Source organism: Nothobranchius furzeri, chromosome 12 (assembly GCF_043380555.1).
Source record: "Nothobranchius furzeri strain GRZ-AD chromosome 12, NfurGRZ-RIMD1, whole genome shotgun sequence".
Taxonomy (NCBI): Eukaryota; Metazoa; Chordata; class Actinopteri; order Cyprinodontiformes; family Nothobranchiidae; genus Nothobranchius; species Nothobranchius furzeri.
Genome location: NC_091752.1, coordinates 23,302,587 through 23,373,595, shown reverse-complemented (window position 1 = coordinate 23,373,595; position 71,009 = coordinate 23,302,587). Strand labels below are relative to the sequence as shown.

The 71,009-nt window shown below is 41.5% G+C and overlaps 2 protein-coding genes, 1 long non-coding RNA gene and 1 pseudogene across 4 annotated transcripts; 1 reads left to right on the top strand and 3 right to left on the bottom strand.

Moving 5' to 3' along the window:
* Window positions 1-1,316: 1,316 nt before the first annotated feature.
* On the bottom strand, window positions 1,317-2,509 carry LOC129166757 (uncharacterized). Its single transcript, XR_008565658.2, has 4 exons — window positions 2,353-2,509; window positions 2,027-2,146; window positions 1,703-1,947; window positions 1,317-1,626 (listed from the first exon to the last, which is right to left on the bottom strand). It is a non-coding gene; the product is annotated as an uncharacterized lncRNA (long non-coding RNA).
* Window positions 2,510-19,781: 17,272 nt separating this feature from the next.
* Window positions 19,782-23,575, top strand: LOC129166950 (protein FAM200A-like; annotated as a pseudogene).
* A 526-nt stretch (window positions 23,576-24,101) lies between these two features.
* On the bottom strand, window positions 24,102-45,447 carry hmgcll1 (3-hydroxymethyl-3-methylglutaryl-CoA lyase like 1). The gene is made up of 9 exons (XM_015944203.3): window positions 45,214-45,447; window positions 40,678-40,755; window positions 39,621-39,728; window positions 39,345-39,440; window positions 39,046-39,194; window positions 31,466-31,529; window positions 30,447-30,635; window positions 24,743-24,868; window positions 24,102-24,355 (listed from the first exon to the last, which is right to left on the bottom strand). The coding sequence occupies exons 1-9, from the start codon at window positions 45,307-45,309 to the stop codon at window positions 24,251-24,253; spliced, it is 1,011 nt and encodes a 336-aa protein (XP_015799689.1). The 5' UTR covers window positions 45,310-45,447; the 3' UTR covers window positions 24,102-24,250.
* Window positions 45,448-55,028: 9,581 nt separating this feature from the next.
* Window positions 55,029-67,450, bottom strand: bmp5 (bone morphogenetic protein 5). 2 transcript variants are annotated; one of them, XM_070541958.1, is made up of 7 exons: window positions 66,208-67,450; window positions 63,760-63,952; window positions 58,902-59,054; window positions 58,407-58,600; window positions 56,337-56,413; window positions 56,094-56,204; window positions 55,029-55,964 (listed from the first exon to the last, which is right to left on the bottom strand). In XM_070541958.1, the coding sequence occupies exons 1-7, from the start codon at window positions 66,695-66,697 to the stop codon at window positions 55,815-55,817; spliced, it is 1,368 nt and encodes a 455-aa protein (XP_070398059.1). In that variant the 5' UTR covers window positions 66,698-67,450; the 3' UTR covers window positions 55,029-55,814. The 2 variants fall into 2 exon arrangements, with proteins under 2 accessions (XP_070398059.1, XP_070398060.1); XM_070541959.1 differs by having other exon boundaries at window positions 55,838-55,964; window positions 56,077-56,204.
* Between the last annotated feature and the right edge of the window lie 3,559 nt (window positions 67,451-71,009).

Below are 71,009 nucleotides of genomic sequence, written 5' to 3'. Positions count from 1 at the left end.
TGACACAGATTGAGTGAGTGAGCGTCTTTACGCACCATGAGAAGACACGCAGCAGAGTCGGGGAGTCGATATTCCCGTTTGCATTTTGATGGAGATGAAAGAAAGTATGAACTATGGGAAACTAAGTTCCTCGGTCATCTCCGATTGCAAGGCTTGAAAGATGTCATCTTAAAGTCGGAGGTGCCTGAAGGTGAGGAAGAAGATGACGAAGACACTGATAAGAACGCCGAAACATATGCGGAGTTGATCCAATTTTTGGATGATAAAAGTTTATCGTTAATCATGAGAGAATCTACAGTTCTCCACCGTCCATGACAGGGAGATCAGGTGTTTTCTCTTGCTGCTAAACCTACATGTAGCGTTTAACATTCCTAATAAAATTGTTTATTTTTAGGTTTGACACTGGTTGGATTATAAAAATTGGAAGAGGGTTGATTACTTCAAGAAGCCTAAGGTGGGACTACATTCATACTCAAAGATTCATTCCTAAATTTCGGTTTCCTCGGGATGATAAGCTCTGGTTCTGGTTTTCCCACAGGGTCAATTCTCCATCGGGTATTGTGATTACGACCTCAGACTGTGTCACGAGACAACTGTAGACATTTTTCACACAAAACACACAAAGAGTATGAGATGCTAAAATTCATTTGTAACTCAAGAAATTGTATTTACTTACAATGTATTGGATTGCCTTAACCTGACTGATATAAGCACCTTTAAATTAATTTGGTGTCTTTTGTGTTTTGTGCATCTGTAAATGTCCTGTAAAAATGTTTTTACTGGTTTGTTTTACTGCTGTTGGAAAAAAAAGGTTTTTTTTAAGTGCCTTAAAGGCATAGTCCGTAAGATGACACCGTCAGGGTGAAGAGATTTTTAAATTCGAACGGCTGTTGCTCACTCCCCCGCCCTTCCTGAAAGAGCCGAAAGCCACACCTGCTAATGTGCACGCGCAGAAAAAGCCGAGTCAACACCAGAGCATTGCTTCTTTGTAATAGAGCTGAGGTAGTGTTAGCAGTAGTTATCTGAGGTAAGACAGTTGTTTTTAACCAGCACATTAAACACTTATTGTTTACAAAAGGCATTTTATAAAGAATATCTATAAATATATTTTAAAATACCAGTGACAGTTGACAATCTATATTGTAAATAAAATCAATCCTATCAAATTGTTAGCATTTATTACGAGTAATTAGCTTATTTTTAATTGCTTTGCCATTCATGATGGGATGAATATATCAAAGCATAAAAATAATTTATGTGGAAATCATGAATAAACACTGCATTCTGTGTAGCCCTCCTATAATCATGGTTGTTTTCATAGTTTGTTTATTGTTGGTTTAGCCCAAATTTGGACTAGATGTAAACCTGATCTGTGTCAAAGTTGATGAGTATGCTAGAGTAATTTTTATATTAGTATAATTATTTAAAAATTCTAATACAATTTAGATTTCAGTGATTGAGGAATCCTCTGAGGAAGTTTGAACCTCCCATTGCATCCTCAAGACGTGGTGCAAAAAGGAGATGCCCACAATCATCTCAAACCCTAACCTTAACAGGAAACACAAAAATAATGTTTTGGGTTTTCTCTTGCCTCCCCCAACACCTATGTCTGTGGCAAAGTTTTACCTGTAAATAAAAAATAAACTCAATTAGCAATAGACTATTGTGTGGAAGATGTAAGGCAGATAATGTTTTATTTTACCATCACCGCAAGTCCGTAGGTGTTGTAGAAGTTCCTCTGTTGATGGTGCAGGGACTCTGGACAGCAAACCGTAACGCCTTGGATCCTCAAGCCTTAGCTTGTAGCGTCGAGGAAGACCTTTCTTGCTCGTCAAACGTTGGTTGACGATCATGGTTTGGATCTCTGGGATGTAGGAGTAGTCTTTTGCCACCTTCTCAGAATACAGCCTCCAGCATCTAGATTTTTTGTTGAATATTTTATGGTATCTGAAATGACACATGCCATAACTTGTAGTATCCAACAAATTAGCTGAAAAAGTGTTTTAAATTAAATGAAAGGAATTACCTTATGTGTATTTAAGGTGTGTCGTCCTCATCACCGCTGTCCATCTAGATGGTTTTGTCCTCCTCTGAAGACGAATCAACTTCTGGTTCTCTGGTGGCCATGTGCCATCTGATGACTATCCTGAATACACACAAAAAAAAAGTTTTTAGTATGGAAAATTAGACACATTTTGTTAACATCTGAATACTTGCACAGTTTTGAATATTATTGTACTCTTCCTCATCAATGTTTTTTCAATTCCCACACAAGATAACCTACAAAAGTAATTATTGGTTACTTTTCCTGACAAATGTGACAGCCGTATACAGACAAATCCTTATACTTACATTTGTGAAGATCCTTCATTTTCAGTTTCACCTTGTTCCATCACCTCCTCCAAATTATCATCCCTATGAAAATAAAATACAAGCACAAGAATATGATTAGAATCAATACATATTTTGTCATTTGAAGGTAATAGACCTCATCTATTGGGCGTCATCATCACCCTCTCCTTATTTTTCTCCCTCTACTTATCACACATTTCTTTGTATCCACTGAATTCCTTCTTTACAAATAATTTCCTGTCTATTTACATTTTAAAAACACGTTATTTTTTTCTCATAAGCTTTGTTTAAAATAAAAATATAAATTTTTATTTTAATATTTTTAATTTTGTTGTGAAGCACCTAAGAGTTTTATCTTGAGAGGCGCTATATAAAATATAGTTTTACTTATTTGTTTCTATACATTTTTTATAGTCATTCGTTATCCCATTTCCAGAATATCTTTTTATTTTATTTTATTTTTTTTTTTTGCTTCTTTTTATTTCATTCACAATGTATAAAATAAACACAAACAAATACAGGATACATTAACATATTGAAAAAAAAACATTTGAATGAAAAGGAGCAGACAGAAGAAAAAATCTTATGATTTCGGCCCCTTTTTACGAAATAAAATTATCCGCCAAACAAACACAATATAACCTCGGTCACTTTATATTATTTTCACGTCTAATCTTTGACATTATAATTCTTCTTTTCATAATTACTAAATACATTAGATTTTATACATTTTTTAAATATTGCAAGTGTAGTTGATTCTTTAAATTCCTTGTTAATGGCATTCCACAATCTTACACCATTTACAGAAATGTTACATTCCCTCACTTTGGTTCTGAATCTAGGTTTCTCAAAGACATCAGTTCCTTTTAACATGTACCCACTTACTCTCTTATGAAACATTTTCTGAATATTAGTTGGTAGATTACTTGTATTCGCTCTGTACATTATTTGCAATATTTTCCACTCTACCAAGTCAGGAAATTTCAGTATTTTGTATCTAATGAATAATTGATTAGTGTGATCTCTATAGTTACTGTTATTAATGATTCTCAATGCTCTTTTTTGCAAAATGATCAATGGTTGTGTAAAAGTTTTGCAAGTGGCTCCCCAAATTTCTAAACAATAAAATAAATATGGTTCAATCAGTGAGTGATACAATGTTAACAACCCCGACAAATTTAGTAGAAACTTGACTCTATATAATACCCCTATGGCTTTGGCAATTTTCCCCTTTATATAACCTACATGTGATTTCCACGTGAGACTCTCATCGAACATGACTCCAAGAAATTTGGTTTCTTTTACCCTTTGAATTTCCATTCCATCTATCATTAAAGATACATCACAGCTTCTTTTGTTATTAAACAGTATATAGTTTGTTTTGTTCAGGTTCAGTGACAGTCTATTTACATCAAACCATTTTTTTACTTTAATCAATTCACTGTTTATCACTTGAGTTACTTCATGTATATTTAATCCTGAATAAAACAATGTAGTATCATCCGCAAATAAAACTGTGCCAAGTAAATTCGACACATTTACCAGGTCATTAATAAACAATATGAACAGTTTAGGTCCGAGGACTGACCCTTGTGGTACACCATAATAAATATCTTTTAATTCAGATTTAGCATTATTTATTTGAACAAACTGTTTTCTATTGCGTAAATAACTATTAACCCATTGATGCGCCACCCCTCTTATTCCATACCGGTGTAATTTAAGAAGTAACCTTGAATGATCAATGACATCAAATGCCTTTTTTAAGTCAATAAAAACACTAATGAAATGGTTTTTATTGTCAATTGCTGATGAAATTTTATCTACTAAATCCATAACTGCCATTGCTGTTGAATGTTTGGTCCTAAAGCCATACTGTTCATGATTTAAAATTGAATTTTCGTCAATGAATTTGTCCAACCTTAATGCAAACACTTTTTCTAATATTTTGGAAAACTGTGGAAGCAGTGACACTGGCCTGTAATTAGTGAAACTCTGTTTATCACCGCTCTTAAATAATGGAACCACCTTGGCAATTTTCATTAAATCAGGGAAGACTCCTGTAGATAGTGACAGATTACAGATGTAAGTGAATGGTTCAATAACAGATTCAATTATAGCTTTTACAGTCACCATGTCCAGATCATCACAATCAGTTGATCTTTTGCTTCCCCAGTTTTTTACAATGTTTCTTATTTCTTGTTGATCTACTTTGTCAAGGAGAATACTATTGACATTTCTAGGTATTGTATTCATTGTATCGTGAATTATTGGTTTGCTTTCCACCAGACTCCTTCCTACATTTATAAAAAAATCATTAAATTCATTAGAAATTTCTTTAACTTCATAAATGTCTTTATTGTCCTTTACAAAGTAGTTTGGGAGTCTCGCATTTGTATTATCTCTGTTAATCACATTATTTATTATTCCCCATGTAGTCTTGATGTTTTCTTTGTTCTTATTCAATAGCTCACCATAGTATTCTTTCTTCTGTTTTCTAATTATTGTTACTAATTTATTTTTATATTTTTTATATCTGTCTTCGGCTTCCTTTGTTTGTAACTTTAAGAATCTCATATACAGACTATTTTTTTTGGCACATGCATTTTTAATTCCATTAGTCATCCATGGTTGGTTGTCCCTTTTACCTGTTATTTTAATTAATTTACAACTACTGTTAAACGATTTCAGCAGTATTTTCATGAAGGATGTATATGCATTGTTCACATCACTGACATAGACTTCTGTCCAGTTCTGCATTTTAAGATCTTTATTTAGGTCCTCCAGGGCTTTAACTGATTTATTTCTTTTATAATTAATACAATTATGTTTTATGATATTTTTATTGTTATTGTGATATTTAGACACTACGAAAATAGGTAAATGATCACTAATATCTGTCATCAATATCCCAGTTTTAACAACGTCCTCCTTTCTATTAGTGAATATATTATCAATTATTGTTGCACTTTGGGTTGTGATCCTGGTAGGTTTGTTTATCAAAGGAACCAAACCTAAACTATATATCATATCAAAAAAATCACTTGATGTTCTAAGAGCCACAGGATGTTCTAAGTTAATGTTAAAGTCCCCACACATAAACAATGTTTTGTTTTTAATATGATCCACAAACTCATTTATTTTATCTGTAAATGACCTGATGCAAGAACCGGGTGCTCTATATACACAACTGATTATTATATTTTTTGATCTGTCATTGATAATTTCCACTGTTACCATTTCCATAACATTATCTTCCATCATAGTCATTTTCTTATCTAATTTACATTTTAAATCATTGTTAATGTACAGGGCAACACCACCACCCCTTTTATTTATTCTATTTACAAAATGAAGTTCATACCCTTCTATTTGTACTTCAGTCATCCTTTCATCATAAAGCCAAGTCTCAGTAATGGCAATGACTTTGAATTTACTTTTAAATTTACCTAAATAGTCCTTTATTGTTGACATCTTGGAAACTAAACTTCTACTGTTTATGTGTATGATTGATAATGAATCATTGTTAGTTAACCCACTATTTAGCTGATCTTCTGCATAATAATTACTATTTATATTTAACTCAAATAAACTTTCGTCTATTTTACTGTCAAGTTCATATATTTTCTCATGGGAATCCATTTATTCTTCATGAATTCATTTGTAGTTCCATATCCATTGTTAAACTGTTTCCACTATCCATTATTTAGTCAGTGCTACACAATAAATCATCTTTTACCCTGCAACACTTCCAGATCTTTCAACTCTTTGATCATTTTTGCATTTAGACCTTCTTGCTCTCTAATCCATCCAACACCATTTCTTGTCCACGTGGCTGTGATTTTTTTTTGTTTTCTCAGCACCCTTGCTTCTTTGGCTATTGTTTCATTCTTTTTCGTCAGGTGTTCATTTATGTACACATTTGTACCTTTCAGTTTTTTTGCTTGCCTCAACAACTCATTTCTGTACTTCCTACTGGTAAATCGCACTATGATGACTGGTTTTAATTTGTCTGCCTTTCTCGGAAGGGTATGACAGATTGATATTGCATCACTTTGGATATGAATGTTCTTACTGTGCAAGAAGCTCAACACTTGTTGTTCTAGTGACTGGAGTTCTTCCTGTGGAGCATCCTCAGTTGTGTTTCTATCTCCAGTAACTCTGGCATAAGTCCTATGTCTTGTTTCCAAACCAGTTATCACCAAGTCATCCCTTCTGGTATACTGCTCCAGTTCATCCACCCTCTGTTCCAATACCATGATCTTCTTGTCCTTTTCTGCAAGCTTGAATTTCAGTGTCTTAACCTCATCCATTAATGACAGTAGTTGATCCTGTTGTACTGTTAGCTTAGACAGCTCGGCTGACATAAAATTCAATGATTTTTTAATTTCCTCCATATCTTCCTCGAGTTTCTCTGTTTTTCTAGGAGGGGCCATTGTATTAGGCTTACCTCTCTCTCAGTCCTGGTTGCCGGTGAATCTGGAGCCTGGAGCCCCAGGCTGAGCCTGATTGTTGGATCAGGTGGCTGGTATTGAGGTGATGGTGGAACCTGGCTACTGTGCCTGAAGGCTGCTGGTGGAGCCTGGCTGTTGGTGGAGCCTGGCTGCTGGGCCTGGAGGCTGCTGGAGAGCCCGGCTGCTGGGCCTGGAGGATGTTGGTGGAGCCTGGCTGCTGGGCCTGGAGGCTGCTGGAGAGCCTGGCTGCTGGGCGTGGAGGCTACTGGTGGAGCCTGGCTGCTGGGCGTGGAGGCTACTGGTGGAGCCTGGCTGCTGGGCCTTGAGGCTGCTGGTGAGCCTGGCTGCTGGGCGTGGAGGCTGCTGGTGGAGCCTGGTTGATGAGCCTGGAGGCTGATGGTGGAGCCTGGCTGCTGGGCCTGAAGGCTGCTGGTGGAGCCTGGCTGCTGGGCATGGAGGCTACTGGTGAGCCTGGCTGCTGGGCCTGGAGGCTGTTGGTGGAGCCTGGCTGCTGGGCCTGGAGGCTGCTGGAGAGCCTGGCTGCTGGGCGTGGAGGCTACTGGTGGTGCCTGGCTGCTGGGCCTGGAGGCTGCTGGGGAGCCTGGCTGCTGGGCGTGGAGGCTACTGGTGGTGCCTGGCTGCTGGGCCTGGAGGCTGTTGGTGGAGCCTGGCTGCTGGGCCTAGAGGCTGCTGGAGAGCCTGGCTGCTCTCTCTCAGTCCTGGTTGCCGGTGAATCTGGAGCCTGGAGCCCCAGGCTGAGCCTGATTGTTGGATCAGGTGGCTGGTATTGAGGTGATGGTGGAACCTGGCTACTGTGCCTGAAGGCTGCTGGTGGAGCCTGGCTGCTGGGCGTGGAGGCTACTGGTGAGCCTGGCTGCTGGGCCTGGAGGCTGTTGGTGGAGCCTGGCTGCTGGGCCTGGAGGCTGTTGGTGGAGCCTGGCTGCTGGGCGTGGAGGCTACTGGTGGAGCCTGGCTGCTGGGCGTGGAGGCTACTGGTGGAGCCTGGCTGCTGGGCGTGGAGGCTACTGGTGGAGCCTGGCTGCTGGGCCTTGAGGCTGCTGGTGAGCCTGGCTGCTTTTACCTCTGTGTTGCTCTCTGGCCTCTGTTATCTAGTCTCGAATGACCCTATTACCCATAAACTGGCCCTGATATCTCTCTCTCTCTCTCTCTCTCTCTCTCTCTCTCTCTCTCTCTCTCTCTCTCTCTCTCTCTCTCTCTCTCTCTCTCTCTCTCTCTCTCTCTCTCTCTCTCTCTCTCTCTCTCTCTCTCTCTCTCTCTCTCTCTCTCTCTCTCTCTCTCTCTCTCTCTCTCTCTCTCTCTCTCTCTCTCTCTCTCTCTCTCTCTCTCTCTCTCTCTCTCTCTCTCTCTCTCTCTCTCTCTCTCTCTCTCTCTCTCTAATAATCCACCGCCAACTTAAAACAGAGGCAAAACAGCTGTTCCACCGTTGGCCAGATGCTGAAAAAACGCATAAATCTGGCTTTGTTGAAGTTTCACAAATGAGGGACAGGTTTCACAAATCCCACACTGTGTTTTATTTTATCTGCTATTATAGTAGAATAATCTAGAACAGGTTTGAACAGTGTGGCTGTTGTAGTTTGTGAGCTAGAGCAGATTAAAGATGGCCAGAGTAGAGAAAAATTGGGTGTATTGGCCCTTTAGCGGTTTCCCGAATCGGAAGCTAACTTCAGCCTCGTACTGATATGGCTTATAGTTAAACGCCACACTAATCATTAGCTCCCATAAAAATACAACTAAAATCCCCTTTCATTACTCAAAATTCTTCCAAATATAGCATAAATAGTTCAAGACTAACATCGATTCATGTTGACTTAGCATTCAAGCTATTGCTACATTAGCCAATAGGACACTAAGCATACAAATCTTGTTTGCTCTATTACTTCTTTCAGTGAAAGAAAGAAGTAAATTTATCCGAAAAACAATAACTTACCTGTCCAAAATATACTTTGCCAACTTCATCCGATTTCAGGCCGCGTAGATCATGAAACAGTGAGCCGATGAGGCGCGTGACACTGTTGTGCTTGTGCATGCTCACACTGAGATCTAATGCTCGTTCTCGATGATTGACAGCTGCCCCTGGTGGTAATGCAGCGCTATTGGTCAACGCGTTAGGCTTGCAGTAATATTGGCGGAGCTGTACAGGGCAGGGGAGGGACTTAGGAGAAAATTGAAATATTAAAGAATATTTACTTTTTTAAATAAAATTGGGTCAGATGGTCAAAAACATTTTTAAAAGTTATTCTACATTTAAATCTTACGGACCGTGCATAAAGGATGAATTATCAACATTAAAACACCTGGTTAAAACTCTGTTAAAAGTTTTACCGAAACTGAAGGAGTTTTAACAAATCTCAAAGTTGATAATAAAAACCAACGCACAACAAAAACACTGAATGTTTTAAAATCCCTAAGTCGGTAAACTACGTTATTAACCTTCGGACAGTTTAACTCATCAAACCAAAGCGTAAGGCCTGGAGAACAGCAGAACCCCTAGACTGCTGCCTCCCAGACTGCTGAAGGCCCAGCCTTTTTATCCCAGGTGTGGATCATCAGAGGGATTCAGCTCAGCTGTGCTCCTCAGCAGCCTGGAAGAGAGGAGAAGGAGGGGCGGTGTCGTTGTCAGGGACTGGCCCAAACCAGCCAGAGACGCACTACTCATGAGACTCAAAAACCTCCATTTTATTTTGGAGCAGCTTCACAGGTAACAGAAACTTTAACCCAATCACAGCACAAGACCATCTCCAGAAAACAAGACCTTTCAGACACACCAGGTTCAACTTAAATAGTGGCTGATCAGACCACTGTACATACAAGTGGGGAACAATTAACATACAATTAACACACATCCTCACACACACACACAAACTAACCAGTCTAATCAATTCAGGTAACTCAAATAACTAAATCATAATTACAAACTTCCTATCCATAACAGAAAACATCTACATTAAATTAAACACAAGCATAAACATGAATCTCCCCTCCCTTGGGAGTTGGTAGATCCCAGGAGTGCCGATTAGGCTTCCTGAGGAGATGAGCTGCAGGTGTGAGACTCCATGGGAAACTCCCAAGTCACTGGTAACTCAAAACAGAAACACAAAATTAACACATACATTCATAAACAGAAGACTGATTGTGTGCACATCAACCAGCCATCCTGGACAGAACACAGAAAACACTACCAGCAGACCATGTCCATGAGGTGACAGACACTGCTGTCACAGTCAGGCTGATCAGCGGGGCTGGGTGATCCTGGCTCCTGCACCTGAAGAGGCCAGGCTGGTGGCCAGAGTCAATATACCAGAGAGAAACAGACCTAACAAATGGCATATTACCTCCACCAGTCATTTAGGACCACATAAAACATTCGCACTCTAAGCAGTTAAAGTTCTCTTGAAAACAAGTTGGTCAGAAAACACACAGGAGTACACAAGTTCATTTCAGAGCACACAAAGCCACAGTCAATGGGACAACAGCACAGACCTGCACCCCAGAAAGATTGAAAAGTTCTGCCTTTTAAAGGCTAAACTGTCTTGATTGTTGATTTGCTCCAGATGTGCTGCACAGCAGTGTGCCTCTCTCCAGAGCTAACTGGTCCTTAGTACTTTAATAAGTGCATAACAAACAGAACTGACGTTTCAACAGATAATCTGTCGAAACGTCAGTTTTGTTTGTTTTGCACCTATTAAAGTACTAAGGATCAGTTTGCTCCAGCCATACTTTATCCTCTATATTTTCACATTGTATCAGAAACCTTTAGAGTTTAAATGATGTGTAAAAATAAACTGTAAGATGTGTTAATGCATCAGTTGTTTCACTTAAACCCCTTTTAGACCTTCAAGCCAAGAAAAGAAAATAGCCTTTAATTTTCTTATTATTGCCATATTTATTTGCAACTGTCCATCTTTGATAGGGTACAAGTGAGAAATGTAAGTAGTTTATTTACATAAATTTCCTTGCAAACTAAATCAAATATTTTTCATAAGTTTATCTGAAGGAGCTGGGGTCTCATTTATCAAGCATTGCGTAGAATCCCTACTAAAACCGTACTTAAGCTCAGCAAAAAAAATTACTTACGCCTAGTAGGTTTGTGATCTATTAAACATGGAGTACGCACAACTGCACGCAATCTCCGCTTCATAAATTAGAGACTAACGAGAAAGGTTCTCAGCTGCTTTTAGTCACATCCCGCCTTCAACATGCCCACTTTTTGCCATAAATGATCAATGCAAAGTGCCTTGTGGATCTCCTGCATACATATAAGCCGGCTCATTGAAGCGCTCCACCATTAACCGCAGATCAAGGAAGCGCTATTCCACAAGCAGAAACTGAGGTACCTGTGGGTGAGGCAAAACAAATAAGAGAAAATCCACAGAGTGGCACAGCGTTGCTGAAGCCATCAATGTTGTGAGTTCTTCAGAGAGATCTGTGGCAGATTTAAAAAAATGGTCCAATCAGGATTCAATCCCCAGACTCCCGGGTGAAAGTCACGTGCGCTAACCAGTCAGCCAAACAGAGATCTCCCCTATACAAGTAGCAAGGGTGCATGATCAATCAGGTCACAGTGACAGGACACACACACCGTCACAGACGCATGACATTCTGTCACAATCTGCCCCCCTGCTGATATTCAGCATTCCGTATTCTGTACTTCAAGCTGTGTGTGTGTGTGTGTGTGTGTGTTTGTGTGTGTGTTTGTGTGTGCGTGTGGGGGGTCTTGTTCTGTGTGCGCACAAAACGTACAAGTGGTAATGCTGCTGGAATTCATAATTTTGTCCTTCTCAGCAGCAGCACTGCAGGTGCTCTCCATGTCCAACATGTGCGTAAGCCAGGTCCTTAGTCAACTTAAAGTTGCGCACAATTTTCCACTAAGTTTTCTTTCATGAATCCCAAAGTTTGTGTGGAAAGTCGCTTAAGCAGTTTTCCGACCCTGTTTTGTGTGCAAGCAAGCTTGATAAATGAGGCCCCTTTGTGTTTTACCGGGTGGTCTTCTGAATGTGTCAGTAGGAGGGACGATGATGTTCAGAACAAACCTGAATCCAACAAAAACACCATTTCTGTATGTGACATGAAGCTTTTGTCAGGATCCAGCAGGTGGAGCTGTTTCTCTCTTTTCCCAGGTGCTGAGTGGTCCCAGATGGAGCCAATTACCTCATCAAGGCAGCAGTATTTAGGAGGAGTGGAGCCACCAGACGGACATCCCGGTTGCGGGACAGAGCGGACGTCTTGGGCTTCCTAGGTTGGCCAGTCTGTTTGCACCTGGTCTGGTCTGATGTTCTGCCCTGGCTTCTGCTGGTACTAGAGGTGGATTTTACCTTTTTTGGGGGCGGTGCCGTGATGGTGGGGTGGCTGGTGCTTTTCAGGATTTTATGGGTTTGGAGTGGAGCTCTCATTTGCAGTTGTATACGGACAGCTCTAAGGATCCTGATACATACATATGCTAAGTTAACCCTACAAGTGTTTCCACTTGACTGCTCTGGCTCATCCGCGGTGCAGATTCTGAATGTAAAAAGTCCTTCCTGTCCACTCTAGGCACCGTGCTGAACCAGCCTTGCCAATGCGCAACAGTATTCATGATGTATTCCATAACAGACGGCACTTTAGTAGGGCCGTGATTTAGTTTAGTATGTAATTTAGTTTAATTTAATTTAGTGTTTGAACCATTTAATTGTTTTTGTATAAATTTCTGTGAGCTGGAGGGGTTTTCATCTTTCCTAACTACCTGAAAGTGATACATCTAAACATTCTTTCTCGTGGCTATGCTATAAGATTAAATTCTTTTATTTAACTCACATCATCAATTTATCTAATCTGTCATGGTATCTTTTGCATGTTTTAAAGTTGTCTGCTGTGTCCTTTTGCAGCCTTTCTGCCATACTTTGTCAGGGAAGATGCAAGTACATTCTTTTTTAAATAAACTTAAGCACTCTATCTGCTCTTGAGTGGAAGAAAAGCCACCCGCAGATGGGGTCAGGCATTTTCATTTGGGACAGTTTTTCTTGGAGGACATCTGGGAGGGATGTACAGATGGCAGAGCTGAAGTCAATAAATCGATCAAACTTTATTTATAAAGTGCCAATGCAATGACTCTAGAACCGGAGTGATGTGCTCCCGTTTCCTGGTCTTCATCAGGACACGTGCTGATGAATTTTGTAATGGCTGTAAACCTGAAAGACCAGAAAGCAGGGCATTACAGTAGTCTATTCTACTGGTGATAAAAGCATGCATCAGTGTCTCCATATTGGCCCAAGAGAGAATGGGGCGGACTGGCAATCTTCTTTAGATGATTAAACTCTATTTTAGTAATATTTTTAATGAGGAATAAAAGTCAGCACAGAGTGAAAAATCACACCCAGGTTCTTCACTCGTTTTGATGGATAAAACAACAGAGATTGTAGTTTTCATAAAAGTTTCTCTCTCTAGGCCTCAGGACTGAGAACTAAAACTTCAGTTTTGTCCTGGTTGAGCTGGAGAATGTTTTGTACCATCCAGGATTTATTGTCTAAGATGCAGTTAAAAAGTGCATTCATCGGCCGTGTGTCATCAGGGGACAGGAAGATGTACAACTGTGTATCATCAGCATAACTGTGAAAGTTCATGTCTCCAGATGACACCACCAAGAGGGAGCATATAGAGGTTAAAAAGCACCGGGCCTAAAATTGAACACTGGGGCACATCACATTTAATCCCATGGACCCTAGAGGAACAGGTATTTAAACTCACCCTAAAAGTCCTGTCTGTGAGGAAGGATGTGAACCATCTGTGGACAGCACCAGAGAGGTTGATCTGTTTTAAACGGGTTAAAAGAATAGTGTGGTCTATTGTATCGAAGGCAGCACTTAGATCCAGGAAAACCAACACTGTCACCATCTGGGCATCATAGTTTACGCTAAAATCCTTTAAAATCTTCAAAAGGGCTGTCTCTGTGCTGTGGTTCACCCTAAAACCAGACTGAAATTTCTCTAGGACATTATGAATGTTAATAAAATTATCAAGTTGATTTAAAACTACATGTATATACTATAAAAGTAAAACTCAGAGACAAAGTAAATGTTTTTTTTTATTTCATGTTATATATGTCGTCATACTTTTCAGATAAAACAGCAGGATGTAAACAGAACCGATCAAAATAAAATTAACTCTGATATAATTATCTCTGACTTAAGGTTTAAATCAGGATGGATAAATAAAATGTTCTGTAATAATATTTGGCTAATCTGCTGGTAAATAAAGTCCTCCAGTATGAGCTGTGGGAGTTAGTAAAATTTTCTCCTTTTCGCACCAAATAATTACGTCAGTGAGCAGCTCAAAAAAGCCTTTGTTTAGTTTAATAAGGCCACCAAGCTTTGCAAAGTCAAGTAGATTTAATCCAAGCCTACATGCAGCGGGAGAAGGCTTTGGATTAAAATGACATAATAGTGCAATATTTGCCCAAATGTCAAACACTATTTAGTGCAACTCGCTAGGTTTTGAACCCAAAATTCATCACAAAACATTTAACTTATAGGCAATATAAAAAATAATTACAGTCAAGAGAAGGGCAACCTAAGAAACCACATTCATTTGAATGAACAGAACAGCAGAAAACAACTCATTTTGATCCGTGGGTCCCATTGAAGGGGTCGAGACCCCTTTGTGGGTTACCAAGAACTTCACAAGGTGTCTTTAAATGATTTCAAGAACTCTCAATAAAACTGAAAAACATAACTGAAGCTATATTTCTGGCATAATTGTTGCAAAAACTCAACAAAATTGTCATAAATTGATGCACAATAGTCCCTCTCAATAACGCAGGTTCACCCTTCGCGGCTTCACTGTTTAGCAGAACCCCCCACCCCCCCACCCCCCAATAAATAAATAAATGAAAAATGGAAAAGACACACGGAATAAATACCCAATCAGCAATTAGGACAGGTGGGACTAGACAAGACTAGAACCAATCAGCAGTGGCGGCGCCAGGGGGGTACTAGGAGGCGCTATAGCTACCCCTGGATTAGTCATTGCACCCCCATAGCACCCCCAAGTAAATATTAGATTTATTTTTTTACAATTTAATTTTTAGTTAATGTGTGGATGTGATAATATTTAACATACAAAACAAAAATAACCAGTAAATTATCATATAGATAGTAAAAATCTAAACCAAAACAGGAAATTGATGTTAACCTTTGACCTCATTTTCCACCTGTGAACGAGTGAAAGGTAGAGCTAGTGGTAAAATGGATCGGTTTTTGTTGCCCACATTTCCACGGGTTCAGTTAGAAACGAATTAATCTTTGGAAGTGATCTCAGACCCACAAAAACCTACGGATCTGGATGAGGTGAGTCAACCCTCAACCGCCGCAGCAGTCCAGGGTTTTGCCGTTGGAAATGCTAACGCTAATGTTAGCTAACCTTGCAACACTATAGGTGGTTTTCTGTGTGGCTGTATGTGTTTAGGATTTCATGGAAAAGTCAGCGATTGTTCATAAGTTTATGATGTATATTAATGATTGTTTTAGGTGTTGTTGAGGTGTTGTGCACGCATGTGTATCTGCTAGTGTTGAAGGTGTTTTAGAGCAGCCTTTCTCAAATGGGGGTACGCGTACCCCTGGGGGTGCGTAAAGAAACTCCAGGGGGTACATCAGAGAAGCAGACTGTGTCTAAAAAAGAGCTTGATCACAGCAGTTGCCTCCCTGCCACCAAGGCTGAAAAAGATCCTCAGTGAAGCACAAGCCCAAGTGTCTCACTAAAAAGTCTGTAAAAACACTCCGATCAGTGCAGTAATGTTAAAATTTCAGTCTTCTTTTTGATTTTAAAAAATATATTTTGAGATTTACATCTGTTTTTAGCAATTGTTATTTAAAATGACGTTGATGATTTCTTTTAGAGAACAGATATACTATGATCCCAAAAGAGAACACTTTATGTTGATATGCTTTTTATGAGCACAAATCTTTAATTATAATTAGCGTAATCATTTCTTTGGCCTGTATTTGATTTTTTTTTATATATTTCTAGTTATATATATTTTTTTCCAAATAGTTCAAGAGATACTACAAAAATATGCAGTGTTTTGCACATTTATGGATTTTTCAATGGGTAATCTTATGGTTTTAAATAGTTTTATGGTGACTGTTTTCAATTAATTGATTAGAATCACATTTTAGTGATGAAAAATATTTCCAATACATTTAGTTATGGAGTATTAACTTTTAAAATATTCAAAATAGTTTTTTTTCCCAAATGGTTGAATTTTGTACTTGTTTATCAGTTTCAAAGTTTAATAAATCAGTCACTGAAGGCACCTATTTAAGGTCTTGTTTTTCACATCCAAAAATGTTTTTGCGCTGATTAGGGGTACTTGGCTGAAAAAAATATTTCACGGGGGTACATCAGTGAAAAAAGGTTGAGTACCACTGTTTTAGAGAATAACAGGTACGCATGACCACTTCCTTCATAGCACCCTCAATAAAAAGACTAGCTCCTTCATAGCACCTGCAGAAAAACATTTCTGGAGCCGCCACTGCCAATCAGAGTCTGGATCCGGCCGCTGTTTGAAGAAGCTAGCGGTAACCATGTGTGCCATAATAGTTGAAGATTTTATGTCTAAAACAACAAAATGTTCACAGCTAGGAGGAAAAGCGTTAAATGGGACCATCTGAAAGGTTTTGCTTGGTGAGTATGCATCGAGGGTCTCTCCTTGTTGTTAAAAGTTACAGTGGTAGCAGGGCAGGAGAGAAGTGGGATGTTGGACCCAAACCGATCGCGCTGAGGGGTGCACGTGTATGTTTTATTGTTTTCATGGTGAGGCTATGACCGTAATATAACATGTAATATATTATGGGGCAGTAGTAGGTTGAGCAGGTCATTCAGCTGTCCAGTAGTCAAAAGGTTGCAGGTTCAATCCCGGCTCCAGACAGATAATATTGCGGTTGTGTCCTTAGGCAAGACTATTAACCCACCTTGCCTGCTGGTGGTGGTCAGAGGGACCGGTGGCGCCTGTGCTTGGCAGCCTCACCCCTGTCAGTGTGTCCCAGAGCAGCTGTTGCTACACTGTAGCTCATCACCATCAATGTGTGAATAGAAGAATGATACACTGTAGTGTAAAGCACTTTGGAGTCAAATGCGGGTCATTTATCACTAACAGCGATCAGTGTTTTAGCTGTGTTTTTGTGAGAAAAAACATTCAGGCACCTCGCTTTAGTTCATTGGTTAAGGGAAAACTAGTGAATATATCTGAGAAGAAATGTTGGTGAAGGTTCTCAGTCACCCTTTTGGATCAAATTCAATTCAAATTCAAAAATACCTTATTAATCCCAGAGAGAAATTAGAGTTTCAGTACACACAATTCTGAGATCAGACATACATACATACATACATACATAGACACATGACAAGAATTGGTGACTGTGGTCATTCGCAACCCGAGTCACGCTACCGTAATAGATCAAGAGGGTTTATATGAGGATAGAGATGGGGGAGGGGAAAAAAGGCACGTGAGAGTTACCCTCAACAGAGAGGATAGCTTTGCTAAGCAAAAAATATAAATAAATAAAATAAAACACCTCAGACAGATATGCACACAGGCTTCAGACATTACACAACATAAGTGTCCACTAGATGGGGAGGTAGGGTTGGGACTCTCCTCACTTCAGTGCGTGCAGCCGCATGGAGCAGCGCTCATCTTCAGAAACCTCTACAGACAGTTGAGCGAGGCATATCAGGTTCCACTGTTTCCAGAAGTCCATGATATGCCCAGCTGGCTCTGTCCCAGAGGGGCATCTGGGACCCCATTCTCCCATTCTCATCACTGAAAAAATTGTGTCAATCGCGTTGAGAGACCAGCTGACCAGATCCATTTTTGATCATTTCCAGTTTCCAGAAAAAATGCAGAAAGCGCTGTGCACACAAAGACAGGACAAAGAGCCTTGGGATGAGGAGGGAGGGAGAGGAGAAAAAAAAGCGTCTCTACTCTCCGAGAGCCGGAAGAAGAATCACCTGAAAAGAATCCTTACCTTTAGCAGAATTTTGCATCTAATTTTTCTTTTTTACAGTGCATTGTGCTCTGTGTCATGATTAGGGAGAGTGTTTTAACAAGAGAGAAGTGTGAAAATGTTAAAGCCTGTCTGAGAAAAGTGTAAGTGTATAAAGTGTATAGTGAGGGGTTTTACAGGCTTAAAACATGTATAATAATTGTAAAATAAAGCTGGCTATTTCGCAGATGTCTCCTTTTGCGGGTTTTTTGTTAAAACGTAAACCCCAACAGGGGCGGATTTAGGACTGAAGAAGATCCGGGGCTTAACACACACGCGCGCGCGCACACACACGTGCGCGCACGCGCACACACACGCATGCGCGCACACACGTGACACGCACTAGTCAACATCATATATATTTGTCTTGTACCACATAATGTTTAATCTGAAGCTACATATTCAGCATATTCATGGCAGAGTATTGTTCCTGTTAGTGTTTAGTGTGAGATGATAGTGAATATTCCCTTTCTTTCTCCAACAACTTTACCTGATAGTAAGCTAACTTTAGGCAAACCAGCAGCACAACAAATATTTTCAAATAAGACTCACAAACCTGAGTCAACACCAGTCTCATCAGAGCTGGGGTTCTGTCGTTGTACTTTTGGTCTAAAAAAACGTCCTTATATCCATCTTCACTCATGCGTTTCAGACAGAGACTGCAGAAGCCAGCTGCTGAAGGGCTTCTCTTCAGTCTCAGGTAAACTCTATACTGACTAAGTAGCCTAGTGGTAGAGTGTCTGCCCTGAAATCGGGAGATCAGGGGTTCGACTCCTGGTCGGGTCATACCAAAGATTTTGAGAAAAATGGGACCCAATGCCTCCCTGCTTGACACTCAGCATTGGATTGGGGTTGGATTGGGGGGTTAAACCACCAAATAGTTCCCGAGCGCGGCGTGTCTGCAACTCAGGGGATGGGTCAAAATCGGAGAATAAATTTCACCACACACCTGTGTGTGTGACGACTAAATGGGACTTTACAAACTACTGCCAGCTGCGCCCTCTCTGTGTGACTTTGGTACTGCATGTTACTTCCGCGATTTAGATCCGGGGCTTATCATGAAAGATCCGGGGCTTCAGCCCAAGTAGCCGGGCCTAACGCCGCCCCTGAACCCCAAGATAAACGAGGGACCACTGTACGTGAACATTAGCTGAAACAGATTTCTTTATGCCCTAAATCATTTAGCTTTTTACGAATGCTAGTGTTTTCAAATGTCAGATTTCTGGGGTCAAGCATCTAAAACTAGCTTTTAGCACCCTCTAGTGTCCATTTAGTAGAACCAAAAGCAAAACCTATCTCCTCACTGTGCATTTGTCTTTATAACATCTTAATCTAACAGCTGAAATGTCTCCCCAGGATTCCTTAGTGCCTATAGGAGTGATTCATCACTAAATTGAACAAATCAACTGTGTTCATGATCTAAAACATGCAGGGAACGTGCTGGAAGCAGACTGCAGCGCCAGGTATGTCAGCTCCTGAAGTTGCAAATGTGGAATTCTGGCCACAAAGAGCGGTGGGGCCCTGAGTAATATTTCATTAACCCTGTAAAGCAGTCATTCCCAAAGATGGGGTCCTGACCCACAGTGGGGTCGTAAAACATTTTTTATGGGTCGCCAAAGAAATTTCTGAACAACGCTATGTTTTTTTTTAACCAAGACTCATACATGCAGTTCAGCATTCAGCCACAAGAGGGAGCGTGTCACTTGTTTACTGTGGTGTATTCATAGAACAAGTCTATATTGAAACTTCGCTGCCACTTGCCACGAAGGAGAAATGGATGCTTGGTTAATGAAAAAGAAAGACACGGACAAAAACCAAACTACATCACATGAGCGCCAGACTACAGAGACTAAAGAACAATGCAAAATAAAAACTGCAACGCTATTCAAAAAAGCATCATCAAAACGGGACATCAAGGACAGTGAACAAAGCCAAAACAAAGATGAATGCCCAGAAATTCCATCCGCCAACAGCCAACAATATGAGGAGAGCGGGAAACACAGAGTCGGAGAACCAGGAGAAGAACCAGCAGCTCAGAAAAAAAAAAAAATCCAGGTCGAGGCCAAATAAAGATTTTTTCTTAAAGTATGGATTTGTAAATTTTTCTAAACCAAATCAAGAAGATCGACCTATGTGTGTAATATGCCATGAAAAGCTTGCAAATGACAGTTTAAAGCCAGCCTAATTAAAGCGACATTTGGAAACGCTCCACGCTGATTTGGTAAATAAACCACCGGACTTCTTTCAAAGAAAGGAGATTTAATCATCTGCTGATCTTCTTTGCAGAAATGTCACATTAAATGATAAAGCTCAGCTTGTATCCTACATGGTTTCTTACCGTGTGGCCACCGAGAAAAAATGTGTTGCATCTTGCAGAACAACTCATCTTGCCTGCTGCAATAGTGCAGTTATTGATGAAAAGGCTGCAGAGAAATTAAAACGCATTCCACTGAGTGACAACACAGTTTCCAGAAGGATTATTGATATTTCAAGCAACCTTGAGGAGCAGCTTATTTCAAGACCGGCAGGGGACTTTTCCATCCAGCCGGATGAAAGCACAGATGTTTCCGACTGTGCAACTTTATTGGTCTATGTGAGATAGGCCTATGTCTGGGGAAAAGAGATTGTAGAGGACTTGTTATGCTGTTTGAATATTCCGACCGGGACTACAGGTGAGCAGATATTTAGCGTGTTGAACGACTACGTGGTTACAAAGTCCGGCCTGGACTGGAGCCGCTGTAAAGGCATAACAACTGACGGAGCTGCAAACATGATGGGCAAAAACAGCAGAGTTGTAAAAAAAAAATTAAGACGCAGCCGGCGAGGACATAGTGTGGAACCACTGTTTTATTCATCGGCACGCATTGGCATGCAAAGGAATGCCTGCTGATCTCGACAAAAAGCTAAATGAATCTATCTGTGTTGTGAACTTCATTAAGAGCAATTCCCTGAACTGTCGGCTTTTTGATCATCTGTGCTGCGACATGGGGCGGAGCACACGCACCTACTGTTTCATACAGAGGTGCGCTGGCTTTCCGCAGGACGAGTTCTGACCAGAGTATGAACTGAGAAATGAAATCAATGCGTTCCTGGAGAAGAAGTCCCCTCTTGCTGATCTGTTTACTGATAAGTGGGTTTTTACATTGTCATATCTGGCAGATATATTTTCATTGCTGACCAGAGGTGGAAAGAGTACTAAAATTTCCTACTTAAGTACGAGTACCAATACTTTGATAATTTTTTACTCAATTACAAGTAAAAGTACTTGCCTAAATTTTTACTTAAGTAAAAGTAAAAAGTATCGTAAACAAAATGTACTCAAAGTAAAAGTAACTTAGTTACATTTTTGTCAGCGTAAGGATGGCTACATCTAAGTAGTGCTAAATCACAACGCCAGTTCACAGTTCGCTCGTGTGTGTGCACGCACACACATACACACACGCTCAGCTTGAAGGAGGGATTTCTATCCAATCAGTGAGAACAGGACGCCCGCATTGATTGGACGAGGTTTTTCTAGGATGGTAAGTTTCAATTGTGGTTAAAATTATTCTTTATTTTGAGAAAAAATAATTTTTTAAGATGCCATCAGTATGTGAGGTGTCTCAATATCTCATGACAAAACTCTAACATGAGACTGTGCTCTGTCACATAACACGCCTAATGCAGTCAAACATTTCAGATGGACCGTATGACAGCTGCTAACGTTGGCCCTGCCCTACTCTACCTCTACATTACAGTTCCTTTATCCATGTCCATCCTAGAGCTCCTCTCTGATTTTTAAAGTTAGCAGAGTTCATCCTTGGTAGTGGGTTCACTCACTCATTTAACCCTTCACCACTGAAACCAGTTTGTTCATTCCAATCCTCCTAAATAATCCTCCAATCATCCAACTGGAATCCTTAAGGGTCCCGTAACGTCCATCCTGCCAGAACAGGCCTTGGGAGCCCAGGTGTTACTAGAACTGGTAACGGTGTCTCCTCACCAGCGTGAGCCTCCAAACTGTGAAGGTTGGTCTCCAAACATGAACTTTAAATTTATGCATTTATCCCCTCTTGTAAAACTTTAACGTGTTTTAAAAGGCTTGCATCATGATATGTTACACCTCCCAGACCAAAGATAAGATAAAACATTATCGTAGACTCTAGTGAGATGTCATTATTTATGAAATATGTTATTTTCCTGAGCCATTACTTCAGCCAAGATATAGGATGCATGGATTTGATGAAACCATGCTGTCTCATGCAGTCCTATGTGTGTAACACACACACACACACACACACACACACACACACACACACACACACTGCAACATGTTAGAATCTTTAATGACTAATTTAACTACATTGAACTGCTTTAGTAATAATTTAATCTCTTATTCTGGAGTAAAATAAAGAAACAAGCTAAATCATCACAAATCTGTGGCATCAAGAAGCAACTTCTGAGTTCAAACTCAGGGATGGAGCACAATGTTTACACCTGAACAGTATCAGGAAGTTTTAACTCACAGAGGCCTGCAGGTCTTCTGTTTTATGAGCAAAGCGCTGAGAATCCACTTGTTATGAGCGCTAAACTTTATTTTGCCGCTTCCATGCGGAGCGGTAGAGAAACACAATTCAAACACGGAACCGAGTCTGGCTACCGAACCGAGCAGAATTCTGTTGACGTCACACCGGTGCGTGAAGGTGCGGGTTCCAACCCACAGGAGAGGAGGGAGAGAGGAGGTGAACAGCGAGTTGAGGAACTGAACCGATGTCTTTGAGCTAAAGTGTACCCCCCCACCCCCCACCCCCCCACCCCCCCACGGTTTAGACGCGGCGCTCATGCAGGTGTCTCTTTCCATTCCAACGCTGCTACACGTAATATTTTTAATTTATTAAGCCTATAATTTATTTTTACTCAGTAACGGATATGATTTAAAATGTAGCGAATTACAATTCTTTTTTAAAAACTTACTCAAGTAAAAGTAAAAGTACAGATTTTAAAAACGACTTAAAAAGTATAAATTTACAAAAAAACTACTCAATTACAGTAACGTGAGTAAATGTAATTCGTTACTTTCCACCTCTGTTGCTGACTGAGCTGAATTTGAAACTGCAGGGAGAGCATGATGACGTTTTCCACAACTGTAAACTGTAAACATGTTCTCACTTTTCAGAAGTCTCTAAAATTGCGGCTTGCTCGCCTCAAAGGACCAAAACCATGTCACTACATGTTTCCAAATGTGTTAAAACACATAGAAGAAAACGATGTCACTGACACACAAGTAAAACATCAGCACAGATGTTTCCGACTGTGCATCTTTAGAATAGTTTTGACCGCTATTTTCCAAAAGAGAGATTTGATAAGTTGAATGGCAAAAGGTGGATTCAAAATCCCTTCTCTTATGAACGTCCAGAATCTCTGCTTGAGTTAGGATCGACTCCTGGAGAAGAAACGGAGATGTTACAACTGAGCAGTGATCCTTTGCTAAAGAAACAACATGAATGCATGCAGTTGTCCTCATTTTGGATAAGCATCTCATCTGAACATCCTGCCTTAAGTAAGGCCAGATTTCAGCGTCTCATTCCCTTCACAACAACATACAAATGTGAAGTAGGGTTCTCAGTTCTAACAAAAATAAAGACAAAATTCAGAAGTAGACTGAATGCTGCACCAGATATGAGAGTTGCATTATCCTCTTGTAAACTAGACTGGAATGCAATACTGAAAAACAAGCAAGCCCATCCATCACATTAGCAAGGAAAAAAAATAAAAACATTTTGGTAAAAGCCACATTGATGACTTTCATCACTAAGCATATGTGAAAAATATTTTCTATGCTTAAAACAATTTTTGGATATTTGCATGTTATGAATGTTTTATCTAGAAGTTTTGTGCAATACTCAGTTTAATGTCCAAAAATAAAAACATAATCCTTATTCTGAAAATGTTTTGTTTTTCAGATTGTTTCTAAATACATTAAAAATGTTTCCAATACGTTTTTTTAATTTTCATGTTCAAATTTGAGACATTTTTAAGTTAAAAAAAGAAAAAAGGATAGTAAAATGCATAGGATTTTGTTTAAAGAACAGTTGCATGTACAATGAATAAAACAATTTTTTTTAATGGGGTCACAATGTTTTGTCTTTTTCAAAATGTGGGTCATCTGAAAAAAAAAAAGATTGGGAACCACTGCTGTAAAAGGCCCCTTTAGCATATACTGGTTCAAGAAAATTATTTAAAAATGTGAAAAAGTTGCCTAGTATCCCTTCTAATTGTTAGTTTGTGGATCTGAAGCTAAAAGAAACAGGAACCGCTGATTTAGACGATGTGGATCAAATACAAGAAATAACGTTAATCAAATGTAGCAACATATACAAAGAAAAACTAAAAAAAATTGAACATCTAAATAATTTTCTGTATAATTTCATATCACAGTGTTCCGCTTTTAGCCTGGCCAACCTTAGAATTTGTCCTGCGGCCCAAAGCGTTGCAGATGAAATCACCAGCTTCGATGACTTTATTAAGGTCCACATTCTGTGAAAAGACAAAGCAATGCAATATTAGAGTAGATCTGCAAGTTGCCTCTGACCTTTCAATAACCACAGCAAGACAAATAAACCTTCCCAAATTTAAAAGCAGATGTGCAGCATGTGAAAACATCCACCTGCAGTGATCACTTTCCACCAGCAGGGGATGGAATTGTTAAATTGTTGGTGGGATCTTGTGTGCAGCAGCAGCAGCAGCCGTGGTCTCCTTGTAGGACTTGTGTAAAGCCACAGATATCATAAAGTAAACATTAGCATTACAGCATGTTTGCAGAGCAATGTGTTTATGTAAACAAGCTCTAAAGGATTTGAAGGGTTTTGGTTATGTTGGTACTGTGGACACATCAATTACTGTAGGTCTGTGAGGAATGCTTACTGTTTGAATGCCCATGCCATGAAGCATGTAGAGAACATCCTCTGTTGAAACATTGCCAGTTGAACCCGGAGCATAGGGGCACCCACCGAGGCCTGCCACTGCAGAATCCACCACGGAGACTCCCATCTGCGAGGCAAACAACAGGGACATTCACCTCCGAGCAGACCCCAAGAACAAGGATCCTTGTTCTGGATCATTCTACCAGTCGCACCTTGCCAGACCCACAGTCATGTTTTACAGCTGTTTTGGAGAGCCGTAAGCGAAGATGAGTGGGCATAGAAAGTCCCAGAATTTGGCTTAGTCATCCTCTCTGTGAGCGTTACCCACCATCAGCACCGCATAATTATGACCCTGTTCCTGAGAGCAGAGTAGTAGAAATGTGGAAACAAGAGCGTTTCACATGTTTCTGATCCATCTGGTTGCTGGTGTTTGTACAGGACTACTCTGCCCGTAACCGTGGGGAGGATATTTCTTTTCCTCATAAACATATTTCACAAATTAGCTCCTGCTACAAAAAAGTTACTGTAGTCATTCATTTCACCTAAAACTGCACCTATTATCTAATTGTGCACAAAAATGTAGTAATGTGCCATTTCAGCTTTGCTTTCTTTGTGGTAAGTTGGGCTCAATGGCCGCGATCAATCAAGATCATGAATCAAATGCTGATTGTTTGCAGTTAAGGTTCAACTTTTCTTTATTTGGACCAAATTCTGCATGTGCTTCCAGTATTTTTTCATTTTTTCATTTAATTTGTTGTTTTAAATGAAGGTTTCTGTCGCTGAATTTTGAAGCAAGGCATTTTATTTACCATAGACCTAGCTTCAGTGTTTGTCTTTTAAGTGTATGAAGCAACCGCAAGCATATTGTTTAGTTTCCACACATGAGAAAATTTCTGTGGCCAGAACCTCCAGTTTTAAGTCATTACTGGATGTTTCCCACATGTCGCTGGGGCTGTCATGAGAATATGAAAGTTGTTTTCCTGCTTCCATGTCAGAGCCAGATGTCAGACGTTCCTACGGCGAGACAAAATTGAACAGTGTTCTTCTCAGTGGCATCGGGTCATGAGGGACGTCCACCCCGTGGAGCTGGACCAGCCAAGCTAAATTAAAAAGAAAAATCTACGGCTATTTCGGAACAATGCTGCTAATTGGTCGCCTTTTTCTTTCTCCAGACAAGAACCTGCCTCTTTCAGGGGTTGTATGAGCCAGCTGTAATTGCTGTTTGTGTTGGCAAAGGTAGAGGCGGAGGTGTACGTGTGTGTGTGTGTGTGTGTGTGTGTGTGTGTGTGTGTGTGTGTGTGTGTGTGTGTGTGTGTGTGTGTGTGTGTGTGTGTGTGTGTAAGGCACAAGATTTCCAGACCTTGGTGAGAGCCAGAGGAGGATATTTGACTCTGCAGAATTTTTTCGTAATGCAAACACAGAGTTGTAATTTACCATGCCAATCCTTTCGCTTAAAGCCACCACCGCTGTAAGTCTTCAGTGTGTCCAGTATCTCTGGACAATAATCACACAGGAATTGGTGGTCAGCGCTTGAGCTTTCCGATGCTCAGTTCGGTTTACTCTGCCCAGAAACCAGATGTGTGCTCAGTGTGAAGAAAAATCCTATTAATTGAGCTGTGGCCATGTAAAAACAATCCATCCCAGGGTAGAGACAAGGGGCATTTTCAAACTTAAATGATTCGGGATAAGCTTGTTGACATTTTAAACTCTGAGCGGACACGGCTGGAGGTGGACACGCTCCCAAATTGGTGGTAAAATGCGTCAGAGAAGAGAGTGTGTATTCAGAAGCAGCAGTACTCCATAAACCAGGAGGCTAAAAGAAACTGACAGAGGTCCACTACCGACGAATATATCACTTCCTGCCAGGAATCCATTAAAATACATGAGGCATCTCATAACCCTAACATTTTTTCTTTTGGGTATCAATCCAGGTATGAAGCTGAAAAAAATGATTCTGGAAATATTATTATTATTATTATTATTATTATTATTATTATTATTATTATTATTGACAAGAATAATTATTTTTCAATTGCATGAAGAAACCTACATGTTTGCATGATTTCCACACTCTAAGAAATGAAATGTTGAGTTAACTTACCCAAGTTATGTCATCTGGTTCCTCTAAATTTACTTGCTAAAATGTAAAGAGTAATATTTACTTTAAACATAACAACACTGCAAATTACGCAGTGGAACCGACTGACTCAACTTGGTTAAGTAAATTCAACATTGTTTTTCTTAGAGTGTGTTTTTGTTTTTTTATTAAGACATTGTTGGATTAAATGCATTGTTGGTAATGATTTTTTATGCAGAAAACAACAAATATTTTACAGTTATTTAATTTGTTTTTAATTGTAATGCATCTCATCATGTAAAAGTGAAATTACAGAATTAAATTTAAACATAATTTATTATGTTACCTATTCAAATTACTACATTTTAGCAAACGAAATGTTAAATTTACTTAACTAAATTATGTCAACAGTTTTTTTTTAAACCTAGTAGCTTAAATGTAAAGAGTAACATATATTGTTATATGTTGTTATGTTAAAAGTGAATATAAAATAGTCTTTACATTTAAGCAAATATTTAGTGGAACCAGTTGATACAACTTTGTTAAATTCAACATTTAATTTTTACAGTATACATGAAAATGCTCTCAGTATAAAATAAAGAACAAAACCTGTTTTCTTTCTTTCTATCTATCTATCTATCTATCTATCTATCTATCTATCTATCTATCTATCTATCTATCTATCTATCTATCTATCTATCTATCTATCTGTCTGTCTGTCTGTCTGTCTGTCTGTCTGTCTGTCTGTCTGTCTGTCTGTCATCTTCCTACCTACCTACCTACCTACCTACCTACCTACCTACCTACCCAAGTATTCATTCATTCATTCATTCATTCATTCATTCAAAACATATTTACCAAGTTAAATAGACCTTGTTAAAAAAAGTAACTCATTTGTATTTGGTTCTTTCTTTTTATTCTCATTATAGGGCTTTTATTCTGAAAAATCCATTTGGATGTTCTCATGCTCAATCTTATGATAATGCAAAAATGCTTTGTTAAAAATAAAACACTGACAGTACATCACTAAGTTGTGTAAAATAAGACATAAAATCAAGTTCTTATTATTATTCTGCTCAGAGCATCTTTGCTGATCATTATCTCTCAGAGCACAAAGAAGAATCTTTTAGAAAAACTCTTGCTGTTCCAAAGGATCCAAACATATCACTATACCAGCATCAGAAGCAGGTGGTAACAACGCAGCAAGATTGCAACAGAGAATAAATAATTTTCTAAGCCAAGCCTGTGAAATCTAAGTACATACATTGTCATTATGTGACTACCCAAGTAGGTTTCTGACAAAGCGCCCCCAGACCTCCAGAAAAAAAAAGTTACAAAGACTGAGGAATGTCTTTATCAGGAACAAAAGAGGTGACTCAGGGCTGACAGCACTGAAGGGAATTCATTTCTCTCCCAGTTGGAGGTGCCGACTTCTGGCCCACGGTAATGAAAAACTATGATAACATCTTTCATTTCCTTCTTGTTTATGGGTGAATTTATGGTAAGCTAAATATTCCCGGCTTCTATTATATTCTCCAGTTATGGGGCAGCTGTGATGAATCATTCTGAAAATGATCCACTAAAGAATTTCACCGTCTTGCTGCCTTTTCACACCAAGGTCCCAAAATTGGAGCTACCTTTGAAAACATCTGCGACCCTGAATGATCACATTGTTAAACTTGTTTCTGAAACAGCTTTTGCACTTCTCAGCACATAAAAAATTATGGCGTTTGAAATAGTTCTAAGCCAGGATTGAGGCCGCAGTGCCATTCATCACATGCTCGGCATCGAGCAAATGAAAGGATCATTTTCCACTGGCTTTTAAGCGCAGCATTGTCGGAGAGTTCAACAGCCAAGCGACAGACGAGTTAGGAGCCCCCCTGGGCCCTTCTATCCACCTCGCTCTCAGGTGCTTTGTCCAACAGATACTGAATAGGTGAGCCTTTGTGCTGACCCCCTCACATCTGCTGACCCACCCAGCCCCCAATGAGCTTCCTCATGTGGAGTGACAATGTGCTGCAGGGAACTGATACAGCCATATCTGAGTTACCTTTGCTGTTTGGCTTGCTGTATGTCAGGCGTACACTTGCTGTAGGAAAAAGTGGCTCAGAAAATGTGGAAACAGCATTTCACTGCCATTGTTCTCTAGGAAGGGTCCTGGGAATTTCTCGTTTGAATTAAGATAGTCTTTTTTTAGTGTTGGGAGTCTGCTCCGTTTTGGAGGTGGCTTAGATCATGTTTAATAAATGCTCTCTCTGGGTTGGAGGTCGAGTCTCTATCTCCAATGAAGAAGTGAGGGTTTATTGGTGTTTAGTTCATAAGGGATGGATAGTTGGATCAGGCCTTCGTCTTCAGCAATGATGATGTTGATCCAGCCTTTGGTGATAAGGAAAGCACTGATCTGAAAGGCCAGGCTCTCTGTTTACTTTCCAAACACATTTGAAGAGCGATTGAAGGAACAAGTGACTGAAATGAGCTCCCTCGGGCTGTTTGGGCTCAGCAGAGATCAGGTGAAAAGCTTCGTCATCCAAGAGAAGCTATTAAAAGAGCCGCTGCTCGTTTGCATCAAATGTGTCAGTTGAGGTGGTTCAGACATCCGACTAGATCTGATTATCTTCCTCTGGAGGTTCTTTTGAGCACACCCCACTGGCAAAACCAAAAAAACTCACTGAAGAAAATCCTTCACAGCATGGGAGCTCGAGATGCTCCAGGAGGAGCTGGAAAGTGTTTTTCAGGATGTCTGGGTCTCTCTCTTCTGGAGATATATGGACGCCCAGACAGATGGAGGATGTCAGCATGTATGTATGTATGAATGGGTGGATGGCTGGATTAAAGCTCCCAGTTTTCAGAGTCTTTGAAGAGTATGATTAGAAAAAACTCTTTTCAAAACAATTTTTTCTAAAGCTGAATGGTAATTGAATAAAACACATTTAGCAATTTTTTGGATAAAACAAAGCATCAGTTCTTGCTTCAAACAGCTTTAAATGGTCAAAGTAATTTGTCTCTGATTCAACAGAAATATATATATTTTCCTTCCTTTTGCCTGATAGCAGCAGAAAAGAAACACTAAATAAACGCGGGTGTCCTTCAGTTACTTTTACCAGCGAGTTAAAAAGTGTTTGACAGCACGGATTGGGAAGACCTTATTATTAGTTGAATCCTAACAGGAAAATAAGATGCTCAAAACATGTCTTGGCAGTTTCGGAATAAAGCTGAAAGTTATCCTGCTTCCACATCTGGCTGCTCTTCTTCAAGTCATCATGACTAACTATGATGATTTAGACAAAGCTGGGATTGGATCCATAATCGCTCTGTGGTTTTCTGCTAGAAATTTTGTATTCATGACAAAATGATGTGTTTCTGACTGTGAATTTAACACAAAATGTATTCTCAAGTCCAACACGATGATGCCTTGTCATCTTACATTTGCCAAATAGGAAGATTTTGGGTAATTCATGAGGCTGCTGTATCTTGTAACTATGTCAGTGTGGAACCACACTGTAAAATCTGATTAGTTAACCTTACTTGTGAGGTAAAATATCAAACATTTAACTGAAACTTGGACACATATCTTGTGTTTCTTACATTATAATGTTGCATTTTCATCACTGACCCAAACACTGCCTACCTGAAGTGCTGTAAGGATGTTAGGAAGTGCTTGTCCATAAGTGTCATGGCAGTGAACTGCTAAAGCATCTATGGGCACGTCCTTCTTCACCATCTGCAGCATCTTAAACATGGATCCAGGAGTACCGACTCCGATCGTATCCCCCAAGGATATCTCATAACAGCCCATTTCATACAACCGCTTTGCCACCTAAAAGAAAAGTTAATTTTGAGTGTTTCTTATACAGTGATTGCAGAAAAATCATTCAACATGTGGTGCTCATTTCTCTTTAATCAAAAGAAAAAGTAGAATTTATAAAAAAAGAAACTAATAGAGATGACAAAAAAACCCAGAAAATGGTCAACACATTCTCACTCCCAATGCATCAGAAATGAACGCTTGTTCAGTAACCCTCTGCGTCAGACGCCGGCGCTGAAAGCGCCCTTTTTCGTCACCGTTGTACGAAAAAGGGGGTTTTCCGACTCCAAATCCCAATGCGGCATCAAAGTGATATCAATATTTTCGATACACTGCCTTTGAATATTGTTATAATATAGCTGGAAAATATATCACGATATACTGCCAGATCGATATTTTCTTACATCCCTAGCGTGGGTGTACAAATGCTAAGCTAGATTTACATGCTAATTAGTCTGTAATAATCAGTAAAGTATTTGTTCTGTTTCTGTATATTGTAGTTACGGTGATAAAACATTCATAAAGATCTTCAGTTTAGAAAAGCAAGCCCTGGGTGCTCTAAGAACAGCAGATCCTCACTACAGGACAAATTATTCACAAGTTGTGCCACATGAAACTAAAATATCTCAAAAACTAAACCTGGGATCTGTCATACTTTAGCATTTTGAGAGAAAGGAGAGGACGCCAAAGAGTTTGATGGGTAATATGTGTATGGTACGTAAAAGTTGGGTCACTAAGGAGTTAAACCGATATCGATATTTTCCTATATTACATGTTACGTCCAACATCGGCCAATAATATCAGACATCCCCACTTAACGCGTCATTCAAATCCAGTTTCACCTCAGCAACCTTTGAAGGTTCAATACGTCCTTCATGGGGGCACCCAAGGGCACAAGAAACGTACCTGAAAGAGAAAATTGTTTACTTGATACATATTTGATGTCAGCTGTAAAAAGCTTCCGTAATGGGACCAGACATTTACAGTAATTGGATATTAACTGAAGAAGCTTCAGCTCTAATGGAGACAAGCTCGTGAAGCTTTGTATCACTCCAGTTTGCTGTCTCAGCTTATTCTGTGTACAAAAGCAAAACGTGTGCTTGTTTACTTTCATTTTCAATATAACTGCCGTCCAAAGCTCGCCGACATTCCACACATGATCGTCACTCCTCCCTCTGTTGCGCCACTGCGTAATCTTGACTCACAAGTCCAGCATTGCGGAAATACTACCAAGCATGGCGGCAAAATTCCCGCATCGCTATTCCGCCGCAACGCTTTCATAAGACACACTGTGGGAGCAGTGTCACGCTGATTTGGTGGCTCAGTCTGTCTTCTAAAAGTGGCTTTTGTAATGCTTAAGCTCTGCCCTCCGCGGGGGGAGGGTCCAAGTGTTTCAGTGTGGCACTGGTCCACCCTGGACTCCCCCTAGAACCACCCCTGACCTGCTGAACGTATATAGACTCCATGAAACATGGCATCAGGCGCCCACACCTCTGCCCCTCAGTGCCAGGCTGCAGGAAAAGAAGCCGGCACCTCCCCGTTGACCACTGTTGTGTTTATCTGTTAGTTGCCAAAAACAGAGCTAAATAGTAGATAAATTTAATTCATCAGCATGGTTAACACATGTAGAGCTGCAGGCTGCACAAGTAAATGAAAGGACAGTAAACATACATTTTTATAGGTGTCCAGCTGCCAAAATATGCCAAAGGCAATGATTAATGGCCAATTCTAGTAAATAAACCACCCACATTGTGTCAGACAAAGTCTCATGACAGAATAAACAAATTGTATGTCTGCCCTATTTGTCCAGAAACAAACAAGTTATGGCATCACGACTTGTGTGCTTTTTATGCACGGCAGCAAGGGACGAGGAGCCGGGGGGAAATCACCTGCACGGAGGAGGCAGCAGGAAAGAGAACTGTGCTGCTGATCAATCCTGTGACATAAACGAGTGTGAAAATGACAGCGCCGATGTGGTGTGTAGTGTTGTTTGAGCCGCGGTAACAGTCTTGTTAGAGCATTCACACAAAATGTGTTGTTTAGTTGGAGTGGGCAGCGTCTAATGTCGTCCGTTTCGTGTTCTCTTTCTTAACATTCGTTTCGATGTCTCACTATGGGATATGCCCCTCCGCGGATTCCTCAGAAGCACTTATCTCAATACGCCAATCCTGATTGGCCAGTGACCGTGACGTACGTGTCCCCTGCTACTATAAGTAGCAAGCGTCCCAACGCACGCACTATTTAATCACCTCTTCTCGCTTCTGTGGTTGCTTATCTCTGAGGTAAGTTAGCTCAACTGTTCACAGACGGAGCCAGCTAATATTCTCTCCGTCGCCGAACGTTAACTTACTGTCCTTCTGTCCTGACCTTCACCATAGGCTCGGGGCATAACGAGCAGCTTCACACTCCAGTGCACCTGTTCGTTCTCTTGCTAACACACCAGTTAGCCCACATGGAAGCCGCTTCTCCCACCAGAGGAGTCGACGGCGCAGGAGCTCGCCTCTGTACCTGTGGGAACAAAATCTCGAGCAAAGACCCGCACAAGGTCTGCTCGAGCTGCCTCGGGCCGGCGGCTAGCGCGCCAAGCTAGCCTGTCGGGGAAGGACCCTTGCCTGCCGGCCCCTGGGCCACCGCCTGGGGACGCCAGCGAACATGCCCTCCCGGAGCCGGAATCGTATGCCGAACTCAGCTGGGGCTCACATCTCGAACTGGCCGGTCCGAGCCACCCCGTCGAGGACGTGTTGGAGTTGGACTACGGAGACGATGAGGACACCTCGGAACTCCTCATTTCAGAGGAGGACGAGGATGACGACGTTTTTCTCCCCATCGCTCAGGCCTCCATGCCTAGCTTTCCGTCCTCTCCCAGGGATGGAGCGGCTTCTCCGGCCGCCCACCTGGACATGCAGTCAGTCTGCCGACGCGCTGCGACCAGGCTCAACATCCCTTGGCCCACCGGGGTCACTGAGGCTGTCAGATCCCGCTACGAGGGAAAGAAGCTGCCTCAGGCCACAAGGGCGGCAAAGTCCCTCCTTCCCGCCTTCCCGGAGCTTCTCCAAGAAGTGAGGTCCTCCTGGGACAAACACCCTTTCAGCTCCAGGTCTCCTGTCCAAGGAGCCTCCTCGCTGGACTTCGAGGGGATGGAGAAGGCTGGCATGCTTCGCATGCCGCCGATGGAACCGCTGGTTGCAGCCCACCTGCACCCACGGCTCTCGGCAACTTCCTCCAGGCCTCCCACTCTCCCTGCAAAGGCGTACCGCTTCCAGTTGGAGCTGAACAAGAGGGCGTACAAGGCTTCCGCCATCTCGGTCCGAGCTTTGAATGTCTCCTCCATGCTCTCGGCGTACCAAGCAGAGCTCTGTGAGGACATGAATACGAAGCCGGACCCGGAGGTGTGGGAGGAAATCACCGTACTGACCGACATCTGCCTGCGTGTGCAGCGCTGCGCGGTCCAGGCTACGGCTAAAGCTATGGGCATGATGGTGCTTCAAGAACGTGCATGATGGCTGAACCTCACCAACCTCTCTGATAGAGAGAAGGAGGACATTTTGGACATGCCAATCGTGCCTGAAGGCATTTTTGGCTCTGCCCTGGCATCAATGCAGCAACGGTGTGAGGCCAAAAAGAAGGAGGATGAAGCCCTTCAACTCTGCCTTCCCCGTAAGCCTTCAAAGGCTCTGCCGGCTCGGCCAAACCTTCCTCAGGCAGAGGCCCGAGCCCAGCCTCAGTTCCGGATCCCAAAGCGCCCGAAGCCTCAAGCAGTCCAACCAGCTCCTTCGGGCTCAGCGCCTCGACCAGTTTAGCCTCAGAGGTCCAGCAACCAAGCCACTCCGCCGCCGGGACAACCCACCCGACCCGGCGGTCAGCAGGTGAGGAAGAAGAAGAGGGCAGCCTGATGGAGGTCTTTCCCTCCCTCCCGACGCTGCAGCTGGCAGTTCCCTGTTCGCCAGCTCCTCCTGTTCGATGTTGCCATGGTGCTTTCACCCCCCTCACGGAACCCCTCCGGCGGAGTCCCCGAGCGGTCCAGGGTGGGGCCAGGACGTGCAGCCGGCTCTGCCGGCTCAAAACACACGTCACAAGCACTCACGTTGTTTTTTACAAACATGTCACGCTCAAGAAGCATTAAAAAGTTCGCTGCCGCATCCAGACAGAATGTCAAGGGCGCAGCAAAAATCAATAAAAATGTTGCCCATGAGCGGTCCCAGGCGGGGGCGGCCCCTGGCGGACTTTCCCGCCAGCCACGGGTCGTCCCCGTACGCCAGGGCCTTCAAAGCACAAAGCCCCCGTGCATGCGCAGTGGTTGCCACGAGCACCGCTGCCCCACAACCTCTGGAGGGAGCTGCTGCTCCATGTGTCAGGGCTGTGTCACCGCTCTCCACTCACATAGAGGAATGGACAGCGGTTTCTGCTTCACATTGGGTGCTAAGAACTATTTCGAGAGGTTGCAGGCTCCAGTTCGCTTCTGTTCCTCCTCGATTCTCCGGCGTAGTGTTCTCCCACGCCCAGGGGACATCAGCTCACATCCTTCAGGGAGAAATCTCCTCCCTGCTAGAGAAGGGAGCGATATGCATTGTGCCTCCCGATTGGTCTCAGAGCGGTTTCTACTCCAGGTACTTCCTGGTCCCGAAACGGGGAGGGACCAGTCTTCGCCCGATCCTGGATCTGAGGGCCCTGAACCGATGCCTCAGAAAGTACAGATTCAAAATGCTCACGCTCTCATCCCTTTTGCGTCTGATTCACCAGAACGACTGGTTCACCTCAATCGACCTGAGGGACGCATACTTTCGTATTCCCGTGTACCCTCCACACAGGAAATTTCTGAGGTTTGCCTTTCAGGGAGTGTGTTACGAATACACCATGCTCCCATTCGGCCTCTCGCTGAGCCCGAGGGTGTTTGTCAGGTGTACGGAGGCGGCGATCACCCCTCTGAGAGGGAGGGGCATTCGGCTGGCCACGTATTTAGACGACTGGCTCCTGCTGGCACGGTCCAGAGAGGAGGCAACGTCAAACACGCTGGTTGTGATCCATCACTTGTGTGGTCTGGGTTTCAGAATAAACTGGCAGAAAAGCGCTTTACTCCCCTCCCAGAAAATAACCTTTCTAGGTCTGAATCTGGACTCAGGGGCGTTCACGGCCTGTCTCTCGGCACCACGCGTGAATGCGCTCTCGTTCTGTCTGGCGCGCTTCCGCCTACACAGTTCGGTGCGGTTTGCGTTATGCCTCAGGCTTTTGGGTCTCATGGCGTCAGCTATTTCAGTGGTACCACTTGGCCATCTACACATGAGAGATTTTCAATGCTGGGTGGCTTCTCTGGGTCTGGCACTCTCTCCAGTGCGCCACAGAGCATGCAGGGTGACGGTATCTGCAGCGTGCGTCGCGGCGCTCCGCTGTTGGCGTCACCCCTCCCTCTTGGCACAGGGGGTGCCTTTGGGGTTGGTTCTCGTGAGGAAAGTGGTCACGACAGATGCGAGCCTGTCAGGTGGGGGGGGGGGGGGGGGGGGGCTCCTGGAGGGTCGCTCTGTCAGGGGTGTGTGGAGCAGAGAGCTCTGGGGGACACACATAAATTATCTGGAACTCCTCACGGTCTTTCTGGCCCTGAGGCGCTTCCTGCCTTTTCTCTCTGGCCATCATGTCCTAGTGAGAACAGACAACACCACGACTGTGGCTTATATAAACCGCTATTCAGATCCCGCTACCAGAGAAAGAAGCTGCCTCAGGCCACAAGGGCGGCAAAGCCCCTCCTTCCCGCCTTCCCGGAGCTTCTGCAAGAAGTGAGGTCCTCCTGGGACAAACACCCTTTCAGCTCCAGGTCTCCTGTCCAAGGAGCCTCCTCGCTGGACTTCGAGGGGATGGAGAAGGCTGCGCTCCATGCGGTTACACACGCTGGCACGCAGACTGATCCCATGGTGCAGCAGGCATCTCCTCCCAATCAGAGCCACCCACGTCCCGGGTGTTCTGAATCGGGGGGCGGATCTGTTGTCCAGAGGGACACCCCTGTACGGGGATTAGAGCCTGCATCCAGCAGTGTTGGAACAGATTTGGATCCGGTTCGGCACAGCCGTAGTGGATCTCTTTGCCTCCGAGGAGAATGCTCAGTGTCCACTGTTCTTCTCCCTGCGCGACCGAGATGCTCCATTCGGCGTGGACGCGCTGGCGCACGACTGGCCACGGGGACTGCTTTACGCTTTTCCCCCAGTGGCCCTGATACCACCCACCTTGCTGAGGGTACGAACCTGGCGCCACACTCTCATTCTGGTGGCCCCATACAGGCCAGCCATGCATTGGGTGGCGGACATTTTCCAGCTCTTGGAGGGCCAACCTTGGAAACTGCCGCTTCGCAGGGACCTGGTGTCCCAAGCGGGAGGCTCAATCTTCCACCCTCAGCCAGAACGGCTGGCCCTGTGGGCCTGGCCCCTGAGGGGTGCAGTCTAGGGTCAGCAGAGCTGCCCCAGGCAGTCATTCGAACCATTCAGAATGCTAGGGCCCCCTGCACTAGGTCCCTATATGACTGTAAATGGAGGGTGTTTGAAGCCTGGTGTCAGGGCAGTGAGGTCTCACCCTTCCAATGCCCGGTGAACGTCATTCTGTCTTTCCTGCAAGACTTGTTGGATGGGAAGAAGGCTTTCTCCACCATTAAAGTGTACCTAGCAGCCATTTCCGCCCGACACTTGGGTTTTGGGAAGAAATTGGCAGGTCAACACCCCCTGGTGTGTAGCTTCATGAGGGGCGCGCGCAGGCTGTGCCTAAGGTGGTGGGCTCCTTTTCTCCTATTATCCTCACAGCTTTCTACCCACCGCCCTTCTCCTCTCCTGAGGAGGAGCGGTTGCACAAGCTGTGTCCGATTCGCGTGCTCAAGGAGTATGTGAATCGGACGGAGAACCTTCGCGGGGGGACCAGCTTTTTGTGTCATGGGGTGGGCCTCGTAAGGGGAAACCCGTCACAAAGCAGCGGCTTTCCCACTGGATTGTGGAGGCTATTTCTATGGCTTACTCCTGTCAGGGCATTCAGGCACCTGTAGGGCTCAGGGCCCATTCTACTAGGGGCCTGTTTGCTTCTTGGGCCCTTTTTTGGGGGCTGTCAATCCAGGAGATTTGTGCTGCAGCAAGTTGGGCTTCTCCACTTGCATTTGCACGCTTCAATAAGCTTGATGTTTCAGTCCCTGCAATGACTCACACGATTCTGAGTGTGGGGTCTTTGGCGGGCCAAGACGTACCGCTGTAGGTTGGTGATCGCTGGATAAGCTGTCTGGCAATACGGGAGTCTTCATATCCCATAGTGAGACATCAAAACGAATGTTAAGAAAGAGAACTTTAGGTTACTATCGTAACCCCGGTTCTCTGAGTAACATGAGTGAGATGTCTCACCAGACAACCCTTCTTGCTGGGCGAAGCGAGAAGAGGTGTTTATCTTGAATAGTGCGTGCGTTGGGATGCTTGCTACTTATAGTAGCAGGGGACACGTATGTCACGGTCACTGGCCAATCAGGATTGGCGTATTGAGATAAGTGCTTCTGAGGAATCCGCGGAGGGGCGTGTCCCATAGTGAGACATCTCACTCATGTTACTCAGAGAACCGGGGTTACGATAGTAACCTAAAGTTTTTGTTTACATTACTCGTCAGAATAATCGGACCATCCGTTCATCTCCAAAGACAAATGGTGTCACAGCTATTCTTCAGCATTAATTAACCCTCAAAACGTAGAAGGGATCTGGTTACACCTTCGCTGGTTCAGCTGTGAAAAGTGAAGGCAGCCGGGTCGGAGGACTGTCGTCCCCACAGCTCATTAGCTATTTCAAACAGACCTGGAAGCTTCATGCTAAACACCTTTAGCTTAGAGATGTTTCTGTTTTTGCTTCTTTTGCACAAAGATGCATTAGGTGATCCAAAGTAATAATGTCTAAATCCCTAGATTTTATTTTGTTAGCTTAAATTGTGGACATACAGGTTGGATAATGACTGGAGACAGGGTTCTTGACCTCCATGTTGTATTGATGTGCACAGTTACCCGGATTTAAACAATAACTTTCAATTGTTCTATAACTTTTCTGTAAAGTGACCAATATTTTAGCTATGCTGACTTTTATAAACGTCAACTAAACACAGAAAGCACTGGTAGTGAGACTGAAATTTATTTTGAGGCAACTCTGAAACTATTAACCTTGAGCGAACTAGGTGCTTTTTTGTCAAGATAAACATGTGAGACCTTTCTCCTAGCTTTATTTCTCCAAAGATATACAGAACACAGTAAAATCGTTTAGATTTTTTAAATGACATTTTTGTGGCCCATGAGTGCTTTTGATTTTAGTTCATACTCTAAAAAGTTAAGCTTTCTGGCCTGCATTATTTTACTTATTAGCATGACGGTAAAGAATGAGTAAAATGTTTGTCCTTGTTGCTACTGACTATAAACTTTCATGCTTCTTACCCACGAACTGGAATTTGTCGTTCTTTTGCAGCGTTGATGACCTCCTGAAACCTCAGCATGCTTTCATCTATTGAACAGTTTATGTTTTGTCTGCTGAAGGTTTCAGAAGCGGACCCAAACACGGCTACTTCAGTAGCACCGGCAGCAACCTTAAAACAACAAAGAACCATGCACTCTCAGGAATGAACTATCAACTAAAACGTCACAGAATCCTCACTATTGTGACTAATAGTCATAAATAATATCAATAAGTATATTTTTGCATTCACCAGTCTATTTTAGTGATAAAGCAGACTTACAGCATCCTGAAAACCTTGCATGTTTGGTGTTAAAACAGGGTACTGAGTTAGAGGTGCTCTCTGGATACCCTGAAGGACCTGAGTGTGGTCTGCCATCTAAAAACAAAAAGGAAAAATATAATTAAAATAGGCACTTTCTACCCACAGAATACAAAAAGACAATTACGCAAAAAAATGAAAACCAGAAATGAATCACCAGAAAGCGTTTTACATGAACATACGGATTCTAATAAATCACTCGGCACTCTGCTGCGGTGCACTGAGAAGAGTTATTACCTGTGGCACCCACTTTGAAGAGACAAAGCTGGTGGCCTCCACCACTGAAAGGCCCGTTGCTGAGAGCATGTCAATCAGCTGGATTTTCACTCCTGTCGGAACAATTTCCTGAGGGACAACAAAACTGAAACTGGTTTTTCTGGGTTTGATTTGGAACAGACTTGAAACTTTTCTTTTTGAATAATGCAACGCGTGCTGTGTTTTTATTTGTAATGAACATGAAAGAACCCATACACCTGCTGAGTATTCATATCATGCTATTTTAAACATTTGAGATCAAAGTATATGGTAAAAAAAATACCATTGGCACTATTGAGATGTCATTTATCTTAATAACAAGTTATTTTCATCAGCCTGATTTTACACCCGGAAATAAAATGCTTTGTTTGAGTGAAACTCCGCCCACATCCACTCCAACAAAGCATGCCTATTACAGCGTCTTAGGTGATGCAGTTGGCAATGGTGGTCCAGTGGTTAAGGAATCCAACCTTGCACGCTAACCACTGGATTACCAAATCTGCTATTTGGCACTATAGTCAGCTAACCCAAATATCCTGCTGACCAGGGGAGACAGGCCTTAGACCAAAGACTAGCTTTCTGGAGAGGAGCAGTGCCTGATGATAAGATTAGTTTCCATTGACGCTTTACAGGGTTTTCAACGTAAAACTCCAAATTTGCATCTGAAACAAGAAAATGACTGAATGCAACCAAAAATGGGTTTTGTTGTGTTTTTTTTCATGAGGAAATAACAATATCAGATGGTGAAAAGCTCCAAAAAGTGGATTTTCCATGATATGGCCCTTTTAATAAAGTATCACTTCAACGCTTTATAGTCCTAACTGGTGTGTTAGATAAAACTCAGCTAGAAGGTTGTGTGTCATCTTTTCTCTTTTGTTTCAGTGAAAATGTAAAACACATGCTTCCAGCAACTATGGCAGACAGCCCATGTGCTCAGATCTACTGCAAAATGAAATAAAAAGGGGACTTTCCAGAGCTCATTGTGTAAGAGTAAACAGTGATACCCATAAAGATAAATGTGTTTTGTAGCTGTGTATACTTTTTCATTTTGAAGTCCGTCTCTTGGCCCAACTTCAACAATTTTCACAAACTTTGGATACTCGTGTTCTGTAATGATCTGGAGAGAAATCAAAGATAAACAAGAACAAAGAAAGAAACACCAGTCAACAGGGTAATGAACTCCAAAAAGGCAGCCACCCTGTTGGGGTGGGATGCCCCAGGAACAGGAATAGCTTTATATCTCAAAGCCACATGAAATCCGAGGAGGAAAACATAATCTGGCCATGCCATTATGGAAACGAACTCAGAGGATGTGTCATAGAGAAAAGGCTGGAGATTATCGTTAGGGCAACTTGACTGAAACCACAAGAAATGTTTCTAATATGAGGTTGCTGGTTTCTGTTCTGGATGTTTTCTTTTTGAATAAGAATATCATGCTTGTTTTATATGAAAAAGATCTGCAATAAATCAGATTCATACAGATGTACAAAAAAAGTAGAAACGTCACAGTAACATCATACATTATTAATATATTTTACATCATAGGAAAGCGTGGTTAGACACCTTCAGGTATAACTTTTCAGCCTCAAGCATCAGTGGAATCAGCAACACATATAATAATGTGATTACAACTTTGAAAACTGTCAAAATTCCCTGCAGTAATTTTCTGCTGCTCTTCAAGCTTGCTCTGAGTTGCTTTGTGGATTGGAGGAATGCACGTTATCAATATAATAAGGAAAAAATAACCTTGTGGCCATTTTTACTTCATACTTTTATTATTTTAGGGGCCTTAGTAGCATGTGGAAGACCCACATGGAACCACAATGGTTTCTCCTCATGCTGGTTGCCAGCATCGTCACTATTTGCTGTGCAATGTCATCCCATTCTTAATGGTCAACCAGTATGGCGGCATTGTTCACTCAGTTACCACTCGGATAAATGTGTCAAGTAAATAATTACAAATACTCACTGTGAAATACTGTAAAAAATACCTACCTACGTACACTGGGGTTATGTATTACAGACTTTACTTCTACTCCTGACATTTTCACAAAATTATCTGTAATTTCTACCCTTTACATTTTAAAATAGGCTCAATACATCACATTTTGGCCTGCTTATGTTGAAAACACACACAAAACAAACAAAAAAGAAACAAACTCTGATGAACAGTGCAATCTGGATAGAATGAATGTGATTGTGGTTGAATATAATTTTAAACATCTACCATTCTGACTCCCAATGGTTTGTATTATCCACAAATTGCACTACAATGCATCAATGTTCAATAAGCATGTTTGTGGTTGTAAAAGGTAGCCTAGTGCAGGGGTGTAGTATGTGGATTGGGTTTGACCAGTAGATTGTGACGATAGTGCAGAAACACCACTGCACCCCTTTATATAACATTTATGGTCATTAGCTGTTTTTTGTAAAAAAATAAAATAAAAACTAAAATAAAAACTAGACAGACAGACAGACAGACAGACAGACAGACTAGATAGATAGATAGATAGATAGATAGATAGATAGATAGATAGATAGATAGATAGATAGATAGATAGATGATAGATAGATAGATAGATAGATAGATAGATAGATAGATAGATAGATAGATAGATAGATAGATAGATAGATAGATAGATAGATAGATAGATAGATATTTAATACTGTGAGCATTTTCATGTACACTGTAAAAATTAAATGTCTTTTAACATAACAACATATAACAATATATGTTACTCTTTGCATTTAAGCTACTAGGTTTAAGAAAAAACTGTTGACATAATTTAGTTAAGTAAATTTAACATTTCGTTTGCTAAAATGTAGTAATTTGAATAAGTAACATAATAAATTATGTTTAAATTTAATTCTGTAATTTCACTTTTACATGATGAGATGCATTACAGTTAGAAACAAATTAAATAACTGTAAAATATTTGTTGTTTTCTGCTTAAAAAATCATTACCAACAATGCATTTAAGCCAAACCGAGTGTGAAGCAGCTGAGATGAGAATTAGCTCCTCTAAATCTGAGACCATGGTCTTGATTCGGAAAAGGGTCCTTCTCCGGGTCAGGGATGAGGTCCTGACCCAAAAGGAGGAGTTTAAGTATCTCAGGGTCTTGTTCACAAGTGAGGGAAAACTGGAGCGTGATCGATAGGCAGATTGGTGCTGCATCTGCCGTGATGCGGGCGTTGTACTGGTCCGTCGTGGTGAAGAGAGAGCTGAGTCAGAAGGCGAAGCTCTCGATTTACCGGTCGATCTACGTTCCTACCCTCACCTAATGGTCATGAGCTTTGGGTAGTGACTGAAAGAACGAGATCGTGGATACAAGCGGCCAAAATGAGTTTTCTCCGAAGAGTGGCTGGGCTCTCCCTTAGAGATAGGGTGAGAAGCTCGGTCATTCGGGAGGGGCTCGGAGTAGACCCGCTGCTCCTCCACATCAAGAGGAGCCAGTTGAGGTGGCTCGGGCATCTGGTCAGGATGCCTCCGGGACGCCTCCCTGGTGAGGTTTTCCGGCCACATCCAACCGGGAGGAGACCTAAAGATAGGCCCAGGACACGGTGGAGGGACCAGGGAATGCCTTGGGATTCCCCCGAAGGAGCTGGCCCAAGTGGCTGGGGAGAGGGAAGTCTGGGCCTCTCGCCTTAGGCTACTGCCACTGCGATATGACTCCGGATGCAGTGTAAGCATTTAGTCCTTAATGTACTTGGATGACATTACTTTTACTTTGAAACTTTTTTCTTTAAAACTTTAAGTTATTTAGACACGATTGACTGTATATTCATGGTTGCAGTGGCAAGTCCAGGGGCCTCATTTTTCAAGCTTGCTTGTGCACAAAACGGGGTCGGAAAACTGCTTAAGCAACTTTCCACGCAAAGGTTGGGATTTATGAAAGAAAACTTAGCGGAAAAATGTGAGCAACTTTAAGCTGACTAAGGGCCTGCCTTACGCACATTTTGGACATGGAGACCCCCCCCCCCCCCCCCACACACACACACACACACATGCACACACACATGCACACACACACACACACACACACACACACACACACACACAAAGCCTGAAGCGCAGAATACGAAATGCAGAATATCAGCAGGGGGACAGATTGAGACAGAATGTCATGCGTTTGTGACAGTGTGTGTCCTGTCACTGTAACCTGATTGATGATGCATCCTGGCTACTTGTACAGGGGAGATCTCTGTTTGGCTGACTGGTTAGCGCATGTGACTTTCACCTGGGAGTCTGGGGATTGAATCCTGATCGGACCATTTTTTTTAATGTCCACCACAGATCTCTCTGAAAAATTCAACATTGACGGCTTCAGCAACGCTGTGCCACTCCGTGGATTTTTTCTTATTTGTTTTGCAAAAGTACTTCCTTTCATTTCTCCACCTCACCCACAGGTACCTCAATTTCTGTTTGTGAAATTGGCTTCCTTGATCTGCCTTGATCTATGGTCGCCATCGTCATTGACGGAGCGCAACAACAGCCGGCATATGTATATGCATGAGATCCACAAGGCACTTTGCATTGACTATTTATGGCAGTAAGTGGGCGTGGTGAGGGCGGGATGTGACTAAAATGCAGCTGAGAAACATTCTCGTTAGTCTCTGATTTATGAAGCGGAGATTGCGTGCAGCTGTGCGTACTCCATGTTTGATAGATCACAAACCTACTTGGCGTAAGAGCATTTTTTTTTTTGCTGAGCTTAACCCTTTGATGCATAATAGTCACTACAGTGGACAGGTACTCAAAATTGTTATTTATTTATTTTTGCTATTAAGCACAGCTGTTGAAGACTTTATTGCATTTGAGCCCCTCCATTTGGACTTCGGTAAGCCAAGCCAACATATTTCATGTTCAGATTGCACGCTGCCCACTGAGGTGGACATGTAAAAAATTATTTGTAAATTATAAAATTTTACAAAAAATATTTGTTGAAATTTGTTTCATTCACACCTAAAGATGAATCAAAAAAATTGTTAAAAAAAATCGTGGTTGAAGATTTCATAATTCATGCATCAAAGGGTTAAGTACGGTTTTAGTAAGGATTCTACGCAATGTTTGATAAATGAGACCCCTGGCCTTTTAAAATGTGATGGCCCAAGTTTATGCATGGACATGTGGTTGGACTTGTTTTTGTTGTCACCCCTCACAAAATCATTCTTTTTCTCATTGTAATGAATTTGTGAACTCCACATTTCCTTGGCTATGATCATGTCATGACCAATATTTTTCTTCTGCTTCCAGCTGCTTTGTGGTGGTTAGCAAACCACTTCTTGGGGCATTACTGCCACCAACTGGAGTGGAGTGGGACTATTCAAAAGACAAGCATTCAATAAATGTGCATTTTACAAAAGAAAAAAATCTGTGAATCTAAATATAATACAGAAATAGATTAAGTTATGAATGAATTGAACATGCTAAATCTCCTAAAAAGTAAACAGATAAAACTATGGTTGACACTGGTTCTTGCATCAGTGACTGATGGCTGAAACTGAGGCCCTTCATACCACCAGAACTGTCACGTGACCAATCATGTGCAGCAGATTAGGAAAAGGGATTCCCACCTTCTCTTCCTGCAGCCAACGCCTCAGCCAGGGATAGTCCTCGAAGAGCTGCTCGTAGCTCAGGCAGTGCTTCACTGTGGTGGGTATGCTCCCCATCAGAGCGGCTTCTGCTGCTGCTGCTGCTGCTCCACCTTGAGTCCTCAGAGGAAAGACCGCACCGACTGCTTTAACTAATGGAGGAAAATCCTTGCGTCATATCAGTATGCTGATTCCAGTCTGCGCGGCGGGTGTCCTCGCTTCGTGTGGAGATTAAATTAGAGGAAGGCTGCAGACTGTGGGCAGTGATTCAGCAGTTGCCATGGCAACCACATCTCTGGCAGGAAGGCAGCAGTCACAACAGAGCAATAGAGTGGGGGGTAGGAGCGAATCAGTAAAGAAGCACTAAGGGAAATTAAATATTTGGTGAATGTTTCTTTAAATATTACAATAATAAATTAAGATAGTATCTCAGCAGTTTTCATATGTCCTTTAAACTCAGCTAAGAAAGATATGAATCCTCCTAGATTGATCCCAGGCATTTAAAACATCACCAGAGGTATCACTGCTGCTAACTTCAGGATGTCATAAAACATCTGGTCAATAATCACTAAAGAAAGAGTAAGTCTGAACCCTAACCACACTGAACTGTGAGACCTCCAATGTTCACGCTCAGAGGAGGAAAGACTACACGGACAACCTTTGGTGTTTTGTGAGAACTTTAACATTTTTTCCCCCCAAATTTAATTTATTTATGTAAAACATGGAGCAGAAAAATGAAGCACACCTTTAGTTGCTTGCGTGTTTCTAGTCTATAAAAACTTTTGATTGTTTTCAAAGTGATGCCAATCTTTTTTCAACAGATGCCCTCACAAACGTTATATTTATAAATACATATTTTGCAACTGCATTTATTTATGTATTAGTTTTGTTTCTATTATATTGACTTTGGTTTTTGGAGTTTCCAGAAGTAGAACAGGAGGCAGAACCTTCAACATTGGGGGTTTTGGAGGCAGACATCCATGTTTAGAACAAGCAAAACAATGCCTCTCTTATATCTGTTGTCTTTACTGCTATTGCTCAATTTTCTTTTCATAGTTTATTCCCCATCTCAAATTTGCCATCCTTTCCAAAATGTACCGGTGTCACTGGTTTTCTTGGCTAGAAACATTTTAACAAATTGGCATGTGATTGGACTTGGATGTGTTTATGTTCTTTGCTCTCAGATGACTTTTGTTGTAAACTGTTACCATATAAGAAAAATAAACTGAACTCAATAAAATGTTGTTGTCGTCTGTCGTTAGAAAAATGTTTGGTTTCCTCAAGAAAAGGTTTTCTTCTGTGTGTGTGTGTGTGTGTGTGTGTGTGTGTGTGTGTGTGTGTGTGTGTGTGTGTGTGTGTGTGTGTGTGTGTGTGTGTGTGTTTGCAGTCAGTTCATTCATCTCCTAAACCAAAGTGGCATTTTACTTTTTATCCTTTCAAGAACCCTTTGCGGCAGTGGTTTATCCTGACATTAAGCAGATGCAGGCAGTCACTTATACAACTGGCCTTCGGGGATTTCTTCCTTTTAAGGACTCAATATGATGCAGGTGAGTAAAAGTCTCTAAAGTTTGGGATAGAACGAAGAAAGACACCACAATTTACACAAGAAGTTTATGGAAGATAAATATATCTAATCGTGCAAATCTCCAAAAAGACACATTTAGTAACTCGTTTCTTCTTTTTGAAACTTTTGCAACCAGTTTGTTGCATTCCAGTCTCACTTTACTAGCATAAAAATTGCTAGATTCCAAATAAATGAACAAAAACCAACATACAGAGCCAAAATCCATACCCTAAAAAACAAACACAAATGATAAAAAAAAACTTTGACTTAAACTGGACTCAGTCTCTGAGGCTTTGCTGATTGGGTAAACAGATATGAGCAGACAGGAAAAAAGATGTGTTTGCAGGTTTGGAAGCACCTCTGGAGAACTGGAGTCTCACAGAACCTCGCAGAACCTTTGAAACCCAGAGAAGGTAAATATCTCAAGATATTAAAAAATAATGCAACAACGAATAACGATCAAAAAATCTCCTACAGCCAAGAATCTATTTTTGTTTGAGTGAGAAACAGATGTGGAAAACAGGTTTTTATGGACTACAGGTTCTCAACGTTGCATGAAAGAGGTCTAAAGACTCAGATGTTGACTGAAAACGAAGGGGAAGAAAGAAAACAGGAACCAGATTAAATCAATTTTCATCTGCCATCCGGTTTCAATTTCTTCTTTTTGGAACATCATAGGTTTAACTGAACTGTAACAACATGGGAGTCCTGGTGCTGAGAGAATTGCACATTATTATCACCCTGAAAGTCTTCAGAGGAGATGAAAGCAGTTTAGTCCTACAGGAACAAACTCCATCAATACAAACTGAAATGTTTAGAAATCATTCTTAAAGAGGAAATGTTACAATGCTTTTTGTCTTAGGTTATAAATAGTTTATAGTTCATTAAAATATGGCCGTTTCTCAATATGTATACTCGTCTGAACTTACTTACTTACTCACATGCTTGTGAAAGTCATCAACGCTGGCCTAAGAACTGTACCAAACCTAAGTACGCACCATGGATGTGTTCTTGTGCTGCCCATTGTATCAAGGATACGCCGATGCATTCTTCTGCAGACTTGGGTTAGCAAATTATCCCATAATGCATTGCACTGTGAACCATTAGGAACATACCAAATGAAAAATTGCACAGGAGAAAGCACATAACTAGTGTGTTTATATCAAAAATACAAATAATTTAGTCTGTTACTGTAGATAATTGTGTCTAACCTGTAAAATTTGTTGTGTGTGTTTTTTTCTAACTCTTCACAATGCCTCAAAATGCTAATTAGATAATCCACTATCAAAATAAAAGCAATAAAAGCCTTAAATAGCTCTGTTTGGATGAAAAATAAACATCATTTTTCCATAATTTAACAGCTGTAAAGGCTAGTATTTAATCAAATTTGACAAAAAGTGGACCAAATAGTATCCAGTTGTTTCCATTATTGTTATTTTGTTACTGAAGGGACAAATTAGACTTATTTTATTTCAGATTGTTTTTTTAACCCTAGCCATGACGTAACAGCGTATCGTTCTGTTCCAAAATGCCGTCCTCGTCCGCCCGTACTCGCTAGGACAAACTTTCTGCTGCAATAGCCATTAACACATTTGACATTTACACACTAGCATACTTGGCTAAAGAGAAACGACCCATGTTCTGATGTTCTTTGCACTAAATCCTTCTTGCTCTCACTTTCAGCAATTTTAATCTTGACATTTTCATAACCTTCCAGAATGAGCTGTTTCAGGGCTCTGCCACTTTAAGAAAACGAGCTGGAGCTGGCCATGCCCCCCCCCCCCCCCCCCCCCCACCCCCCGGCCGCTGCTCAGGCTGCTATAGGCTGGGGACCTCCGAATTCCAGGAGTGCCTTCTAGTAGCTGTTCCTCCAGCTCTCTCTTGTGAGGTGATTGCTTTGTAACTTCTCCATTAGTGACATCACAAACGACTCGTTTTAGACAAGAAATCCATACACCGACAGAAAATGAATGGATTGTTTTTATTTTTATTTTTAATGATTGGAGTGTTTATAGAGGCGGTAGAGACCCACGTGGCAACACAAAAGAATGCAAAAGGTGCATTTTGCATAATATATCCCCGTCAAATAGATAATATATTTTTCAAATCTCCATTTTCTTTCATGAAAGGAAAATGTTTTTACTGGCACAACAGAAATATGAAAATTCCTAAATAAAATGTTTCAAAACGAAGTTCAGTGTTTTCAATAAGTCATCTTTGAGTTAACTTTCCCTCAGAGACAGCATGTGTATTAGAGATTATCCTCACTGCGATCACAGCCCGAGGCTTTGGTCACCACAGATCAATATGTTTTGTGTCAGCTCAGGAGTTTTTACGGTATTATACACACTTTCCATCTTTGCACGTGCACGTCACCATACCACTGGGACTCACTAGAATATAACGTTGGCAGCTATAGACAGAGAGAGTAAAACGTGTGGTAAATCTCACCGGTCGATGATTAGCACAATTTGTCACGCCATCCGTTCTCCACAGTTGGATGTAGTCAAGCAGATGTTCCCAAGCAGCTCCATATTTGCTGAGCAGATTTTGCGTTTTACAGCAGAAGACTTTATAGGTGGATTACAGCTCCACCTGGATCATAAAGCACAGAGATTTCCTTCAGTGTGTTCGTATCCTCTGAGGCAGAAATTTAATTTCCCCGCAAAATTTACTGTTGCCAGAAAATACATGAACTGGGTTAAGTTGTAGCTGCTGACATTTTTGTGTGCCTTCAGTGATAAACTCTGACTACCAAAGCAGGTTCTATTTTCCCCCCCAAAACTAATTATTGCTCATTTTTTTAAAGAAGAAAAACTTTGGTATCTAACATTTATGGAGGGTTTTCATTGTGGTAATATTATCCCACGGTTTTGGAAGGAATACTACAGTTTTTGTATAAACAGACTTTAAATTATGAAATGTTTTAGTTTGCATGTACTGGATCTAAAATGAAACGTAGTATCTCTATGAAAGCAACAATAGATTTTTTTTAACTTTAAGCTAGAGCTTTAACGTTGACCTCAGCATGGACGTAGTTTTGTTGGGGAGGCGGGCTAAACTAGCTTTTAAGTCAATTTTTGTCCCCTGCACTTTTTACCGTCCCAAAACAACATTACGCTATATTAAATAGACACAGATTGAGCTCTAGGACCAAGCGGAAAACAACTGCTTGTGTTGAAGCCTGTTTCTAGAATCATCCATAAGCTCATCTATTGGCTCTGCTGATACTTGCTAACGTCTGATCAGTCTTTACTGCCACCTGTGTAGTTCTGCATTCCTGACATTGCATAAAACAGCCTCTATAGGCTTTAGTTTAATACATATGCTATACTTACAGTAAAGACCCCCCAGTCCTCATGCCAGTTGTGTCCTAAGCACTTCTACAGTCAAACTACGTCCATGGATCTCAGTGAGTGCGTTTACATGCAGCCAGTAACCCTTTAAAAACCAGAATATTCACAATAACCCGGTTCCGCAGGTCCATGTAAACACCTCCAAAAACCCGGATATGCTCATAACTGGGTTTTTAAAAACCCGGTTATTACACCTGGGGTAACCCTTTTCTAACCCGAATGTTTAGTCGTGTAAATACATATCGGGATATCCCCATCAAAGCGTGTGTTCTGCGCATGCTCTGTTCGCAAGGAATCTTGGACTTTTGAGTAGCGAGACGTCTTGTGTGCGCCAGAACACCGAAGTAAACAACAAGTTGGGAGCAACATGGCGAGTCGCGGCACAGCACCACACTTTTGGAGTGACGAGGAAACTAAAGCGCAAACAAACGCCGTCGCTATCTCTTCCGAACTGGGAATCATGTTGTTGTTTTCACGGATACCGGAACAAGAAGGACCGGAAATGACGCATATTGCGTCTGGACGTAGTCCATACGTCCTGACGCTACCCCAACGTCCGCATTTAAATCGGGTTATGCAAGTTAGAGGTAACTCTTTCTATTTATGCTTGTAAACGGGTTATTCTGATCAACTCAGAAACCCGAATACCGACCTTAACCCGATCATAACCCGGATATTGGCTGCATGTAAATGTAGTCAGTGATTGTTGAGTAATAAACTTGATGAGTTTGATATTTGACAGCATTCTGCAGCCCTCTGGTGTCGAAAAAAAATTAATAATTAAAAAAACACACTAGATAGTTTTGTGGAGTGGAGCTCTTTACCTGCTTTACAGCTGTTAGCTGTCATGATAGCAGTTAGCATTTTCAGTTCGCCAATCATTAAAAACACAAGAAGAAAAAGAAGTTTGCTTTTTCTGTTGACATCATGATGGAGCCTGGAAGTAAAAGTAAGAGAGTAATGTCTTTGAAGGCAAAGAAAAGAACTAAAACCAGATTGAACACCGGCACAGCCTACACTAGTTTGAGGGGGCTACAGGAGGCTACAAAATCACAAACTGATGGTGACCTGGCTTTGTTGCTACCAGACTTGTAAGTAACACTATTTTTGTCATACAGTGTGGGTCTTTTTACTTTGTGGTTTATTCTAGTATTAGCTGACTCGTGTTAGCTCGTTGTTAGTGCTAGCTACACAGTAGGGCTGTTTACGTTAGTTGTAGCTCCACTATCAACCAGTTGTCACGACGTGCCGGTGAGTGGAACGGAGGTGAGGATCCACACGCTGGGGAGGAATCAGGCAGGTAGACAAACTGGGTAACGTAAAAGGTTTTAATAACAAACACATGCAGGACATGGGAACAATGAGCCAACAAGAGACACAGAACTGGAGGGGTTTAAATACAAGAGGGCTGGGAGCTCGGGTGATTGGAAAACGAGAGGCAGGTGGGAGCAATTAACAGAGACGCAGGCTGAACCAAATGGGGAGACAGGACAGGGTGTGACACCAGTAGGTTGATAATTAAGTGCTAAAATTAAGTTAAACAGATTAGGCATGTTTAAATTTGCCTGTCCTTTAGTGCACTGATTCACACTAAACACATCTTTGGTCCCAGAAGGAGTTAAACACCCTGCTTGTCTTCTTTGGCTCATGTGTCACCTTTTAACCTTTAAGTTTATGTGCCCCTTGATGCAAACTGCTCCATAGATTGGCAACAAGAGCACATGACTAACCTGCATAATAAAGATGAGATCAGGCACGGTTGGCATGTCATGCTAAGAGAAAACCACCAAAGAATCATAAAAGACTAACATGCTTTATGATCGTCGTGAAAAATATGTTTCGCCGAGAAAAAGAAAAAGAGAAACAACAACGATAAATCCGTTTTATAGTTAGCCAGAAGAAAGTTCAAATGTATCTGTTTATTAGATTCTCCGAGTTTAACCCATACATGCATGTTTTCTAAATAAATACCAGCTTGAATCCACAGGTGCCAGCGATATTAATTGGAAGCGACAGTTCAGCTCACAAACAGTCCACTGTGACTCAGAGAACTTTAAACCATCTCTTCTCAGACTCAGGAAGTGCATATGTGAATAACAAGCAAACATTTTTTTTTACTTGAGTGTGTGTTGCCCTCTATGAGGACACATTCCTCACTGTCCTGCTGCAACCTTGTCATACCAAACAACATGTAAAAATGCGACCCATCTGGTTTTCCTTTTCAAGAGGGACTGATTGAGCTGTATGGAAGCCGCGGCCCACCCACAGAACCAGAATAAGGAGAACCACATGTGGGGGAGATGAATTAGGTAAACTGCACAACATTATTATTAGATACAGTTTCACTTAGCCTTGTGGATGGACTGCAAGACGACACCATGAAAATAAACTTTAAGCCACAAGAGGAAAAGGATCCAAACACAGGAAAAATCAATAAAATGCAGCATTAATAAACTAAACATACAAGTACATGTATATTTTTAGTTTAAAATAAGCATCATCTAGGGTATTGTCTATCCTTTCTGACTCCCAGGTTTGTTGCATTAACTTAAATATGTTTTTAAGTCAGACAACAAAATATAATATAAAGCATCATCTCTGATTGGATCTGTGGTTCTCATATTGTTCCGGACATCTCTGAGTGGCCTGAAGTGTTTTTATTGGTGGTCTGACAAGATTAGTAGCTGTTATGTCATTACTAAGTGATATTTTAGCTATATTTATGTATCTGCTTCCTTCTGGCGATGATGTAAATTAGATTAAAATACCAGAATTAGCTTTCTTTATCGACTAAAATCCAATTTACTTTGTCAACACACATTCTTAGCCTGCTTTCTTGTTCAGGATCTGATATTATTTAAATCTGTTTATGTAACAACTACATTTTTTACACTTTGAGTGAGATGCATGAATTATTCAAAGAAAAAAAACATGGACTTTGAGATTATCCAGCTTGGTTCAGAGGTGTATGACTAGTCAGATAATCGTTGAGGCTCTTTTGGCTCATGGCAAAGATTTTTTTGACCATTGATTGGCATGATTTTATTTTGCACAATCTACAGAAAACATGACCCTAAAAAAATCAAGAAAGCGTGCTTGTCAGACAAAGTAGAAATATTGCTGAATTGGAATGAACCTGTGATCTAAAAACAGTAGATTGGATTGTTGAGTGCTTGGTGTAATCATGCCAGGCAACAGGCCACAGGAATGCAAATCAGGCCTCAAGCCAAGAGTTAAGCTAGCAGGTGGCCTCTTCTTTTCACCGAATGTCAACACTCCTTTTTCGATGGAGCCCACATAACATCTGGGCAGGCCAGAGCCACTGCTTTTAATTAAGTCCAATACAGTTACTCAATGTTCTGCCTTGATGAAAAAAAAATATGCAAAAAGACTGAGATGAATACGGGGTAGGTAGGGGGTGCAAGAGTACATGTTCTGTATTCTGAGGTCACGACATTTGTATAGAGAAATATTCATCATTTACCTAATATTTAGATCTCCAGAACCATTGAAAATGACTGCAATCAAAAATTTGGGGAATCCATTGCACTTCCCAGGATTTTGTGCTGATTCCAAATAAAGTGGAAATGCAATAATGTTGATTCCATCTTGGTTCATCATTTTTACCTTCCCAGAAGTTTAAATGCTAACAAATATTTTTTTTTCTCAATGCAAACAGACGGAAGGAATACCCCAAAGCAAATATAAATAGTGATGGATGGATGACAATGAACGTTTTGGTCAGGGTTTGGAGGTCACAGTGTTTAACTCAACCACTAACATTACAGCTCCTCCAGAGCATGTCAACAATTTACATCATGCTTGTTAAACATTTATGAATCTGAGATGGTAGTCCGGCAACAGGATGCTGAACAGCCACAGACCTCCAAACAGAAATGCTATAAAGGACAAGATGAAGTTGAGGAATTACATCTGGAAGTGTGTGTGTGTGTGTGTGTGTGTGTGTGTGTGTGTGTGCGTGCGTGCGTGTGTGTGTGTGTGTGTGTGTGTGTGTGTGTGTGTGTGATGGTGGTGGTGGTGGGGAGTTATTTTTTTATCCTAGATGATTTATTTTTAAATATTCTATATGTAGAGTTTAGGTTCATAACCGGAGCAGAGGAAACTGTAAAATCAAGTAAAAGTTAAAAAAAGATCATTTTGTTTTTCTAGTAGTACCTTTATTAAGATACAGAGATACCATCAGTACATTCTACTTCACAAAGTTAAGTCAAACAATGAAGAAAATGTGTTTCAAATTAGGAAAAAAAGTCCAGAAATATTAGGAACAAATGGTTAATCATAATACATTTTTCATTGCAGAAAAAATAACTATATATAAAAAAATCCCTTTTAGGTATAATTTAGAGTTAAAATAGAAAATCTGGCTTAAATAGAATGAAATTGAAGAAATGCTAAAAGACAGTGACAGCCTGAAAATGGCTCTAGGTGGTTGGGTTTCGAACAGAAAATACATTTTTGTCTCCCAGTGAACCAATCTGACATTTTCAACAGTTGTCCTACTTGTGCTAATTGTCCCAACAGCACCGCACTACTCAAAATATTAACTAAACAGTCCTACCCTGTAAAAAAATTAAATGTTACTTTAACTTAATAAAGTCATGTAATCTGGTTCCGAATTGTTTTTAAAACTTTAAACTAGAGCTTTAACGTTGATCTCGGTGATTGTTGAGTTAGAAACTTGACCGATTTTATACCTGACACCAATGTGCAGCTCTTTGCTGACCAAAAACTGCACTTGTTAGTTTTGTGGAGCAGGTAGGTGTCCTAGGAGGCACTGTGTACCTGCTTTATGGCTGCTAGCAATTAGCATTTTTTCTGTTGGCACCATGGTGGAGGTTTAATGGGACCAGTTGACATAACTTGGTTACTTTAATATTTATTTTCTGAGAGTGTGAATTTTATTACATTGTTCTACATTTTTATCCATTATTGCATGTTTGATAACACACAAATCAGCTCAGAAATATGGAATTTAACCAATGAGTATACATTCTTACATATTTACAACTCAACAAGTACAGGTGAAATGAAAAGGCCCGTTTGTGGTCTCTAACAAAGCGCCTTAAAAACGGCACTTCTTCTGGTCATTAAACGCCACATTTCAAATCACACATCTGCTCTCCTCATCCCCCGAATGGATTAAAAGACAGCAAACCTTGACAAAGTAAAACATTTTATATCACTCTGCGGACGCCTTTAGGCACTGATCAATTATGTCACTCACTGCTGAAGCAGTCGCAAAATGTCTTAGCAAATTCCTTAAACGGTTAAGAGGCCAGCCATCATGTTTCTTGGTCCCTTTTCTCCCTTGCAGGAATTTCTCAGAACGACTACAGTGAAAACGTGGCTAAAAACTAAAAAAAAAAAAAAAGAAACACAAATTTGGACTCCAGTGAACTAAAGATAAAAAAGTATATGCCAATGGACACGGATGTTTTAGATAATTTATGTAAAGTAAAATAAACATTTCAAGCTAAAGATTTAAATATCACAATATTCAGTGCTAACTTAAAAACATCAAACAAAAATAAATTAAGCAAGAAAACCTTATACACATAATACTGTACATCACATCACACCTGCAGCAGATGTGTTTTCCAGCATTTCCCACATCGGACCACCATAATTTAAACACCTCATTACTAATGGCACCCACAAGATCTGACCACCATATTTCTATATTTTTTCAGAATAACATTTGAGCTGTCGTCGAAGTAAAGCACTGATATTGCGTTGAGCTTTGTTGGGGCGCAGCATGGCTTTGGCACGTTGTCAGGAAACATTAGATGGACCTAAAAATGATAGCGTGTTTAAAAGTGGAGAAAAATACAAAGAAGTCCACATTTTGATGATATGAATATTAGAAGGTTAATATGATTGTTGACAACATATAGGTGCAATCACCTCTTAATGATACTCACTAGGGTTTGCACAATTGCGTGGTTTGTAGCGTTCATGTGAGCGTTGAGCGGAAATGAGCATTCGCCATCACAGTAAAAAGCAGCATACCCCTCTGGTGCAATAATCCAGTCCTTTACAAATAAACAAACAAAACAATAAATTCATTTTATAATTTATGATAAAAATGGTTTTTCTCCAGTCCCCACATTGTATTTTGTTTATGTTAAACATTTTGCATAAAATGTTAAATTACAGAATCCTACCTGCCAACCCAAGTCCCGAAAGCTGACGTAAAGCTCATGTTTCTTACAGGCTTGCTTCTGTTCACTTGTGTTCAAATCTATAAGATTATTAAATGAACAAAAATTAAGAGATGAAAGAAGAACGGGTGCTGATTTACAACATATCCATCCATCCATTTTCATCCGCTTATGCAGGGTTGGGTCTCGGGGTAGCAGTCTAAGAAGAAAGGCCCAGACTTCCCTCTCCCCAGCTACTTGGCCCAGCTCCTACAGAGTAATCCCAAAGCGTTCCCTGTCCAGATGACAGACACAGTCCCTCCAGCATGTCCTGAGTCTTTCCTTGGGTCTCCTCCTAGTTGGACGTGCCCAGAAAGCCGCAGAGAGGCGTCCAGGAAGCATCCAAACCAGATGCCTATGCCAAGTCAACTCTCGATAAGTGTTAATTTTGACAAGAAATTGTAATTTATATTTTGTCTTAGTCTTTTACAATTTAGTCATCTAATATCTTTTAATTGTATTCTTATTTGAGTAGACTAACGTATATGCATTTTTTGTCTGGTGAAATAATTTTCAACCTCTGAAAAGGAAATGTTAACTACACCTACTTGAAACTGTAAATGCGAAAAATTCACATTCCACACTTTGGATCAGTAAAACTATATATTTTAATAACAGTAATTATTGAAAAATACTGTTTGAAAAGTGCCTCTCAGTACTAATATAGTAAACAAAACACCTTGTGATTTTTATCTCGAGAGGCGCTATATATAAGATCGTTCTTTTTCTTTCAAATCTGTATAATGTGAAGTAATATTTTTGAACATGACAGGAAATGACATCATACTATCAAAACAATAAAACATGTGAAGAGGTAAACTAAAAGTAGGAATTGTATTTAGATTTATTATTTAGTTCTCCCTAGTAATCATGTACTAAGGTGGGCTGCCTGAACTTTTTTCTAGATCGTCTGACTGTTTTCTTCTCACAAAACCACGTTCTTTAGTTTGAGGGAGATAAAGGTGTCATGTTCTGTGTCCCTTTGGTTCCCAGCCCCCTCAAGGTGTCCCCTCCTGTTCTGTGTCCTTGTAGTCCCCAGCCCTTTTTGTCCCCAGCTCCCTCCAGGTTTTCCTCATGTTCTCTTGGTCTCTCCACTGTAGTTTTCTATAGGTTTATGATCTCAGTTCTTTGGTCTCCTTTAGTGTGTGTGTGTGTTCCCTTCGCCACTTCAGATCATTCATTTACTTATTGGTTTCCCATGTGCCCAATTCCCCACGCACCTGCTCCTCGTCTCCTATCTCCCAGCCCTGTGTACATAACCCTGTCTGTGTCTCCAGTGTTTGTCGGTTCATTGTCTTTTGTCAGCGTTGTGACTATAGACTCTGGCTCATGAGACAGCTTTTGTTTTCGACTTTTTGAACGTTAGAATTTTGACTTAAGAGTCCTGCAGTTTTGCCTTTTAGTTAATCATCCAAATAAAAGGAGTCTTTATTTATACAGTCTCTCTAGCCTGGAGTTGTGTGGTGTTCTGAGCTTTGGGTCCAATCCTCCTGCGCTCGCAGCTTGACAAATGGAGGCTACTAATCAGACTGATGATGACCTGGCTTTGTTGCTATTGGACTTGTGAGTAATACTTTTGTTTGTCCAACAGTGTGGATCTTTTTACTTTGTGGTTTATTTTAGTTTTAGCTGCCTTATGTTAGCGTCAGCTCGTTGTTACCACTAGCTATAGCTGGGTTGTTTTCGACAGTTGTAATTCCACTCTCAACCAGCAGGGTGGAGGAGTAGGAAACTGCTCTGTTACTTTAGCATAACAACATATACCAATGTATATTACTATTCACATTTAAGCAACTAGGTTTAATGGGACCAGTTGACATAACTTGGTTATTTTAATATTTATTTTCTGAGAGTGTGAATTTTATTACCTTGTTCTACATCTTTATCCATTATTGCATGTTTGATATCACAAAAATCAGCTCAGAAGTATGGAATTTTACCAATGAGTAAACATTCTTACATATTTTCAACTCAACAATTACAGGTGAAATGAGCAGTTATTAAATAAAACACTTCCTGATTTATTGCACATACCTCCAGGTTTTGGCGTTCTCATTGATTCTTGTTGGTTGTTAGATTTATTGCGATTGTGGTTTTTTTTTTTCCCGTTGGCAGCTCTGACAGAGCGAAGCAACACCCCACTGGCCTTAAAGAAAGCAACCATGAACGGCTGTTTGGACTGCGGCCCGTTCCTCCCGATGATTCCTGCAGATTTTATGTTTATACTTCTTCCTTTACAAAAACAGAAAATAAATACAACTTTCAAAACAGCAATTAAAGAAATGGCTCATTTAGGACTAAGTCCATTGCGAGTTCTTAGTCAGATGATGCAAAAAGTCATTTGATTTATTTTTTTCAGACTTCAGGCTTTGCTTTCTGTGCTAAACTCAAGACTTTTTTAAGAAAAAGGTTGTTAGCAGACGCAACTGATTGTCTAAAAATATAAGCCACTTGACTATTTTGTTCAATAAAGTAAATTTGAGGGACTCTAAAGTGAAAAACAAACTTTGTGGAAAGAAAAAGCTTCACTTGCCATCTATAGTCTCCACACAGAGCTGGAGACCAAAGTTCTGCTGTGGGTTCATCACCCAGTGGTTACTGGTGGCTGTTATGTCAAACACTAACCACCCCCCATCAGACGCCTGGACCTTTTTGGAGTCTAGAAAGAATGTCTCAGCGTCTCTGAAAGTAAAAGAAAAACAGAAAAGTTAAGATGAACTAAAACAGACAAACGATTATGGCTAAAGGTCTTGACCTTTTTAAAGCTAAACATCTATTTCTTAAGGACTCCAGTAAATCAATGTGATCACTTTTGTTTCCTGGATGTGTACCAAAAAAAGCTGAAAATTTGTGGTGAAATGTGTGCCAAGATCTGCACAAAACATGTGAGTAGTTATGAATCGTATGTGTCAACTTGTGTGTATTTTTTGCTCAAAGGCCTGACACAAGGCGCCAATCAACTCAATTGCCTTCAAGCGGCGGATGGGATTAGGCAACAGCTATTAGGTTTTTGTGGTTACATCTATCCGGTCGGGGGCATTCGAGGTTTTTCCATGTGTCCTCAATAGTTCATGTGTTTATTATAAATGAAATAAAACTCTGGATTAATTCTTATGAAGGACCCGCTGCTGAACTTCCTCTTTTGAAAGGCACAATTTCAAACGTTGTGCAGTAATTTGATTTGTTTCTGTGTAACATTATAGACCCCACAACCGCATGTAGGAAGGAAGTTTGTGGTGATCTGGTGTCATTAAAAGTGTGTAACACTGCAAAACACTTTTAAAATCTTATTTCAGATTATAAACAGTTACTCTGAGTTTTTCACACAGGCTGAACATGAAAGTAGTCTCCTACACCTATCTCCTGCATTAGCTTCGGATAGAAAATAAATGGTGTAAGTATAGGAGGAGCTTGACAAATTACTTAACATTCATGGACTCACTCATCTTGGCTCGTGAGGGGGAAGGATGTTGTTGGCTTAGCGTCCAGAAAACAGCAGAGAATGTCTTGCATAGTAGAAGCTAACCGTTAGCATTAGCAACCCCACCAAATGGCAGAACTTCTTCAAACTTGTGTTATTTGTTGAGAACATCAACGTTGCAAGTCAGTGGTTGAGTTGCGTTACTGTCACTCAATCCGGGGCGAGATGTCCAAAAATCAGGAAATAAGATTCCAAATCTTTCCATCTGAAGCTCACGTGATGTGGCTCACTTCTACTTCCTGGAAATGGTGCACCAGTTTTTCTCCCTAAGTATGACTTACAAGGCATTAATTCGTACTAAAGACCACCTACAAATGTCTTGATTAAATGAGTGTTCCACACCTTTAAAGTCGCATCCAAAGGCAAAATATGACATTTGGTTATATTAGCATTTTTTATTCAGCAACAAAATTCAAAACCAGATTAAGAGGGACGAAATTATTTGTTTTCACCGTTTCTTCCTGTGACAGAAACTACAGCCAAAGCACAGTAATTATAAAATAATAAACTAGTTTTAGACTTCAACAAACATTTTATATATACCATACAGCATTCAACATACGTATGTTTCAAGTAGAACAAAAACAAAGAACTGGTGACATGAAATGAACTCGGTGAGCTTGAAGCGATGGGAATGTCTTGCTCCTGTTTGAGAACACCAATCTAAAATAGCTATTCTTGGTGAAAACATGTGTGAAAACATGAACTGAACATTCTTCCCCTTTAAGAAGGCAAAGTCCATTGACTTGGACCTCTTCAAAGCCCAGGAGGGCCATATCTTCCCTTCAATCACCCACACACATTTTTGGCAAGCAAATGTGGGCCCACTTTTAAGTACTCCCTAGTGTATTCAGCTATGTCGTGCTTTAAATTTTCAGAATATTGTTAAGGCAGGCAGGTGGCGGGCATAACAGTGAGCGCAGGATCTCCCAAGAGAGCCCCCTCTCCTCCCCCTCTGATGTGGGCCCTGGTGGCTTTTGCTAGGACGCGGCCCGCTTGGCAGGCAACACAAGACGAGTGATAACTGATGGACCTTCCAGGTCACATAAGTGTCCACGTTGCTAATGGAGTTCTCTTTATCCAAGAACTATATTTGTAAAGCAGACGGGGTGCCAATGAGGGAGAGCAGAGTTTCAGATAGAAGGATGACCGTTGGAGGCAGAAAGGACAATGGCTGTTGAAGTATTTGCCTTTTGCAAATGTGAAATAAGGCACAGGTTGTGAGTACTTTGCCTTACTTTTACCATCAAGAGGGAAGTAAATGGAAGTGCTTTTCCCAACAACTCAAAAGAATGAATTTTGTGGATTTGCCTGCATTTAAAAAGGTATTTTGCAATGTTCTTCATATGAATTTTTTCCAAACCACTGCATTCTATCGACGTGTTAATAACTAAGTTGAAGTTGATAGCAGCCATAATTCCCCCTAGTGGTCGGCTGCAGTATAGGTTTTACCCCCCTCATGTAAACAAACCAAACATTTTATTCTTCATTAAAATGTAACAAATTACCTTAGAATGTTTTTCTCCATGTGTACAAGTCGTCTAGTTTCTTGTGTATTTTGTCTTAACTCATTAACTGCCATTGACGACTAAAGTCGTCATTTTAAATTCAACCGTTCACTGCCATTGACGACTAAAGTCGTCGTTTGCATTTTTTTGATGTGTGGGCGTCGGAACGAGCCCCCGCACCGTGAGAACAAACATCTCAGCTCTAAAGCCGATCTTCATCCACATATGTCACACGTCACGTGATCAGGAAACAGAAAATCCACGTGTTAGGAGATCGTTCAGGGCCGCTGCTGTAATAAAAGTGAGGCGCGGACCGGAAAAGCTTCTGCAGCTCACAATTCAACAATGGATTATGAAAGAACGGTTAACGCTCGAAACGCGCTGATTCTTCCCGATGTAAGAGGTGAGTCTACTCTTTGTTTCGGTTGTTTTGGCGTCAACATCATCCTACAGCACAATGTTCTGTGACTCTTTAAAAAAACAGTAAAAACGGTGACAAACGCTGGCAGCGAATGGCTTTACTGATCAGGAAGCGGCTGGCAGTGAATGAGTTAAGGCTAGCTCACACGGCAGGATTTTCAAATGTCGTTTACACACAAACCATTTTCACTCATGGAAATTCCCTTCTTAGACAGCAAATCTTGTAAGATAAAACGTGACTTCTGAGTAAAAAAACATGGCGTAGGAGTAGCGTTCAACATGCTTCAGTCACCTCACCTTCTGATTAGCTAGCAGATTGTTCATTTGTCCCTGAAAATCAGACCGACAATCCAACGTGTTGGAAAGCCTGAATTTATGATCGGAGCAGTCCTGACATTCTTCCAGAGTGATCGGAGCGTTCATACAACCTAATTTATGCTTCTCTGTCCGTTCGGATGTGGAGTCACGCACACGTGTTGATGGAAGCATCTTCATTTCAGACTTCTCCACACACTGGGGAGTGTTGTAAAGCCATTCCCCACCAGGAAAACAGAGAACGTAGTGCTTTTCTCGGGAGGGGGGACATGTCTCTGATATTGTAGTCACCATTGTGTATTTAAATGTATTTCAGAGACTTTTTAACACGCACAATTTTGTCACTTATTCTCCTCCACCTCTTCATGCGGTCGCCACCTCCAAAGCCATGTTTCCTGTAATTTCCTTCCATGGATGAAAAATCTCTTTGTACTCCTTTAATGGAGGTTATAAATGTTTATATCGTTGGATTCTTCCGCCAGACGTTCTTACATCTGCTCCGTGTTTGTCTCTAGATATCTTTAACACCTTTTTTGGAGAATGTTGGTGCTGTTGACGAATTTAAAGAAAGAAGCATGCTGACCAATCACAGGCTCGCACTCTCCATTGCATTAAATGGACAATTTAAAAAAATCAGGCATGTCTCTCTCTGTCACCCTCTGCCACAGAGCCCTTGCTTCTTGGTACCATGCCGTAGTGTCTCCATAACACTGAAGATGGAGCAGTCCTAGGCTTAACACACAACAAAAGGTATGATTATCTGATAAGATTATCTTTAGAGCCATTACAGCAATCATACACAACTTTAAGATTGTTAGAAGGACAGGGTCTGGTCAAAATCGTTATAACAATCCTGCTGTGCGAACTGGACTTGAAGTGAGCCTTTTAAGACCTCTTGATGTTGCACTAAATGTTAGATTTTATGTAGTGAACTTTAGAGTCCTGGAACCCCCCAAGGTGCTTTACATCCGATATATTCGATTTTTTTCTATATCGGCCATCGTCCGAAATAGTTTTTAAGAGCCGATTAAAAAAAATTAAAAAATCAGGCACCTGTGCGGCCACCTTCAGTCACTACTAGACTGAAGAAAGGACCCGAAGGACCCCAACACGTGTGTTTTTTAATGTTTTGAGTTAGTTTTATATTTGAAGGTAAATTAATATTAAGAGATTTATTGACTTATTTAATTAACACTGCACACAGTGACTGTTCAGTTGTCTTTCACAATCAATGTGTTGCTAAAATGTATATAAATATATATCAGCATTAACAATTGGTTTTAGATATCGGCCATCAGCAACAAAATTCTTTAAAAATAAGTATTGGCATCGACCTTGAAAGAACCATATCGGTCGGCCTCTAATTCACCCCTGCACACACACATGCACACCCTGGTGCTGATGAGCTACAGTGTAGCCACACCTGCCCTTGGGTTCACTGGTTCACTGACAGAGACAAGGCTGCCGTACACAAGCGCCCCCGATACCTCCAACCACAATCGGCAGGCAAGGTGGGTTAAATCTTGCCCAAGGACACAATGACAGCAACAGACTGAGCGGGGCTCAGACCTGCAACCTTCCGATTACCGGGTGGATGCTTAACTCCTCTGCCACTAATCAGCACAGAGCTGAAGACACACCTGAAGTGTTCAACAACACTTACTTGTTCTGATATTCCTTGATGACTTGATAAATCACAACTTTCAGGCTGATGTTGCTGTAGCGCGCGTGACTCTGGTCCTTATAAATCCTGAACTCCGCTGCCGTCACTGCCTCTCCGTCTGGGATCTGAGTCAGGTCAAAACGAAACTCCTTGTAGTGTCTTCTTTGGTGAGAAAAGTCTTTATCTTTCTCCACTAGGAAAGAAAATATGAGATGATGATCTCATCTCTTAATGCCAAAGAGATTCAATATAAATGAAAATACATCCGAGTTCACCTCCTGAACCAGAGTTAATGCACAGAAAAAGAGGTTAATTTATCACATCTTCTTTTCCATTCAGCTTCCAATCCAAACAGTTAAAGGACCAACAAAAGCACTTTCCAGTTCATTAAATCAGTCAACTGAGTACAGGTAGCAGTTTCCAGACAGGCCCTCTACTGTGTGCCTTACTATGATGAATGGGCTGTCAGTTAAGAAAAACAGGCTGATTTCAATTAAAGAAACTTTCTTCAGCTCCTTAAGCGAGAGGAAAGACCAGACAGGAATCTTCAGCGCCACGTGAAGGTTCGCCCTGACCTCATTTCTGACCTGCCACTCACCTCTGGTGGTAAAATCCCAAAAGACCCACTCCGTGTTCTTCCAGATTTACGACTAAATCTGTCTAATGAAATAAGTAATGGAACGCATCCCCTTTAAAGGTCTGATTTTATTTTTATAGATGGAATAAAACATGAAAATAACATCAAACAAAATGATAAACTAAATAGTTCCAACAGCCCTCCCTTAGATGTTTCAGACTGAGGTCAGCGGATGTTCTATGTGATATCACGCCGTTTGCTTTCTTGATGTTTTATCAACAGAGGACGCCTGCGGTTACTTAGCACAAACAAGTCAGAGGCCAGGGCTGACTTTTACCCACTGAGTGGGCTCTATTAAATTAGCCACAGACTGTAATCTGAAGCAGAAGTGCCACTGAGAGCCAAGAGCTTTTAACTTTCAAACAGATTCAATAGCTTTACTCCCTGCTTGGACCCACCTGGGTGCATCTCAATTAAAGCCAGCTTGTTTTACAACGATTATGCAAAGTTCATCAAAAGATCTTTGTTACGTTTGCTCTGTGTTTTTTTTAAATCCACTTTCATTTTTCTGGTTTTTCATCATACAAGGAGCAAGTGAAGCTTGTTTTTACCTTTGCTGACATGTTTTCGGGCCCTCTGCTGCCTTCGTCAGAGCAACCTGCTCTGAGGAGAGGACGCCGAAACACGTCAGCAAAGGTAAAAACAAGCTTTATTCTTCAAAAGATGCTCTAATATCCAATTTTCTTTGTGCTTTTACCCACTCTATCCCGTCTTGGTGTTACACATTCTTGCGGTTACAGTAAACATAATAAACTGCAGGAAAGGCCGTATAGATGTTTGTAAAACCGCTGAGGTCAGTCGCCCTATTTGAGCGTATACTGTAATAAAGACAGAGCCCCATTGAGAAGTTCACTGACAGTCCCTAGATTGAGAGCAGAGCATTCAAGGCTGACAGTGTACATGCCCTGGTGTGGCGGTAAGTGGAAACAGATGGCCACAAACCAAGGTGAGGGATTAACGTTTCACCCAGATTCACTTTTACATGTTTCTCTCTATTTTAAGTAAATAAAATCCCCTCAAAAAAACCACAACACAAACATTGATTTTGAGTCTGATGATTATATGTTTCAGTGGTTATGATTTAGCGATTCACTTCTAGCTGCTGTTTAGTTTATTTTTGACATGTTTAACATTTGAATTCTCCTGATGCTTTCAAACAAGAGGAACAAGGCTTCAGAGCTTGCTCCGTAATGGTGACAGATCCTCACATCCATCAATATCACTCCCCTTTTAACAACAGGAAATAATTGAAACCAATTTTCTCAAGGTCAGACAGTCATCTGATAAGCTGCTCTGAACTGCCGGGTCAAGAGGTCACCGCTACCGAACAAATACAATCATTATCCACATCAACTGGCTTTTTAATGGAAAGCAGCACAAAACTGACAAATACTGAGCTTGATTGAGTTAAGTAGAAAAGTATTTTACACACACACACACACACACACACACACACACACACACACACACACACACACACACACACACACACACACACACACACACACACACACACACACAAAGCCTCTCAGCTACTCTGAAGAAACACTGAGAAAAAATGTTTTTGATAGTAAAACTAAATATGTTTGAGATCTTTTCTTTTTCATTCTGACGATGCTGTTTAAATTATTTTTGACAGGATAATTGATTAAGCAACTTGAACAGGCGGAGAAAACAGCGTTTTAGTCCTTATAACTAAATATTTGAATGTAGACTTAAATAATAAAGTTGTATTAAGGAGCTTAGAAGGACAAACTGGACAATAAAAAGGGAAATTGTGATTTATGATATTTCGGATCAATCAGACTCACCTAAATTAACAAAACTCATGACCAGGTCAGCGTCATTGAGGAAGCTGGTGTCGTGCGCCGTGCTGACAGCTGGACTGTGGCCCAGCAGAGGGGCCGCTCGGTACGGCTGTGCCACACGGGTGTACCCCGCGTGCTGTGGGTTGTAGTAACTTTTCCTGGAGTGCCCTTGGGCCTTGGCACCGAAGCTCTTCCCTGCGCCCCTGTGCAACTCCTCTTCCTCCACGGCCATGGCGTTGTAGAGGTCGAGCATGAAGAGCGGCGCGGAGGACGCCTGCTTCCCGGGAGAGAAGGGCCTCGGCCGGTGAGGCAAGCCCAGGATGGAAAGGATCTCTCTCTGGATCTCCCTGCGCTCGTGATTGCGCAACCGCCTGTAAATAAAACTGGAGTGCACATGGTTGTCACTCAGACCGCAAAAAGCGCAGGAGAGGAAAGTCAAAGTGCTCCACGCAAGTGCGAGAACGGCGCAGTTGGGAGCGGAACGCGCTTGCATCCTGACAAATATCTCACTTTGTGATGAACTACATCGCAGTGCGGGCGGGGAAAAAACACATATTCAGACGTTTTGCACGTGAAAATGCATCATTTCCCAGAAGAAGATCAACTTGCGGTAAAAAGTTCAAATGTGCGGGGATAAAAACAGCGCACCTTTTCGCGCGCGGCTGCTCAGGCTGTATCCAGAGAGTTTCCGAGTATTTATGGCGCTGTGACCCCGTCCCTCACCTTACTCCCCTGTCATGAAAAAAAAAAACTAGGTACGCCCAGGACGTGGAGGAATAATACGTTTCCAAGTGGATGAAATGTGGTGAACTGTGTCAAAAACGAGGAGAGAAACATCGACTCGTGCCTTTGCTCGTATTTTTTTAAAGTCTATTGGGTATAGTTACCCTTCGGGTCCATCCCACACTCAACTTTTGTTTTTGCATCCTCCTCTAGCGGCCGCAAAAAACCTTCAGCTCGGTCCCCATGATGAATGTGGCGGCTCAGGGGTGTAAAAGGAGACACTTGAAATCCGAGAGCCCGTCTTAACGAGTGAAAGACGAATGACAGAGCCTTTTAATCACCGCAAGTTATTGAAGTCTGCGTGTTTATGGGAGAGGACTTTGGTTGCAGTTTGCCGTTACTGTAAGGACTCCAACGTGGGAGAGAAAGTTTAAAATAAATCTCCAGCAAACATTAAATATCAGTTAAGATGAAAACATTGAATAAAAAATGTACAGCTGAGTCATGTCCAGTGAAAAATAGGCCTACAACTCATTTCAAATAGAAGACAGAAAGAACCTTCATACAGAAAATAATTTCCTTAAATAGTTTGGGAAATGGGCATAATATAAATAAAGTGAAATAGGAATAGCATATTACTGACAACAGGGGCGGTTCTATGGAGATCTAGGGTGGGCCAGTGCCACCCTGGACCCCTCTTGTGCCCCCCCCCCCCCCCCCCCCCCCGCTGAGGGCAGATAAGCAGATTTTATGTGATCATTTAGCTTAGAGATGTGGAGCTGAAGTGAAAAGAAGATGTTTTTATGTCATTTTGAAACAGATAACTAAGATCAAAGTAGTTTTTGAAAAATAGTTACAATTTGAAACTTGTCAAAAACTGTTCAATCTGAAACAACTCCAACTACATTTCTGTTATTTAGGCCCGAGCAGCGAAAGCGCTGCGAAGGCCTCTTGTTTTTGCTCTGATTATTATTATTTTTTGTTATTCCGTGCCCCCTTTGAACAGCTTTTTGGGGACCTTAACATACCCCAAAACTCACAATATTTTGCACACTTGTCAGGCCTGGTGAAAAATTTGATATTTTAAAGGTCCCAAAAAAATCGCAAAGAAAATGGCTGAACAGCGCCCCCTACAAAGTGAAAAAAACCCCTCTCCATAAAGCTTAGTTTATCGTACAGTTATGAAATTTGGTACACTTGTAGTACTCAACAGTCCGCACAGAAAAGTCTCTTGCAACCATGGTCAATATCAAACAGGAAGTCGGCCATTTTGGGTTGAAATGGCGATTTTTTGCCGTTTTTGCCGTTTTTAGGGTCCGTTTCTGATTGGATTGCTCAATCATTTTTCGCACGATCGTCTCAAAAATTGTGTAAAATTGCTCAGAAGGGATGGGCGAACAAAATGAGATAAGGATTCTGAGTTTTCGTATATGCTGAAGGGGCGGAGCCAGGCCTCGAAGTTTGACTACTCGCCAAAAATATTTAAATTGCTATAACTTCATAACTGAATGGAATAGAGTTACCAAACTTTCTGTGGTCATTCGTCATCCACCCACAAAGTAAATTGAATGGTCGGATGATGACATCACACAAGCCCCGCCCCCTCAGGACCAAAAAGATCAAGTTTTACTGTGAAAGGTCCCAAATTGCCCCATTTCACTTAATCACCACAAATTTGTAGCTGGTAACTCAAGACAAGTGGGGGTTGCTTGGCGTCACTTTATGGGAGTTTTCGGCAGAGGGCGGGGCTGTGGCGGCGCGGCGAATTCAGGCGTACCGCCTTGGCCTTACGTTTGCCTCCCATTTCGTCATTTCCAAAGATATCGTCACGAAACTTCTTGTGAGTGATCCTAGTCCGGCCCCCCAAAAGATCTGATGTGAACATCTGGTGGGCGTGGCCTATTTTCTGAAATAGCGCCCCCTAGGACCATTAAAACTGTCAGCCCCAAGCCATGCTTTGACTGAGGATTACGAAATTTGGTACACTAATGTGGTGTCTCAGGACCTACAAAAAAGTCTCTTGAAGCCAAGTGCAAAGTCGCACAGGAAGTCGGCCATTTTGGTCCAAGTGCGCGATTTAGTGGTTTTCACACACGTTGTTTGGAGAGTGATACTCCGTCGCCCTTTTCACCAATCACTTTCAAACTTCTGCTATATAGTCTTAAGACAGAGAGGAAAAAATTCAACCGTCGGATTTTAAATAAGTATAAAGGTGTGGGCGTGGCTAAGCCTCAAACTTTGACCTTTCGCCACGCCACTCTTTTTTTCACAGCTCCTTATTGGACTCCTTTTACCCAATCACCAGGAATCTCTGGTAAATAGCAGCAGGCAAGTTGAGGTCACTTGGTCTCCAGTACTGGAAGGTTTTGCAAAAAGGCGGGGCTTTGGGAGCATGGCGAAATTCGCCATCACGCCATGGAAATACGTTTGCCTCTCATTTCTTCATTTATCGTGATATCACCTCGACCATTGTTGTGAGTGATCCTAGTCTGACCCCCAATAGAAAAGGTCAGCTTAAGTTTGTGGGCGTGGCCTATTTTCTGTATTAGCGCCCCCTAGGACCATTAAAACTGTCAGCCCCAAGCCATGCTTTGACTGAGGATTACGAAATTTGGTACACTAATGTGGTGTCTCAGGACCTACAAAAAATTCTCTTGGAGCCAAGTGCAAAGTCGCACAGGAAGTCGGCCATTTTGGTCCAAGTGCGCGATTTAGTGGTTTTCACACACGTTGTTTGGAGAGTGATGCTCCGTCGCCCTTTTCACCAATCGCCTTCGAGCTTCTGCTATATACTCTTAAGACATAGAGGAAAAAATTCAACCGTCGGATTTTAAATAAGTATAAAGGTGTGGGCGTGGCTAAGCCTCAAACTTTGACCTTTCGCCACGCCACTCTTTTTTTCACAGCTCCCTATTGGACTCCTTTTACCCAATCACCAGGAATCTCTGGTAAATAGCAGCAGGCAAGTTGAGGTCACTTGGTCTCCAGTACTGGAAGGTTTTGAAAAAAGGCGGGGCTTTGGGAGCATGGCGAAATTCGCCATCACGCCATGGAAATACGTTTGCCTCTCATTTCTTCATTTATCGTGATATCACCTCGACCATTGTTGTGAGTGATCCTAGTCTGACCCCCAATAGAAAAGGTCAGCTTAAGTTTGTGGGCGTGGCCTATTTTCTGTATTAGCGCCCCCTAGGACCATTAAAACTGTCAGCCCCAAGCCATGCTTTGACTGAGGATTACAAAATTTTGTACACTAATGTGGTGTCTCAGGACCTACAAAAAAGTCTCTTGGAGCCAAGTGCAAAGTCGCACAGGAAGTCGGCCATTTTGGTCCAAGTGCGCGATTTAGTGGTTTTCACACACGTTGTTTGGAGAGTGATGCTCCGTCGCCCTTTTCACCAATCGCCTTCAAGCTTCTGCTATATACTCTTAAGACATAGAGGAAAAAATTCAACCGTCGGATTTTAAATAAGTATAAAGGTGTGGGCGTGGCTAAGCCTCAAACTTTGACCTTTCGCCACGCCACTCTTTTTTTCACAGCTCCCTATTGGACTCCTTTTACCCAATCACCTGGAATATCTTGTAAATAGCAGCTGACAAGTTGAGGTCACTTGGTCTACAGTACTGGCAGGTTTTGAAAAAAGGCGGGGCTTTGGGAGCATGGCGAAATTCTCCATCACGCCATGGCAATACGTTTGCCTCTCATTTCTTCAATTATCGTGACATCGCCACAAAATGTCTGGTGAGTGATCCTAGTCTGACCCCCAATAGAAATGGGCATCTGAGATTTGTGGGCGTGGCCTATATTCTGAAATAGCGCCCCCTAGGACCATTAAAACTGTCAGCCCCAAGACAAGGTTTGACTGAGGATTACGAAAATTGGTACACTCATGTAGGGTCTCCGGACCTACAAAAAAGTATCTTGGAGCCAAGCGCAATTTCGCACAGGAGGTCGGCCATTTTGGTCCAAGTTCTCGATTTAGTGGTTTTCGCACACGTTGTTTGGACATTGATGGCCCGTTGCCCTTTACATCGATCACCTTCAAACTTATGCTATGTACTTTTAAGTCAAAGGGGAAAAA

What these genes read in the sequence shown, in the direction of transcription:
- hmgcll1 (XM_015944203.3), bottom strand. Translation starts at nt 45,309, where the DNA reads ATGGGGAGCATACCCACCACAGTGAAGCACTGCCTGAGCTACGAGCAG. An exon ending in CGACAAATTCCAGTTCGTGG is followed by an intron (nt 31,530 to 39,045) that starts GTAAGAAGCATG and finishes TTTCTCTTTCAG; the next exon opens with GTACGTTTCTTGTGCCCTTG. An exon ending in AACCTTCAAAGGTTGCTGAG is followed by an intron (nt 30,636 to 31,465) that starts GTGAAACTGGAT and finishes CTTTTCTTTTAG; the next exon opens with GTGGCAAAGCGGTTGTATGA.
- bmp5 (XM_070541958.1), bottom strand. Translation starts at nt 66,697, where the DNA reads ATGCAAGCGCGTTCCGCTCCCAACTGCGCCGTTCTCGCACTTGCGTGG. An exon ending in ATCAAGGAATATCAGAACAA is followed by an intron (nt 59,055 to 63,759) that starts GTAAGTGTTGTT and finishes TTTTACTTTCAG; the next exon opens with AGACGCTGAGACATTCTTTC. An exon ending in TTCGGGACTTGGGTTGGCAG is followed by an intron (nt 56,205 to 56,336) that starts GTAGGATTCTGT and finishes TTATTTGTAAAG; the next exon opens with GACTGGATTATTGCACCAGA.